At 44.2% G+C, this 72089-nt stretch overlaps 1 protein-coding gene across 1 annotated transcript; it reads left to right on the top strand.

Annotated features, from left to right (window-relative positions):
• Window positions 1–29895: 29895 nt before the first annotated feature.
• On the top strand, window positions 29896–45977 carry CLN8 (CLN8 transmembrane ER and ERGIC protein). Its single transcript, XM_083177367.1, has 3 exons — window positions 29896–30038; window positions 32358–32993; window positions 42173–45977. The coding sequence occupies exons 2-3, from the start codon at window positions 32445–32447 to the stop codon at window positions 42485–42487; spliced, it is 864 nt and encodes a 287-aa protein (XP_083033493.1). The 5' UTR covers window positions 29896–30038; window positions 32358–32444; the 3' UTR covers window positions 42488–45977.
• The last annotated feature ends 26112 nt before the right edge of the window (window positions 45978–72089 follow it).

Genomic DNA, 72089 nt, shown 5'->3' with positions numbered 1-72089 from the left:
AAAAATCAATAATCACTTGGTCAAAGCGGCATCATGTGAAAACAAGTGTATTATAGCGCCAAGCGCTTTCGGGGCATAACCCCGTCCTCAGGGCATCAATACACAGGGGAGAAGCTTCTCCCCTGTGTATTGATGCCCTGAGGACGGGGTTATGCCCCGAAAGCGCTTGGCGCTATAATACACTTGTTTTCACATGATGCCGCTTTGACCGAGTGATTATTGATTTTTTGGAGTGCCGCCCCCCTGTTGGACTGTGTATTTCTATTTGGAAGGCACCCACCTTTTGGCTCTCTCTATCCAGAGTGCCGGCATATTGTAGCTGTATATATATATATGTGTGTATGTATGTGGGTATGCTGTAGGAACCTGCTGTGTGGTCCACGCTGTGCTTCACCCCAAATGGATGCCCTTGTTGTCTAACTCCTGAGGAAGGTCCTATATGGACTGAAACGCTAACGTTGAGTACCCTTTTTTATACTATGATGTCTATGTGAATACAAATACACAGCTTTTTATTTTGCATCAAAGAGTCTGGAGAGTGTGTCTTTTTGGTCTTTATATATATACATATATATATACAGGAATAGCAGGAGTCCGGCACACACGATAGCGCCTCAGCGCTGAAGGAAGCAGTGCTTCACTGGGTGCCCTCACTGGTGAATGTAGACAAATGTAGCTTTGGAGGTGCGGCACTCACAGCAGAAAGAATAGGCAGTACACTCAATCTCGTTACAACGTTTCAATGTCGTTCATTTCGACATTTTCGTCAGGTATACAAAAATCACAAACGATACATACATTTATACCACCCGCGTGTACGTGATCCAGCGTGTCCGTGGACGCCGGAAGATGACGTCAGACCCATGGGTCTGCGTGCTCCCATCACCATGGATACAATACATGTTTACAAAAAAAAGGAGGACATACAATCAGCAATCAAAACCACCTGTTATCATACTGTTATGATGGTATTCTATACAAAGAATTCTATGTGCCATCACTGGCAGATAAGATATATCGTGGTGTCATAATAAACAGCAATCATAGGCGATCAACAGGTGTCATCCTGTAGATAGAACATAACATCAATATGCATAAATATAGCTATATGGAAAACGTTCAAGTACAACAAGTACATATGTCAAAAGGCACTTTAACCATCCTAAAGTAAAGACCAGGATATGGTCACAATATTAATTCATTAATTATTTGCCAAAGAATGCAAAGAAACAATGTAGGGAGAATAAAGCAGTTAGCAGTAAGGTAAGGAGGATAATAAGAAAGGCAAAGGGGTGAATATAGACAAAACAAGCATAAGACGATAATAAAAATCAAAACAAAAATGAAATGAAAAAAGATTTATGATAGCACAGAGAGCATAGGCAAAATAAGTGGTTACAATACTATTTCCTGGTCAAACATCCAATACCCAGGAATTCATTTAAACCCCTGGGATATATTGTGTCCAACCTGTGGATCCAACGGGTTTCACATTTAAGCAACTGTAATCCTCTATTGCCACCCCGTATGTTTGGGGGCACATGATCTTTCATACAATATTTTAGCGATGGTAATGAGTGTTTCATGGCTAAGAAATGTTTTGGAACAGGCAGGTCACATTTGCCACCAGCTAGTGCTGCCCGTATTGTGGATCTATGGGTAGTGATCCTCTCTTTAAACGACCTTTCGGTCTTACCAATGTATGATAAGCCACACGGGCATATTAATTGATACACCACAAAGCGAGATTCACAACTGAGTGTATGTCTTATGGTGAATTTAGTGCCCCGGTGTGGGTGATAAAATGAAGGTCCCGGAATCATACAACTGCATACAGTGCAAGTGCATCTGATACATCCCCTGGGTGTAGGTTTCTTTTGTTGTGAAAATGCCGATATATCGGTTTTCACCAACATATCACGAAGATTCTGGGCCCTTTGGTAACATGACATGAGTCTAGAATTGGAGATGTTTATGTCACTGTCTGTAGCTACAATAGGCCATAGCTTTTTAGAGATTTTATTGATGGTAGGGCTGGCATTTGAAAATTTAGTTACCCATGGCATGATTTCTTGGGTGGGCCCAATGTTAGGGGCTTTAGGAGTTAAGAGTTGTTGACGGGAAATAAGGGCAACTCTATCTTTAGCCGCTATGAGATCATGAAGTTTATAGCCTCTAACAAGAAATTTGTTAATGAGGGTGTTGATCTGGATATCCGCCTCGATGGGATCAGAAATGATTCATTTTATACGAACCATTTGCGAGTATGGTAGCCCTTTTATTAAACTTCTGGGATGAGCGCTCGTACCATGCAACAAGTTATTCCTATCGCTCTTTTTTTGGAATAATGTTGTAGAAACAGTCCCATCATTCAAATGTATAGCAACGTCAAGGAAATTAATACAACATCGGTCATAAGACATGGTAAATTTAACTGGACTTTCACCTGCATTATGCCTATCAACAAATAACAGAAGAGAAAAGAGTGTCCTGGCGTGGTGCACCTAAATAAACTTGACGATTAAGATTTAGCTTTTATTGGTATGTCTTAAAAGGCGAAATATAAAAACACACAAACAAAACGAAATGTATGTGGATGTGTTTAAAAAGCGGCGGCTCTTTGACTCCACATCCGTTCTGACTAGAGGTAAGTATCCCCACAGGTATAATATGCTGACACTAGTTTAATTAATAATAGGACAATGCAGTATAATAGTGTCAATGTAGCTCAAAGCCTTTTCATGCAATAGCGCACATACTAACACCAGTGCAGCAATCAATATAGATATAGATATAAATTATCGATACAAATTATCACAGTTGGCTGGTGACCACAATTTGATAGACTATCTTTGTGTCATGTGAGACATCACTGGCTCAAGTCTGTATAGTTAAGGCTAGAATTGCCTTTATTGTAGTTGAGCCACTGTGTAAAGAATTCGTCTATGATAAATAAGAGTATATTCAGGTTTGGTCCATTCGTATGGTTGTACCCAATCGAATAGGTATAAAATATATGACCACATATATAACCAATTCAGTTACAGGTGAAAAAAGTCAACTCAGATACCAATCTACACGGGTGTCAACCGATGCACCTTGGTTTGATCAGGACTCTATTGTGCGGGCTAAAATTATCCTCAATATGAGGTAGCCTCGATGTAAGGTAAGATATATCTGTCTGTTAGTGTAGGCAGATTATATATAGTACAGGCTAGAATTATCCTCAAAATAAGGTAGCCTCTGTTCTTAATAATGAACACCCGTCTACTTATTATAGGTAGACTAATGTGGGTAGATATGCTGTCAAAATATCTTATGGTGCAAACAACGTCAACACATTAATGCATTAGTCGACCAGCAAAAGTGACGACACATGTTAAGATTCCTTTTATTCCTCTTATTTGGCTAGAATTGCTCTTAGAGAGGGAAAAGAACATGTGTAACTCTTTTTATTATACAGAGTTTTTATTGTCGGTCTATGTCGACATGCAATTCAGTCTGTGTCAACATGAAATGGTATTGACAATTTGCTGGTTGGTGAATCAGGTTGAGGCAGGTCTAAAGTGCTCCGTTGAAATAATGGTGAATCAATAGTGGTTTTAATACACTTGGGACAGTCAGAGGGAGTACTGCCTGTCAGCACATAGTGGTTTTAATGGTCACTGGTTTATAAATGCAGTTTTAATATACTCTTAACATGGTTATGAATTAATTGTATGCAAACACTGTTTGTTAAATAGCGCTTAATCAATGTGGTATAGTTAAACACTGTTTGTTCAAACACTGTTTGTTAATGGCGTTTAATCAGTGTGATACAATTAAACAATTTAACAATTTATCAATCTGGCAGAAGTTCTGTCAATGGTTGGTGGAAAGTACGCCACCTATGATATGCACAGCTGCCAAAATTCAATTGAATTAAATTGAAGGTAGGGGCACTAGTAGCTGTAAACAGTGAATAAGTTACAGCGTGCCCTCCTATGGATAGTGTGAACGTGCGGAGTGCAGTAATAGTGCTGCGTTCGGTTGCCGTGGATATATAAAGGTCAATCCCTAATTGGCAACAAATTACTGCCCCCAGTTAGTTGTTATACGGTGGTCACAAGTAGTCACCAGAAGTGCCTATTGTACGGTGATAGAGCAGTGCGCATAGCAATGGAAGGTTCCTGTGGGTTAAAGCATATATCAGAAATACATCCTAGTCAGATGCGAGTCAGAAGAGCGTCACCGCTAGCCTAGGGCTAGCGGTGACGCTCTTCTGACTCGCATCTGACTAGGATGTATTTCTGATATATGCTTTAACCCACAGGAACCTTCCATTGCTATGCGCACTGCTCTATCACCGTACAATAGGCACTTCTGGTGACTACTTGTGACCACCGTATAACAACTAACTGGGGGCAGTAATTTGTTGCCAATTAGGGATTGACCTTTATATATCCACGGCAACCGAACGCAGCACTATTACTGCACTCCGCACGTTCACACTATCCATAGGAGGGCACGCTGTAACTTATTCACTGTTTACAGCTACTAGTGCCCCTACCTTCAATTTAATTCAATTGAATTTTGGCAGCTGTGCATATCATAGGTGGCGTACTTTCCACCAACCATTGACAGAACTTCTGCCAGATTGATAAATTGTTAAATTGTTTAATTGTATCACACTGATTAAACGCCATTAACAAACAGTGTTTGAACAAACAGTGTTTAACTATACCACATTGATTAAGCGCTATTTAACAAACAGTGTTTGCATACAATTAATTCATAACCATGTTAAGAGTATATTAAAACTGCATTTATAAACCAGTGACCATTAAAACCACTATGTGCTGACAGGCAGTACTCCCTCTGACTGTCCCAAGTGTATTAAAACCACTATTGATTCACCATTATTTCAACGGAGCACTTTAGACCTGCCTCAACCTGATTCACCAACCAGCAAATTGTCAATACCATTTCATGTTGACACAGACTGAATTGCATGTCGACATAGACCGACAATAAAAACTCTGTATAATAAAAAGAGTTACACATGTTCTTTTCCCTCTCTAAGAGCAATTCTAGCCAAATAAGAGGAATAAAAGGAATCTTAACATGTGTCGTCACTTTTGCTGGTCGACTAATGCATTAATGTGTTGACGTTGTTTGCACCATAAGATATTTTGACAGCATATCTACCCACATTAGCAGGGCCGTTTCTAGAGGCGGACAAGCCGTGCAGCAGCCCGGGGCGCCGCACGGCTTGTCCGCCTCTGAAACAGCCAGGGCGCCCGGCAGTCTAACCCCCCCGCCCGCAGCCGCAGCCGCAGCCGCTGCCGCTGTCTCCCCGGCCGCCCGACTCCACGCTGGAGAGGGGAGGGGAACGCATCGTGCGTTTCTCCGTCCCCTCGCCCACGTCACTGGGCTGCCGCTGTCAGCCAATAGGAGCTCGGGCGCGGGATAGGAGAGAAGCACGATGCGCTCCCCTCCCCTCTCCAAGTAAGTTTGTTACTGGGGGCATATGTTTGTGACACTGGGGGGCATATATCTGTGGCACTGGGGGGCATATATCTGTGGCACTGGGGGCATATATCTGTGGCACTGGGGGCATATATCTGTGGCACTGGGGGCATATGTTTGTGACACTGGGGGGCATATATCTGTGGCACTGGGGGGCATATATCTGTGGCACTGTGGGCATATATCTGTGGCACTGGGGGCATATATCTGTGGCACTGGGGGCATATGTTTGTGACACTGGGGGGCATATATCTGTGGCACTGGGGGGCATATATCTGTGGCACTGGGGGCATATATCTGTGGCACTGGGGGCATATATCTGTGGCACTGGGGGCATATATCTGTGGCACTGGGGGCATATGTTTGTGACACTGGGGGGCATATATCTGTGGCACTGGGGGGCATATATCTGTGGCACTGGGGGCATATATCTGTGGCACTGGGGGCATATATCTGTGGCACTGGGGGCATATATCTGTGGCACTGGGGGCATATATCTGTGGCACTGTGGGGCATATGTGTGGCACTGTGGGGCATAATTGTGGCACTGTGGGGGCATATATTTGTGGCACTGGGGGCATATGTGTGGCACTGTGGGGGCATATATTTGTGGGACTGTGGGGGCATATATTTGTGTCACTGTGGGGGCATATATTTGTGTCACTGTGGGGGCATATGTGTGGCACTGTGGGGGCATATATGTGGCACTGTGGGGTATATATTTGTGGCGCTGTGGGGGCATATTAGTAAACAGCATCGGTTGTGCGGCAGCGGCACATGGGGCATAATGTGTAATGGGCATTACGATGTGGGGAGTATTGTGTAATTGCCATCACAGTGTGTGGTCTAATGGGCATCTTGGTGTGCGGTGTAATGTGTAATTGTCATCACGGTGTGCGGCGTAATATGTAATCGTCATCACAGTGTACGGCGTAATGTGTAATTGGCATCACAGATAAATAGTGTATAATGATTTAAGTAGCCTGTCATTGTGAGGCGTACTAGGTCATTGTGTGGCCTTCAGCCAGCCAACTTAAGTGCGGGAGGACAATAACAATTCCTGCAGCAACCAATGTCTGGTCTTGCAGGTTGCAAAAGTGTGATATAAGGTAATTGTTTTCCTGCTAGACCACGCCTTACATTAAGCCACACCCCTTTTAATATCAAGCCACACCCCCTATTTCGGCGCGCGCCTTCGGCGCGCGAAATTACTATAATACCATGCTATGTATTGGGGGGGGGGCGCATTTTTATTTCTTCGCCCTGGGAGCTAAATTGTCTAGAAACGGCCCTGCACATTAGTCTACCTATAATAAGTAGACGGGTGTTCATTATTAAGAACAGAGGCTACCTTATTTTGAGGATAATTCTAGCCTGTACTATATATAATCTGCCTACACTAACAGACAGATATATCTTACCTTACATCGAGGCTACCTCATATTGAGGATAATTTTAGCCCGCACAATAGAGTCCTGATCAAACCAAGGTGCATCGGTTGACACCCGTGTAGATTGGTATCTGAGTTGACTTTTTTCACCTGTAACTGAATTGGTTATATATGTGGTCATATATTTTATACCTATTCGATTGGGTACAACCATACGAATGGACCAAACCTGAATATACTCTTATTTATCATAGACGAATTCTTTACACAGTGGCTCAACTACAATAAAGGCAATTCTAGCCTTAACTATACAGACTTGAGCCAGTGATGTCTCACATGACACAAAGATAGTCTATCAAATTGTGGTCACCAGCCAACTGTGATAATTTGTATCGATAATTTATATCTATATCTATATTGATTGCTGCACTGGTGTTAGTATGTGCGCTATTGCATGAAAAGGCTTTGAGCTACATTGACACTATTATACTGCATTGTCCTATTATTAATTAAACTAGTGTCAGCATATTATACCTGTGGGGATACTTACCTCTAGTCAGAACGGATGTGGAGTCAAAGAGCCGCCGCTTTTTAAACACATCCACATACATTTCGTTTTGTTTGTGTGTTTTTATATTTCGCCTTTTAAGACATACCAATAAAAGCTAAATCTTAATCGTCAAGTTTATTTAGGTGCACCACGCCAGGACACTCTTTTCTCTTCTGTTATTTGTTCATATCTATTTGTGTCCAGTGGTAGCACACCCCTTATGAGTAACACATATTAGTGTACATTAGCACAATAGGGGTTCACCTCTCTACCTCAACACATCTTGAGGGTCCTGTGCGAGTAGCAAACCCACTCCTGTTATGCCTATCAACCAATGATACTAAATCAACAATAGGTCCTGCCCAAAAAATAAGCAGGTCGTCGATAAATCGACGATATAGGAGGATTCTGGCTGCAATTAAGGGATCATCAAAGAAAACGATTTGTTCCACACAAAACATAAATATATTAGCGTATGCAGGTGCTGCATTTGATCCCATGGAACAACCATTTGTCTGCAACCAGAAACCTCCGTCATGGATAAAGTAATTTTTGGTTAGGATAAATTTAATCAATGAAAGTAAAAAATTAATATCAGGACCACTGTAGTCATCCTGTGCATGTAAAAAAGTATCAATGGCCTCTATACCAGCAGAATGGGGAATTATGGTATAAAGGCTTTTTACGTCAAGTGTCACTAACCATACTTCATCCGGTAGAACAGGCAGTTCTTGCAGCACTTGGAGCAGAGTCGTCGTGTCCAAAAGATAACGAGGGTGTCTCACTGTACGGCTGCAGTGTGGCATCAATGTAAACAGAAGTAAATTGAGATAAAGATTGCCTCGCGGCAATAATCGGCCGTCCCGGGGGATTGTCCAGACATTTATGTATCTTTGGGATACTATAAATAACCGGTACTACCGGGAATTGGGGGATCAAGGCATCCATAAGTTGCTTAAACACCCACAAGAAAAAAGAAGTATTCCTGTGGGTGCACTGAGGACCAAATAATAACTATTGTAAAATTTAACCTTTAATATTTATCTTCTAAAAAAGTCTCATATACAAGAGACCTGATATCCTTGTTGTGGTGAAATATTAAAAAATAGAATGTGAATAAAGAGATGAAAATCTACGTGTAAAGATTAAAAAAGAAGAAAGAGAGACATGCAAATGTGTGTGTATTTAAGTCTATGATTTTCAGTATTGTACTTTATAGTGCTTTTTTCATAGATCTCAAAAATTGTAGCCTTATTGTCTTTAATAAAGAGTCACTTTTCCCTTTTGCACAAGTTATGCGTCTACATTAATTGTATGGGTTCACTGGATATACTGTAGCTTTTTCATAAAATGAGGAGATTAATGGCTCCTAAGGATCCAGTGAGAAAAGTAACCTTTCAAGTTCACCTCAGCGTCTAAATGAGTGTGATGTCTCATATGGTAAGCACCCCTCGATCATATATAGGGGTACATGCAATAAGCATCACTGTGCAGTATTCCGTACAGGATACAGATGGTAGGTTTAATTACCCAGTATTACTATGAGTATCTTGTGTCTTTATACACAGTGTCAGGTATAGCTGGTGGGAAAAATTCTGTGGAGATGCGGTATCCGTATTTAAGCGGTTTATCCGCCGGATTCCCTAGTAACGGAGTGGGGGTACTCAATGGTGTTTCAAAGGTTTGGCATTGTTTAAGCACATCCAAAAGGATTTATCACCCATGTTATAAGCGGGTTACCGCTGGGATAAAAGTTGTGTGCATATATCCATGCCAGCCTTTTACACCGTTTTTGATGATCTAGTGCGAGCTGTAAATATTGTCATATAAGACAGTCAAAGTACCTCTAATTTCTACCCGTAATTATAGCGGTTTTTACCGCCGGGTTTCAGACAGTCGCTCCTTCCACAGGTAGTTCCCACAATAATGAATTAAAATGTATCCTGTAACTGATCTGCAGATATTCAATAATCCTTTTATAAGGTTTATCCCCTTCACTACCACACTATCAGAGTTTCTACCCTTCAGTGGTGTAGGGTATACACAGTGCACGCTATATATACAATTTCCTGATCAGGGTGTCAGCACCTGTATTCCAACTAAAATATTGGAGCTGTGCGTCTGTTACTATTGATCCTAAAAGTCTTAGTTTTTATCCCTGATTGCAAGGGCGCTTCTCATAGGACAGTAAATGTACAGGAGCAGGGAACAGGTTAATGTGTTCCCTGTACTCCGCGCTGTGCCGGCTTAATACAGAAGGAAGTTGCCCTTAGTCATACACACCATCCAATGTCAAAACAATCCCCTAAAAAGGTGGACTTATTTATACAGTGTAATTACAATGTTTAGAGCTTTCACGTCTCCTTCATCGCTCACGCATAAAGGCACATCAGTATAGGCGAGATAAATTGTATATAGAAGTGCCGTTTATTATTAGCCACTCACTCCGCCTGTATGGGGTTAAGAAGTGGCTAATATAACAGCACTATTACATCCGCTATATCGCTACTGAATTGGCACTTTTAAGGTGTAGTTAGAGAGAATGCTATGTGTGTGTAGTTAGCCAGAAATGTTATCAATGTCATATGCCTATTAGTTCACCTTAAAAGTGCCAATTCAGTAGCGATATAGCGGATGTAATAGTGCTGTTATATTAGCCACTTCTTAACCCCATACAGGGGGAAGAGACTCAGCGCGCCACGAGAGCCGGGGGAACACTGAACGTGTAACCCGGCTGCTATTGAAGGGCGGCAGTGGCGTGTATCTCAGACTGAGCGGCAGATGCCGAGAGATACAGCCACTGAGCAGGGACAGGGGAACAGCGTGTTTTAAGACACAACCCCTGATCTGCGATAGTCTCAGTGAAAAATTCTGTAATCACTGTAGCAATCTCACTCACGCTGGACAGGCGGAGTGAGTGGCTAATAATAAACGGCACTTCTATATACAATTTATCTCGCCTATACTGATGTGCCTTTATGCGTGAGCGATGAAGGAGACGTGAAAGCTCTAAACATTGTAATTACACTGTATAAATAAGTCCACCTTTTTAGGGGATTGTTTTGACATTGGATGGTGTGTATGACTAAGGGCAACTTCCTTCTGTATTAAGCCGGCACAGCGCGGAGTACAGGGAACACATTAACCTGTTCCCTGCTCCTGTACATTTACTGTCCTATGAGAAGCGCCCTTGCAATCAGGGATAAAAACTAAGACTTTTAGGATCAATAGTAACAGACGCACAGCTCCAATATTTTAGTTGGAATACAGGTGCTGACACCCTGATCAGGAAATTGTATATATAGCGTGCACTGTGTATACCCTACACCACTGAAGGGTAGAAACTCTGATAGTGTGGTATTGAAGGGGATAAACCTTATAAAAGGATTATTGAATATCTGCAGATCAGTTACAGGATACATTTTTTTTTAATTCAATACTCTTTATTTCATTTTATAGACATTTACATACATATACTTTAAAATACAAATTCACATTTAACATACATAAATACTTTACAAACAGACATACAATACTAACATACATATACAGGTCATCATTTATATTTCATCCTGCTTTTGCAGTATACTGTTCATTATTTCATAGAGACTCATTTATAGTATATTCAACATCATATATGGGTATATTTCTAGGTAGTATATAATGGTTCTACTTAGGTCTTCGTGGCTTTATATAGACTTTAGTGCTACATATTTTTCCTATTTTTCCTATTTTTCACATGTGAATTTAATTCATCATTACTTGAAATAAATTTTCAGTTAAAGTGACTGTGCTTTTAAAAAAAAAAAAAAAAAAAAAAACCAGAAGTAGCGAAGTGTTTTTATTTATATATTTATACATATGTATGTGTTTTTATTTATTATTATTATATATATATATTATTTTTTATTTTTATTATATTTTTTTTTTTTTTTTTTTCTTTTCCCTTCCTTCCCCCTACCATATATATTATCCAAAATTTCAATTAAAGTGACTGTGCTAAAAAAAAAAAAAAAAAAAAAAAAAAAAAAAAAAGAAAAAAAAAAAAAAAGACAGACAAGGTGCTTTTCGCTTCTCTTTTCCTTACTTTTCCCCTTCAATTTAAACTTGTGCATTTTACTAAATAAAGCGACTTTAGTTTAATGTCGATATAGATCAGTGCCTTCGAGTGTTCATATGTGCATATATTCTATTTCTCCCTATATTATGTCCATATTCGTCATATATAACTCTCTATATTTCCTCAATTAGTAAAACCTCATTATTTGATCTAGTGTTGAAAGAGCTACCCCATCTATCCCATTTACTATGAAATTTACTTGTCATATTTCTCGTACTATACATAAATCTCTCATGTTTAATCAATTCTTCCACAAGTGCTCTCCAGTTCATAATTTGAGGTAGGCTAGGGGAGAACCATAATCGTGCTATTGTCACCTTCGCCATGGTAACCAGGCTTTGAACATATTGATTTAACATAGGTGTATGGTCGCCTCCTATTTCTATACAGAAGATACAGGCTCTGGGTCCAAATTGGGCTAGCAGCGGAACCGTTGCTTTAATATCCTCCCATACTGCCTGCCAGAATGCATTTATCCCCGGGCACTCCCATAACAGGTGCAGGAACCCAGCTTCCTCCCTTGCACATTTTGGGCATCTTGAATCTTCCCTCAGCCCGGCTCGGTACATCCCCATTGGTGTACGATAGGCTCTATGGAGTATAAAGTAATGGATTTGTTGATACCTAATACTAAACGTCGCATCTTTTATGGACCCCAATATTCCCTTCCAGGTCGCAGCTTCCAGTGATCCCACCTCTACCTCCCATTTTACTTTCAGTTGTTCTAATTGGGTTGGGCACTGAGCTGCACTTATTGCCGCATATACTCTAGAAATTTTCCCTTTGTTCCCCAGTTTTTGTAGCATTAATTTGACAGGCGATGAAGTAGTCACCAGTATAAGACTCTTAAATTGACTCTGGATGGCGTGCCTCAGCTGTAAATATCTGAAAAAGTCTGCATTTACTATATTGAATTCTCCTTGTAGTTGTCTAAATGATTTAAATACTCCGCCAGAGTATAGTTGTCCTATACTGATAATATTTTTTTTCTGCCATATATTGTCTTTCGACAGTTTCTCCAGCTCTCTATATTTCTTATTATTCCATAAGGGAGAATCAGCTTCTATTTCAGACCATTTCCACATTATGTGGACTGTTCTCCATACCAGCAGTGCCTGTCTAAGTATATGCGGCAAATTGGATGCAGATATACCCGACAGCAAGAACAACAAAGGAGATTGCCAGTTAGCCAATTGTTCTTCAAAGTATGCTTGTAGTGTACTCTCCATTGTGTTTTTTACCCAGGATTCCAGGTGTATCATTTGGGAGGAGATATAATAATTCCTTAAATTTGGAAGTGCTAGTCCACCTTGCGTTTTTTTATTATACAATGTTTTTAGTGCTATTCGTGGCGATTTATCTTTCCAAATAAAGGAGGATAATATTTTTTCTATAGTTGTAAACACACACTTTGGAATATATACTGGTGAATTTTGCCAAACATAAAGGTATTTAGGTTGGACAATCATTTTAAACATATTTATCCGCCCCGTGACTGTTATTGGTAACTTTTTCCATATATGGGCACGTTCCTTGAAATTTGTTGTAACTGGTTCTACATTTAATTCAACATAATTTTGCGCATACGGGGTTATCCAAATACCTAAATATTTGAACTTAAGGGTCCATTTAAGAGGGTATTCGCTTTGCTCTATCTGGGGCATATTCCCTGATATTGGGAGTATACTGGACTTGCTCCAATTTATACGGAGTCCAGAATAATTTCCAAATTCTTTTACTACCTCCAGCATTGTTTGCAGCGAAATACCAGAGTCCCTCAAGAACAAGAGCATGTCGTCTGCATATAATGCGACGACATCCTCTGTCTCTCCTATTTGTATTCCTCTAATATCAGGGTGTGCACGTATACTGCAGGCTAATGGTTCTATTGCCATAGAAAATAACATAGGGGACAGGGGGCAGCCCTGTCTAGTACCTCTATTTAATTTAAACGGAGTTGAAGTATATCCATTTGCTGCTATTAATGCAGTTGGCTGTGCATAGAGTAGTTTTACCCACTTAATAAATTGTGGGCCACATGCACATTTTCGTAGGACTGCCCATAAATAGTTCCATCCAACCGTATCAAAGGCCTTGGCTGCATCCAAGGATACAACCAAGGCCTCGGTCTGCAGATCCTGCCCCCTCTGTAAGTGGTAATACAGTCTTCTCAGATTTTGTGTTGTGGATCTGTCTGGCATAAATCCAGTCTGATCTGGATGGATTATAGTTGTTATTATACGGCTTAGTCTAGTGGCTATCACCCTGGCAAGAATTTTTACATCAGTATTTAACAGAGAGATAGGCCTGTACGAGTCTGGGGACAGCGGATCCTTGTCTTTCTTGAGGATCAGTACTATGATTGCTTCAGACATAGTTTGTGGTAGTGAGCCCCACTCCAAAAGTGTATTATATAGTTCAGTTAAATAGGGGATAAAGAAATCTCCAAATTTTTTATACACCTCAGTGGGAATTCCATCCCGTCCTGGTGCTTTAGAGGCCGGAAGTGCAGCAACTGCCTTTCCCACCTCCTCTGCTGTAAATGGAGCATCCAGCATTTGCATATCTTCTGTAGAAAAGCATGGCATATCAATTTGATCCAGATATTCCCCAAGTTCTGACTCGGATACCACCTCCCCAGACCCGTACAGGCTCTGATAATACTCTCTGAATACCTCCGTTATATCTTTAGAGGAGTACCTTATTACACCCGACTCATCTCTGATGGACGGTATTAGATTGCTACTTTTATTATCTTTGGCTATGAATGCCAGTTGGCTTCCTCCTATATCTGATTGGAAATACTGTTTATGTTTGGCAAATTGCATTCTCCTTTTAGATTTATCATATAAGTATGTGGCCCATTCCCTTCTAATATCTATCAAGTAAACTCTATCTTCTATTGTTCCAGATGAAATATAATTGGATTCGGCTTGCTGATATCTTTTCTCTAAATCCTGTTCCTCTTTTTTGCTCTTTCTTTTTATCTCTGTTATTCTTTTTATAAATGTGCCCCTTATTACAGCTTTTAATGCGTCATGTCTTATAGCCGGGTTTTCATATGTGGCATTCTCACTGACACACATCACCCAATTGGTGACCACTTCATCGCCGGTACCCATCAGATCTAGCCAGAAAGGGTTCAACTTCCATGCTCCTTTACCCCTATCCATTCCGGTATCTATTTTTAAAAATACTGGGGAATGATCTGATATGCCTTGTGCAAGATATTTTATTTCTTTAACTATCGGTGCTATCATAGGGGATATTAATGCCAGGTCTATTCTAGAAAGTGTGTTATGCGTAGTGGAATGGCATGAGAACTGCATCTCATGCAAATTTCTACTGCGCCAAATATCTATCAGGCCCAGTTCACCTATCAATTTAGAGAACGGAGTAGGTTGTGCATTTACCGGTATTTCCAGTTGTTTACCATTCTCTTTCCACCTATCAAAATTTTTACACATGACATTATTAAAATCTCCTATACATATCACAGGGGCGTCTGGGGAATCAGATATAAACTGGGCTGCCTGCCGGAGAACTTCATTATTATATGGGGGTGGTATATATATTGCCAATATATAGAGTAGTTTAAAATTGACAATAGCTCTGAGAAACACAAATCGACCACATGGATCAATCCAGCTCTTTTCAAGATGGAAGGCCAAGGTCTTTTTAATAAGCACCGTGACCCCCCTGGAATTATGAGTAAATGTTGAACTGTACATGTGTCCAATCCAAGGTTTTTTCAGTGCGAGAACCTTATTACCGTATAAATGTGTCTCCAACAGGCAGATTATTTCTGCACCATATTTTTTAGCCTGGGTCATAACAAGGGACCTTTTAATTTTATTATTTAACCCCCTTACATTCCAGCTTAAAATAGAACATCCTCCCATTTATCCCCTTTTATATATATTTTTTTTTTTTTTTTTTTCCCTTCCTTTTCTGAACAGTTAAGCTGTAAGACATTGTTTTGGATGACCTTATATAACAGACAACAGTTTTCACATACATTAATTTTACAACATTTACACACACCCATATCCCCCGCCCTAACCCTCCCTGTATAACCTCCCAGTCGCAAGGTATACCTAGATCCCATTTACTTTTTTTATTTTTACATACACTTACCCACCCCTAGGGATAAGGAAGGTATATCCTCCCTTAGCTATATTTAGCATTTGGAGAATACTCCCCATGTTTTTCATTTTTTTTTTTTTTTTTTTTTCTCTTTTTTAGTTGTCCCCAATGAAGGAGGGGTTTACAATAGCGGGTATAATTGAAAAAGGAAGTCGGAGATGAAAAAGACAAAAGCATATTTCTACCCCCCCCCCCCCCCCCCCACCATGGAAGTCCCTATGTCAATATCCACATCTTCATCTTGGAGCTCCTGCCAGGGTTTCTACCCATTTTTCCGCTTCAACTGGATTTGTGAAAAAATGGGTTGCATCTCTGTATACTATTCTCAGTCGGGCAGGATATATCATTGAATATTTTATGTCCCGGGTTCTCAGTTGTTTCTTGACCTGTAGAAAACCTGCCCGCTCTTTTTGTACCTCGAGGGCAAGATCTGGGTACAGGGATATTTGGTGATTATCATATTGTATTTGTCCCTTAATCCGAGCTGACCGCAGTGCAGTGTCCCGATCCTTATAATGCAACAGTCTAGCAATTAGAGTTCTTGGGGGGGCCCCAGGATTTGGAGGCCTCCCTGGCACTCTGTGCGCCCGCTCTATGGAAAATTGTTTAGAAAATACGTCTCTGGTGAATAGCTGTACCAGCCATTCTTCGACAAATTTCTCAGGGTCAGTACCTTCAATTCGTTCTGGCAAGCCAACTATACGGATATTATTCCGACGTAGTCGTCCTTCCGTATCTATCAGTTTGGATTGGGTGTATGTCATTTGTGTTGTTAACTCTTCCACCTTTTTTTTTAGTGGTCGAATATCATCTTCTAACTGGGATACTCGCTTTTCTGTCTCTTCTACCCTCTCGCGTATTTTCTGTAAATCGTGTCTTATCAAAGAGACGTCAGTTTGAACTTGACCAATTTTCTCCATTACCTTTTGTTCTGATGTAGCAATAGCTTGCAGAATCTGCTGTAAAGATATGGCTGGCTCATTAATAGAGCTATCTGCACGAGAGGATGGTGAGCTGGGCGCACTCTCTCCTGTAGATCTAGTCGACTGTGCAGATCTTGCGAATTTTTCTAGTTTTGCAGCTGCCGCTGCTGCTGCAGCACCTCCCTTAACCATATTTTAAGGGCAAAGTTACAATATGAAAAAAAAAAAAAAAAAAAAAAATATGGAGAAAAAAAAAAAAAAAAAAAAAAACAGAGACAAAAAAGGAATCCTAGCAGTTAGAGGTCAGTTATGTCCAGTTTCCGACTTTCAATATAGTCCTCCGCTATATCTGCTTTGCCACCATCAGAGAATACTTTATACAGGGCAGGTCACAATCATCAGGGGGAGCTTTTATATAAAATAGCATGTATTATCTGCTTTCCTTTTTTTTTTCTTTTTTATAGACAGAAAGAGAGGGCAGAGTGAGACACAATATGATTCTGGATCGCTCTTACCCTGCTTCTGCTCGCTGTTGTAGTCACAATTTGGCCCACATTCAGTTGGTGTATCTGGCCAGGAAGCTTCTCTCCAGTCCTTCTACATGCCAGCGTATATAGTAATAACCAGATGATTCCTGAAAAGAGGGCTGCCAGTCACAACCTGCAGAAAGGTTTTAACCCTCCCCGACTCCGCAGCTGGCAGCACACTCTTATCTCGGGATATTTCTATCCTTTTTATCCAAGGAGAGGGCTTGCTGCTTGGTCCCAGCGTGAAGAGGGTTTGCTGCTTGGTCACAGTAGTCAGTAGCAGGGTCTTTGGAGGGAAATCCGAGTGATGCCAGCTAATTCCTGGGGAGAGGGCTGCTAGTCACAACCTGCAGGAGGGTTTTAACCCTCCCCGGCTCCGCAACTAGCAACACACAATCTCAGGATAGTTCTGTCCTGCTGCCTGGTCACAACCTGCAGGAGGGCCTCAGGGACTCTCCCCGGCTCCGTGACCGTGCAGCTTGCTTTCCCTGGCTTTTAATTGAAAGAGCACGGGTCTAGGCAGCTCTGGCGTTTTTCCTCCTGGACACTGACCCGGCGTCTGTCTTGTCAGCGCCTCTTTTGCCTCAGGCGTCCGTTACCGCTTCAGTATACTGCCGCCGGCTCTGCTACTGCGGCTCGCGGCGTCTCGCCTGGCTTCTCCTCTGCTCCTGCGTCAGGGGGGCTCGCTGCCTCCGGCTCTGTTGCTGTGGCTCTCTGCCCGGCGTCTCCTCGTGACCTCAGCAAGTGTCGGGCTTTCTACTTCCGGGACGCCGGGTTCATGGCTTCAGCGCTGCTCCGTCCGGCTCAACCCTCCGCCTCCAGACAATTCCCCAGTCCACGGTACGTTCTCAGTTAATTTTCCGGTCCTCAGGCTCCATTAGGTGGGGGGTTCACCGGGGACAAAAAAGGATTTTGCAGGAGATTTTTCAGGAGATTGCAGGAGGTTACATCGGGAGCTGCAGCGTCCTGCTGCTACTCCATGCTACACCAAGCCACGCCCCACCTTACAGGATACATTTTAATTCATTATTGTGGGAACTACCTGTGGAAGGAGCGACTGTCTGAAACCCGGCGGTAAAAACCGCTATAATTACGGGTAGAAATTAGAGGTACTTTGACTGTCTTATATGACAATATTTACAGCTCGCACTAGATCATCAAAAACGGTGTAAAAGGCTGGCATGGATATATGCACACAACTTTTATCCCAGCGGTAACCCGCTTATAACATGGGTGATAAATCCTTTTGGATGTGCTTAAACAATGCCAAACCTTTGAAACACCATTGAGTACCCCCACTCCGTTACTAGGTAATCCGGCGGATAAACCGCTTAAATACGGATACCGCATCTCCACAGAATTTTTCCCACCAGCTATACCTGACACTGTGTATAAAGACACAAGATACTCATAGTAATATTGGGTAATTAAACCTACCATCTGTATCCTGTACGGAATACTGCACAGTGATGCTTATTGCATGTACCCCTATATATGATCGAGGGGTGCTTACCATATGAGACATCACACTCATTTAGACGCTGAGGTGAACTTGAAAGGTTACTTTTCTCACTGGATCCTTAGGAGCCATTAATCTCCTCATTTTATGAAAAAGCTATATCCAGTGAACCCATACAATTAATGTAGACGCATAACTTTTGCAAAAGGGAAAAGTGACTCTTTATTAAAGACAATAAGGCTACAATTTTTGAGATCTATGAAAAAAGCACTATAAAGTACAATACTGAAAATCATAGACTTAAATACACATTGCATGTCTCTCTTTCTTCTTTTTTAATCTTTACACGTAGATTTTCATCTCTTTATTCACATTCTATTTTTTAATATTTCACCACAACAAGGATATCAGGTCTCTTGTATATGAGACTTTTTTAGAAGATAAATATTAAAGGTTAAATTTTACAATAGTTATTATTTGGTCCTCAGTGCACCCACAGGAATACTTCTTTTTTCTTGTGGGTGTTTATGTCTATATCTTAGTAGTGGGTAGCACCCCTCAGACCTTGTTTTGGGTAAAACACTGGTTTCCATCCCATTGAGGAAATTTTCTGAGGGTAGAGGACTTTCTACCAACAGACTGGTGCGGGAATTTTTCTTTTTGTGTGTATCCATAAGTTGCTGTTGAATAATTCCATCTCGAACTGCAATTTTCAGGAGATGTGTAAGGGAGGATTTGTATTCCACAGTTGGGTCTCTTGGTAGTTTCTGGTAGGTCAAAGTGTCCGCAAGTTGTAGATCAAGATCCAATTTATATTTCGCAAAGTCCATTACCACAAGGGCACCCCCCTTGTCGGCAGGTCGGAATATTAACTGCTGATTGTTGGATAAGGATCTCAAAGTAAGTCTCTCGGTAGCGGACAAATTAGAATGGCAGGTAGGCAATTGTGTCAACGCTTCATCGACTTGTAAGTCCAAGAGTCTCATGTACGTTTTTATAGAGGGGTTAGTGGATTGTGGCTCAAAGCTAGAACGCGGTAGTAGTTTCTTCAATTGCGGTGGAATAACTGCTGAATGGGGATTAGGGGTTTGGAGGGGAGGTGTTTTTGCAAAGTACTCTTTGAGTTTTAACTGGCGATGGAGGGTGTGCTTCTCAGCTTTCCAAGACAATGTGTCCATTCTCGCCGTCGGCACAAATGAAAGTCCTTTGGACAAGATTTTAACTTCATCAGTTGAGAGTACATGTGATGATAAATTCACAACTAGATTCTCCCCGACGGGGGCAGTTTTCTTCCAGTCTGCCGTCCTCTGCCACTGGTGCCCTCGTCATATATATATGTGTATGTATGTATATATATATATATATATATATATATATATACATATATATACACACACATATATATATACATATATATATATATACATACACACACATATATATATATATTAAACAGCATAAACAGCAGCAGCGGCCAGTTAAACTTACAACAGAACAGCCGAGTGCAGCGGCAACCGCATGCTGCTAGCACACAGGATCCGGATAGCTACCGTCCCGGCCCCTGGGTCATACCTTCTGGGGAGGGGACCAGGATATGTGCTGTGCTGTGTACCAGCCCCGCTCCCACTGCCCGCTACCATCACCGCCGCTGCCCGCTACTATCACCGCTGCTGCCCGCTACTATCACCGCCGCTGCCCGCGGGTCATACCTTCTGGGGAGGGGAGGGGGTGTCTGGTGATGAGTGCCCCCGGCTGGTCCCTCTGCTGCAGGCTCTGATCCCGGCAGATAGGGCCGGATCTGAGAGCGCATACGGGCTGTCAGTGTATGACAGCCTGTATCTGCTGGCCTATCACATCTGTCTCAGTGACAGCCCTGTCACTGAGGCAGATGTGTAGATGCAGCTTCCACGTTGATTTCTAATGGGCTTTTCAGCCTCTATTTGTGCTCATCCTAAGCTCTGCCCCTCGCTGCTGTAAATTTTTAATTGTCAGCAGGAGGCACAGCTCCTGATGCCTCCCAGCCTGCCCTCAGTGTCCCACCACATAAATTATTTTAAAAAAAATTACAAATAAGATATTTATTGCACACTATATGTGTTTTAAATATCTTTGTATTTTTTTTTTAAATCATTTATGACAGGTGAGGCACTGCCTCCCCTGACTGCACGTCCCTGGTACCTGCTCACCAGATTACATAAATCCTCACACTGGCCTAGTAAAGGATTTGGGAGCAGAGATGGCTGAATAATTTTCCGCGGTACTTGTGTAGTATCACGGCGCCCGTTACGTAGTTAGCATAGCGTCCCTGTCAGAATCAGCGTAGTGTTCCCGTGGCCAGCATATAGTCAGCGCCCTTGTCAGATTCGGCGTAGTGTTCCCGCGGCCAGCGTAGTCAGGCAGCGTTACGCAGTTACCGTAGTCAGTCAGAGGTGAAGTGACTGCGTAATGACTGCAGAACCTGTCACAATGTTTAACCTGCCGCAGACAGAGGAGGAGTCTGTGGCTTTTTTTCAGCAGCACCATTTGCTGCCACTGACACAAACCTGTGTTAATGGACACCCAATGCGTTAACGTATGAAGGAGTGCATGTGGCGTACACCAGCCCGAAGCGTAGCGAGCGCACGTGTTACGCATCCTCCCGACCTGTTCATACCCCCACTATCCACGTCGGCGTGGAGTTGATTTTATAAAGTGTGGCAAGCGTGGCGAGCGCACCGAGAATACGTGTAAAGTAATCCGCGTCCCCTCGTGGGGCTCGCTGCGCCTGCCACGCTTCGGGATTGGTGGCTTGCTGTGCTCGCCACACTTTATAAAAACGCTGACATGGATAGTGGGGGTATGGGTCGTAACGCGCCCCCTTGCCACGCTTCGGGCTGGCGTGGATAGTGGGGTTTTGAAATGAAGCGATTTGCCAAATTAATCTTAAACCAATGGACAATAAGTGAAAAGCTGTATCCTTTCTCGGTACTAAGTACTTAAACACACTTAAATACACCAGGTACAATTTCCTGTAAACCCTTCTGCTTATTGGGAATAAGTACATGAAACTTGGTATAAATTTGCAAGCCGCAGGGAGGTGGGGAACGGCAGCAGGCAGGGAGATGGAAGCCTCCCTTCCTGCGCCGGAGGCTGTGTGGGGGGTAGGACTCTCAGGGACACAGGCAGCACAAGCTGCCCCCTGGGGAGAGCTGGCAGGGGCGCTAAGCTTACTATGCTAGGCAGCCATTGGCATTCGCGCTACGCTGACTACGCTAGGTAGCCGCTGGGCTACGATGACAACGTAGCTTAGCCTACACTGAAAATGTAGCGTAGCCGGGCGCCGTGATATTACACGAGTACCTTTTCAGTTTATTGTATATTTGCATAGGTGGGAGGGGTAATTGAATTTTGGGATCCCGACTTTTCAGGGCAAACATAGATGGCACACGCAATGGTCCTTTATAGCTGAAATATAACTGATGTCCAGCTCTAAGCGAACTCGGTGCTGCAATATAGCATAGTTGTTACCTGACACTTGCAGTGTCTGCAATGTGTGGAGTCTGGTGCTGTGAGGACAGCGGAGTTAAGGTGGGCCAAACAGTCTCCTGCCGTAAACTGATGGATGTTGGGGTGCCACACAGCCTATTAAGATGGTAAACTGCCAAATATGCGGCAGGCTTCTGGCAGTGTGTGCGATTCCCATGGCAGCTGGTACACACGGCTAAAGCGTAGTTGTCCCAGCGTCTGCAGTGATGTAGGAAGAATCGCTGTCGGGATCTGTGTTAGCCGGGTGTATGCTCTGTCTCCTCTTAAGTGATTAGATTCGTAGGTCAAATAAAGCTGGAGTCCGTTCCTCTAGCACAGGGGTGGGCTTCCAGGGAGCGGGGACAATACAAATCTCAGCCTATTGAAGTAGACAAGTCTCCTCTGTAGTGTTCAAGACTGGTTACTAAAACCATTCAGTTAGCTGAGGGAACATTGCATTTTTTACTTAGCCAGTATTAACCCCTTCCTCTCATACACCTGAGTTGTAATACTAAACTAATGGAGCATCTACCACTATATATATATGTCTCATTTGATGCGTTCCACTGCTCTCAGGGTGTAGTAATGACTCTCTGCCCTGGAAACACTTTATTAGGAAGCCACAGGTTCTGCTTAATCAGCCCAACATTGATCACATCAGTTTTTCTAGCTGCTGCTGCTGGACTGGATCTTCCACATCACTTTCATGTGAAAAGATGCTGTCCCTGCCACAAACGTCCAAAATGCATAACATCACAGGAAAATACTAAGGGGCCCGATTCAGACCTGATCACTCAGTTCCAAATTCGTCCTCGTCTCCAATGGTTGGGGTTTGCGAATATACACATGTACTCACCGGGGCATTTTTCTCCAGTATGGGAGGGAAGGGGGTAGAAGCAGGGGAACTCACAGCATTTTCTGGGCACACCCATAGAAATTCTGGGCGTACCCCTGCAAACGCAGGTGTGTCAATGTCTGCTTGGGGCAGGCAGCTAACATTAAATGACGTCGGCGCCCACCCCAAAGCTTGTCCATCTCCAGCCAGGATGAAAGTCGTTTTAGACATTGCTGACGTACAGTCTATGCACCGGTGATGTGTGCTGAGCGATCTGTGCTATGCACATTCATGACCCACATGTAGTCTAAAGCCTGAATATCACTTATAACAGCACTGACAGTGTGCCTTGAGGACTGAGGTTGGGAATACTGGCAATAGAGGTTTACATAATACCCAGACAATTATCTATTTTCTGTGTGACACACCAGGAAAGGAGTTAAATATAAATTTTGGAAATCATTGGAATCTCTATATAAAATACTATATACTATTAAAGATAATCTACAGAGCTGGACATAGTCCTACTTCACATTTAGCTGACGGGACATAGTTGGGGGGAATGGGGTCCTTGCAAAGTTTAGCAAGAGCATGTTGACAGAATTGCAGGCCATGATGACATGTACACAAAGTTACACCTATTTTACAGATTTCTTGCACCAAGGATACACTGCACTGATAATTATGCATTGGCGTATGTTTAATGGGAGCAGGGTGTATGGTACACATTGGCCCCTGAGTCCTGGGAGGCTCACACTGCACACACCTACCCATATCATTGTACTTACCCACACAGAGACCTACAGTGGCTGGCGCTGCAAGGAAATATCACCAGGAAGATGGCAAAGAGAACATTTTCCTGGGGCACAAGCACAATTGAGATACCCCAGGGAAGCCATATCCCCACAGGTCTGTGCATACAGTGTAGACTTTGGATCAAAGCTTGAGCCTACAGCACACACAGGGCCTTATTTTGGTTCATTCTTTCTGACAAAATCCTTCTTAGATGGGCAAAACCATGTGCACTGCAGGTGGGGCAGATGTAACATGTGCAGAGAGAATTAGATTTGGGTGGGGTTTTACTTCAAAGTGAGATCTATATTGCAGTGTAATAATAAAGCAGTCAGTATTTACCCTGCACAGAAACAAAATTACTCACCCAAATCTAATTCTCTCTGCACATGTTACATCTGCCCCCCCTGCAGTGCACATGGTTTTTTCCATCTAAGAAGGATTTTGTCAGAAAGAATGAACCAAAATAAGGCCCACAGAGAGGAAGGTGCTCAGAGCATTAGCATGGGCCATCTCCTCATTGAATCTCTCCCTGCAATGTAAGGTTATGGAGGCAGGAGACTGTGTTCACAAAACAACCAGTTCTGAATCAGGCCAAATATAATAGCGAAGGTCCATGCACACAATGTAGGTGTAATTACCGCTGACAGTTTCAGTCTGCATACAGTACTTCCAAAAGAGCTGATATTAACAGTCTTTGTGAAAATAGGAAATGAAACATAACATTAGACAGAAATACACCAACCCTAAGCAGAACTGATGCCTACATTATGTAAGGAATCTGCCAGAAGCATTGTCTTAGTTGTTCATTCAAACATTGCTGCTAATTAAATTGTAGTGCTATACAAAGTCATCAGTGGATGCTTATAGTGTTATGTTATATATCTTAAAATACATGAGATAACTAATACTAGTATAATGATTATAAATAAATAAAATATTTTACTCTAATTGGTGTTAATCTTTCAGCTAATTGCATAATGCCATACAGCAGTTATGCACCTTATACACATAATGCCATGTTACTGGTGTCCTTTACAAAATGCCTCACATTGGGGCCCATTCTGGATCACACACAGTAATCCGAATTCAGCCCCTGCCCCGATGTTTGCGCATTTCTGTGCACGTGCAAACCGCAACAGCTGGCCGGACAGTTTGCAGTGGGGAGGGAGGGCAGGGGGCGGTGTGGATGGGGATTGTCCATGGTAATGCCCAGTATTTCATGGGCATCCCCATGAAAACATTGGGCGTTCCCATGGGTACACCGGGGGGCCGATGCCTGCTGGGCGCGAGCGACTGACGTCACAGGACGTTAGCCACCTGCCCTGTCTTCGGACAGGCACACGCAAATAAAAGTCAGTTCAGACTGACTTTTATTTGTGAAGGCAGGAGAAACCATTGGATGGTCGGCAACCATGGAATGATCTCTCCTGCAGCGGCGGCATGCGAGGGAATGTGTCTTCGTTACACATGCGAGGGGAAACAGCGGCCTTACTAGCGCTTGGTAAGCTGCAATATTCACAGCTTACCTAGCCAACCAGAATCCGGCCCATTATGCCACACAGTAGTGTGGTTGTCACTCCTAATGTTCAGGGATAGGCTGCCCTGGAGGAGCCGATGTCCATGTCCTACTGTAGTACACAGCTCCCAGGACCAGCAGAAAGAGACATTCCCATATACAGCCTAACTCCATGTCAGGTTAAATGCAGCTCTCTCTTTTTATGGGGAAGAGATCCTAAAGCCAGATACACATTGGGCAATGTTGGTTACGCATACCTGATCGCAGCGGTGCGATATCGCAGAGCCCTGTGATCAGATAGCTGCTGCCCAGAGAGAGTGAAAACCTGCCCTATGTAATGGGCCCCATACATCAGCAATTAATTGTGACAATCCTGAGATCTGGAGAGGATTGCCACAATTAATTTTAGACGTGTGGGCTAGCCCTTTAGGCAATCCCAATCAGCAATTAATAGGGATTGCCAATCCATTGCTTAATCAGATTTTTAAACATGCTTAATAATCTGGTATCATCTGCGGATCTTTTTTATATGTGTGGACATTCCCAATTCGTCGTCTTCATCTATTTACATTACGAACAGCTGAAATGACAATCAATTGGGCAATTTCCAGATATGAAGATGCAATCTTGGTACTTGTAGTATCTGGGCTGCCGATTTTCTGATTGTATGCCTTACCTTAAGGCATACAATCAGATGCGATGCGATTCGATGCGATTTTGTATAGGATTCAATGTTAACAAGGTCCTGTTCATTTCCCCATTATCCAAGTGGGCATAGAGTTGATTTTATAAAGCGTGGCGAGTGCAGCGAGCCACCGAGCCCGAAGCGTGGCGAGCGAACGCAGATTTCTTAAAAAGTATTCTGTGTCCTCTTGCGGGGGACATACTTATAATCACAGAAGATAAATCTTAAGTGCAGCCATCAATGGCATATTATCGGTGTGGAGGGACGCCTGGCAGGGGAACGCAGAGTGCCGGGTGGGAGGAGCTGGACGACAGGCGCATTTAAAAAAAAAAAAAACTACAAACGAAAAGGCAACTGCTGATTGGCTGAGAGCTCTCAGCCAAACAGTGGCTGCCCATTCATTTGAATGTTTTTATTTTTTTATTTTCCTGCAGCCCGGCTCCCTTGGCCATACCTCCCAACTAGGGTTGCCAATCCCGGGGCATTTTTTCAATCCCGGAATTCGGGATTGAAAAATGCCCGATCCCGGGATTCCCGGGATCCCGGGATTGGCTTCCCTAATACAAAAACCCGCCCCGGCCGCCCGCATATTTACTTACAGTTGCGGTGCGGTGCGGCCGGGCGGATATACAGTAGCCAGGCGTGTGTTGCGGGAGGCTGTAGCCTTTGTCGGTCGATGGTCTGGGGGTCCGGGTAAAGGAGAATGCAGGCTGGGTGGGAGGGCGGGCGGCGGGAGGTCAGCGCAGGAGTCAGATGAGGAGGCGGCGGCTGTTGTGTGCCCTGCGCAGCGTGACCTCTGACGTCGTCACGCTGCGCAGAGCTGCACTGCCCGGGACGGGAGAAGCCGGGCAGCGTCTGAGCACTAGCTCAGACGCTGCCCGGCATTAGACTGCGCATGCGCAGTCTAATCCCGAAATCCCGGGATTGGAAACTCCAATCCCGGGATTGAAATCCCGGCGTTTTAGGGGCCAAATCCCGGGATCCCGCCGATCCCGATCCCGGGATTGGCCACCCTACTCCCAACATTGGAGTGATGGAGAGAGGGACACTGCATGTCCAAAAGTTTGGCGGTGTGACGAGTAGCAAGGGGCATGGTCTATACTTGCGGTATACCATTTTCACCACTGTGGGGGCCTGGCCAGTGTCTCTGTCGGTGGCTAGCCAGCCCCTCTGGCTGCAGGAATAGACACCGTGCATATAGCGTCTATTCACTGGTGACAGGGGGGACTCCCAACTGCCCCCCTTCCCCTGCCGTGGGACACTGCCCACCCCCCCAAAAATAGGAAGTTCATTGAAAAGCGGGACAGTTGGGAGGTATGCATTGGTCCCTTTCCTCTGCAGCTCACCAGGAGCTGAAGGTGATAAATCACATGCAAAAAATAGCAAATCAGGTGCCTAATCCTATGGGAGCTTCCAGGGGAGCTTCCAGGGAAATCAGGTCCGACTTTTCCGTTTTATGTACGGGTAGGGTTACCAACTCATCCATTTAATTCGGGACACATATTAATTACACGGGTTCTGTGGCAGTTTAAAACCAGGTGAAATGGAGTCTTGAAGTGTGGCAGTTTAAAACCAGGTGAAAGCCAGCCACAGAACCTGTGTAATTAATATGTGTCCCGAATTAAAGGGATGAATTGGTAACCCTATGCACGGAGGCCTTTAGTTTGTATGGGGGATTAAGCCTTGGGGCGGGTTGTATTAAAATACATTGCTGCCCTTCGCCACGATGCTACAGCATATGTACTAACGGGTTGGGATCATTTGGTCTATTGCATTATGGTCGAAAGTCATTAGGTCGAATCCATTAGGTCGACATGCTAAAAGGTCGACATGATTCTAGGTCGACATGGGAAAAGGTCGACATGATTCTAGGTCGAAAGGTCATTAGTTCGACAGGTCATTAGTTCGACAAGGTCATTAGTTCGACATTGTCTATGTCGACATTCACAAGGTCGACATGGGGTTTTTCACTGTTTTTTTACCTGAATGTCAACACAGTCGACATGGACACAGTTTAAAGTGCACTGCATCCCCTCGCATCGCTCGCTGCGCTCGCGATGCGTCGGGCACGGTGCCTCGCTACGCTCGGCACACTATTTTATTCTCCCACCACGCCCTAGTGGATGGTAGGGCATGAAATACCGCCTGTCGGCACATGTTGGCTCAGAAAACAGTGAAAAACTCCATGTCGACCTTGTGAATTTTGACATAGACAATGTCAAACTAATGACCTTGTCGAACTAATGACCTTTCGAACTAAAATCATGTCGACCTTTTCCCATGTCGACCTAGAGTCATGTCGACCTTTTAGCATGTCGACCTAATGACTGTCGACCATAATGCAGTAGACCAAATGACCGCATCCCGTACTAACATATGACGGAGGCCCCCCGCGATACATGTACTGTGGTGTGCAGGCGGTCTCAGTCACCTTCCTGCCGCCTCCTGCTCCCCTCACGCCGGGGACAGCTAAGCAGGCTGTCCCCGGCGCCGCCTCCTTCCCACTGCAGCCGGAAGGACGTCCGGCTGCTTCACTAGGGGGAGGAGGGGTTTACCTTCCAGGGTCCAGGAGGACCTTTCCTGAAGGTAAGCCGGGGGGGGGCAGCGAGTTTGTGTCAAAGGCGCGAAAAGAAGCCCATAGGCTTCTATAGGGTATCGCCACCAAAGGTGCCGATAACCTACAATGCGGTATCGGTGCGGCCGGGTTTTGATACATAGGAAAATGCGGTAAAACAGGGGTTTTACCGCATTTCCAGTTTGATACATCTCGCCCTTGGAGAGAATATCACCTGCCTGCTAGCTCCTGGCTGTCATTTTTCAATCACAGCCTGTAACACGGCAATTAAGAACTGATTGGCTGCTAACTTATCTCTCTAGAAGGCTACATCAGGGTTGCCGACCCTCCTGGAATTACCGGGAGTCTCCCGAAATTACCGGGAGTCTCCCGAAAATCGGGTCCCCCTCCCGGCCCCCCGGAAGGGTGGGCAACCCTCCCGGAATCAGGGGGACCCCCACTGAGCCCCCCGATCGCGGCATTTAAATGGCGCAATCCGCGGGTGTCAGAGGAGGGGGCTACACTCAGCAATTTCGGGTATGTTCCGAAATGGGACGGGGCTTAATGACGTCACAGTCAAGCCCCGCCCCCCGAACGGGTAATAAAAGTCTCCTCTCCGGGCTTCTCCCGGAGAGGAGCATTTCAAAGTCGGCAACCCTGGGCTACATCTGCCCCTGCATCACTAACACATCCGCATACCTCCCCACATGACCCTCTCCAGGAGGGAAACAATGCTCTGCTCCTGGACTTCCCTCTTAATGTCTGATGTGATTACCTTCATCTGTGTTGAACATGTTAAGTGATAAGAAAGGTTCTCCAACACAGGTGATGGCAAGCATACATTGGGGCAGATGTATTAAGCCTTAATAAGAGATAAATGCAAGTGTGATAAGGAGAGATAAACGTCCAGCCAATCAGCTCCTTACTTGACTTTTTTCAAACACATGCTGTAACATGGCAGTTAGCAGGTGATTGGCTGGACGTTTATCTCTTGTTAAAGCTTAATGCATCTGCCCCATTAAGAGGAAAGTGCAGGAGCAGAGCAAAGTATCCTTCCTGGAGAGGGTCATGTTGGGAGGTATGCATCCCGATTCCCGACGTATAGGCACAGCACGCAGATGAATTTGGAGCTGACTGTACAGCCTCAGCGACAAAATTAGCCATTGTTCAAATAAAAATCGGCATCATGTTCGCACTGACACTCTGCAGCTGCCTGGCAGCGTCACCCCATACCACGGGCTAGCAGCGTCAGCCTTTCATCTCATCTACGGCTGCGCTGCATCCTGAACCCGGTGCACTCACTGCGTGCATTGTGTAACAGAACCCCCCGGCGCAGCTGGGAATAGTACAGTCCTGCTCTCCACGTGACGTTGTGGAGGAGGAGAAGCAGGAAGTCGGTCTGGCCGCGGGGCAACAGTAGTGTCATGTGACCCTGTGTGCATTGTGCAGTGGCAGGCAGCAGGGATGCCGCTGCTTGTACACAGGGCTCACCCCTGTCTCTGAGGCTTCCCCCTGAGCACCCGCATGTGAGTAGCAGCGCTGCATGCACCTGCGTGTGTCGGAAATACTGGCTGTACGGTACACTGAGCGCATACTTGTTGCTGTGGCGTTTTCAGTTCTGTCATTAAGTGTACTCTAACAACCCAATGCAGTTTGTATCCTGTGTTAGCAGGGGTCTGACATTGGGATTTGCTAGCACTACTGACTATTTGGGCAGAGTCTACATGCTGCTTACTTCTTTACGTCACTTGTCACCTGCTTCCATCTGCGCTGTGCTCTCTGGTGTCCCAGCATTATGGATTTTGGGGTCTGTCAGGTTACCTAACCTAAGTTGTGTGTTAGGGGAATATTTCTTTAAAAATAAAAAGTTTTAATTTTCAGTGGATGCAATAGGCTCTGCTTTTGTGTTTGTGCAGTGCTACCATAAATATGTTCAAAGGTTACCAGGGAGAGGTATTCCCTATTCCTTGAACTGGATTTACTTTGATTGAATCCATAAACTAGAGGGCACAAGTACACTGATCAATCAAGTTTGATGCTTCATAAATAAATTAAGTTGCTCTACACTACTGGTTCACAAACTGTGGGTCCTGACCTTCTCAGCATGGGGTCGCGACTCCATGTTGCTGACCATCAGGCTGATGACTTTTCTAACCTCAGTCAGTGATATGTTGAATCGTCTGTTACTTTAAACTCCTCCCATTGGGGCAGATGTATTAAGCCTTAACAATAGATAAATGCAAGGGTGATAAGGAGAGCTAAACGTCCAGCCAATCAGCTCCTTAAGCTGCGTACACACTGGGGTGATTATCGCAAATATCACTGGAAATATGGTCGCTGAGCGACCATATTCCCAACGATGGGCGTGTGGATAAATCGCCGGGTGCGTGCGCCCATTTTCTGCTGCAGTGATCGCTGGTTGCAGGAGCAAGTTTCTTTTTCATCAGTGACCATCTCCGGTCGCTGATGCAAACGGGACACCGTGCGATATATGGCCCCGTGTGTACAGGGCTTTACTGACTTTTTTTCCAAACGCAGCCTGTAACATGGCAGTTAGCAGGTGATTGGCTGGGCATTTATCTCTCCTTATCACCCTTGCATTTATCTCTTGTTAAAGCTTAATACATCTGCCCCACTATTTTGTGCCTCCACAATGCTGCCATGTGATGTGATGACCTTCTGCAGTAACTTGCTGGGATCCTGTAATTATTTTTATTATCTGATGTGGTCCCATAGCAAAATAGTTTGAGGACCCCTGCTCTACGCAAACATAGCCGCGTCCATTGCTTTTTCTATGCTTTGGCTTTTCAGTGCAGTTACCTGCGATGTCTTTAAATGTGGTTGTATAAATGTGGTTGTATGCCACACTTATGGGACTACCAACTCACTGATTTTTGTTTGTTCACAGCCCCATAGGGAATGTTCCATAAACAAACTGGGGGATAGGTCGGGCAGAGATTGAGGTGGAGATTACAGCTGGAAATCTCTGGCATTCCCATTTCTTTAAATGCTGGGTTAGATTTGGAAAGGTAGATTTATACTTAATCATCCTCCTTCCAGTGGGGACAGTTGGTACATTGTAGGTGGGGATGGCCTAGAGCTGGGGGATGTATTATGGCATGGCAAGTAAATTACGCTGTGCTGACATGGGCGTGGCGCAACCTTTAGAGGCTTTTTTTGTGCTGGGAGGGGTGAGTGCCAGTTCCAGACAGCAGGGGATGTCACTGTAGTAGGAGGGGAGAGAGATGGGTGTGTGTTGGGTGGCAGGGGAGTTTGGACTGGTGAGCAATGTTCCCTCTAATTTTACGAAGGCTGTGTGCGGCTAAAGATTTTGGCTGTGCAACTTTGGAATGAAATTTACATTTTTTGTGCGTCACTTATATATAACTGGAAAATGACGTTCAGCATTTGTGTTAACTTTACTTCAAAATGATATTAAACATTTAAACATTCAAAATACAGTACACAATGTAGTTAATGGGTGAAACACACATTAATTGAGTCCACAACTGCAAAAAGGGACCACTGCTGCTTTGTGCGCTCAGTTGTAATGTCTGTGCGCACCCTCGTCAAGGTGTGTGCGCGCGCACGTGCGCACAGCTTAGAGGGAACACTGCTGGTGAGCTGTCTGACAAAGCCTGTGGAGAACACTGATTAGTGAGTCAGCAAACATATCACACCACCAGAAAGATTGGGAACCACTGATGTAGAAAATAAAGCATAACCGCGTTCACAGCATTAACCTTTAGACCACAGCAAATTTAGTGCCCAGAATATTTAAAGCTGTTTGTACATCAAACTTCTGACTCTTTCTCTTTAAATATTTTTGATTTTTGTTTTTGCAGGTGGTGATGCCTATGTTGACTTGTGCCATACAGACTGAGCACAATAAGAAGATGATCCTGTACCAGTGATCTCAAAGAATAAGGAAAATGGTCTCTTCCCACACCCCTTTCCCAGCTCTGGGCACGTTAGACTTTACCATGGATTACTCCTCATGGAGCACATGCTACACTCTAATAGCCACTGGCTTCCTGGTCTACTTGGGGTTTTTTGTATTTTGTCACCTTGCATCCGTTCTTCTCTTTGCCACCTACAGATCACTCTCTGCCAAGGAGAAGGTGTTCTGGGACCTTGCAGCTACACGGGCAGTATTTGGAGTCCATTGCATTACCGCCGGCTTAACAGCATTACTGTTCGACCCCGTACTCCTTGCTGATCAGATCTCCGCCCAGCAGGGATGGTCTTCTTTTACTATTTTAATAGCAACTGGGTTCTTTCTGTTTGAAAATATAGCACTTCATATTTCCAATCTCACATTCTGGACGTTTGATATATTCCTGTCTGTCCACCACTTCTTTGCTTTTATAGGGTATTTTGGGGCAGTGAACAACAGCACAATTGGCCATTATTTGCCTATAGTGACATTATTACTGGAGATGAGCACTCCGTTCACCTGTATTTCCTGGATGCTGCTAAAGGTAAACATTTACTGGTTTGTTATAGTTTATGATCTAGCAGGAGTTTAAACGAACAGATTACCACGGTGGGAAAGGGCATCCTGCTTGTAGGCCAGGCACCCTTCCAATTCATGCTGTGGAGCACCTCAGTTTCTCCATATCTATTATGCATAAACAAGCACATCATAGGAGAGGAATAATAAGTAATTTCTCTAAGTTCATATGGATCTCCTGTCTCCCTACTTTGTTGTAGTAATCCAATAGGAACAAAAGCCACTTCTCCCTGGCTTCAGTATGCGGACCGCTGTTACTTCTGTTATGTTATGTTAACAAAACAGAAGAACTTTTTTTTCTGTTGTATATTAGTGTTTATGTACTGTTCTTTTAGTTTCTGGAACTACAGGTTCCAGCAGGCTCAGGCTGCTAGAACATACTGGTTCTTTTAGTTGTACAAGTACCAACATGCTCTGGTAGCCATGGGCAAGCTGTTTTTGCAGTTGTGTGAAGAGCAAGCACATCTAAGCAGTTAAATCGTGTTTCACGAACTTACTCATTTAAGCCTGAATGTATTGGTTTAGTTTAGTGTTCCTGATTTTGTGTGGCACTGGGGCAGATGTTTGAAGCAGAAGTGTTAATGCCTGTACCTTATCACTGGCCAATCAGCTCCTGACTGTCCCTTTTTAAACCCAGCCTGTAACTTACCATTCAGGGGCTGATTGGCCGGTGATAAAGTACCAGGTACTTTACCAGCTACTTTATCACTTCTCCTTCCTTATCACTACTTAATACATATACCCCTCATTTTTAGTTCCACCTCCTTTACACCTCTATTCTTTTGAACGGGCATGTATGGAAATGCAACTTGTTATTCTCCGGGATACTTGCCATGCTTAAGCCCCGTACACACGGGGGGTTATATCGCCAAGCGATATATCGCTCGCAATGAGCGATATATCGATATAGCGAGATGGTCGCTGATGAAAGAGAAACTGCCAAGGGAGCCCGGCAGTGGAAATCAGCTGGTCGCAGGAGCATGTTCCTGCGACCAGCGATCACTACGGGGGAGAAAACAGGAGTTCAGGAGTTTAGATGGCCGGCCAGCTCCTGGTAGTTCCGATCTTATTCCATTTACGGATGATGGAGGCCACTGTGCTGATTGGAACCTTCTTTGTGCCTAGAGACAATCCTGTCTTGGATGTTTACTGACAATTCATTTGCCTTCATGCTTGGTTTATGATTTGACATAAACTGTCAAGTGTGGCACATTATATAGACAGCTGTGTCTTTCCAAATCCTGTCCAATCAACTGAATTTACCACAGGCGGACTCATATTTAATGCATACATTTTGCATGCGAATGGGCCAAAAGTAAATGTTTAACTTCTATTTCTAAACAAATGATACAATGTGCAATTCTAAATTAACAATATGTCAGAAGCAGAGAACTTAATCTTTAAAATGGCACCTCATTTATCAATCTTGGCCACGTATGAAGGGAGAAAAAGGGATAGTCACCAAAAATCACCTTCTAGAAATAATATAAATGATTGTGTTTAGAATTTTGAGGGGAAAAGAACTTATTCCATTTCGGAATAAGGCTGTATTCATAACCCTATTTTGTATGGCAGTTGAGCTTGAATGGTAATCAACATATCCATTACCAATCAATACATCATGTGATATAGGTAATGACATGTTAAACACCAGTTCTAAAGCCTATCTAGTGATGTTTTCTCTGAAGGCCCAAATATCTTGTTTAGCAGCTAAATGCATATACAATTTTTTTTGTTTTTGTGGAACCATGCAAGGTTTTTAAAATAGCACTGCAAGTTTTGCATGTTATACCTCTGATCCATCAGATTGTAATTTGCAGCATGCAATATTTTGCATGCAAATTTTTTCCAATTGTATTTGTACTTGCTGCTTGTGCTCCACAACCTTACTCCAGTCCCCTGCAGGATGGAATAACCTGATTTCTAGCATAACCATCACACACCCAGGTAATATAGTTAACATTTTATTTCACAATATAGCTGCACCTTAAGGAGCTTTTACTGAAACTGGTGCTCAACAAACACCCAATGAGCAGATATTTTTTTTTTTTTTTCAAATGGTACTTTAAAAGTGAAAGAATCTTATTCTTCTGGTGCACCAGTTTTCAGAAATGTTCCCCATTGTACTGCCAGTTTTTGTTTCACTGCAGTATTTCAAGTCCAGACACTTATCATACTGTTACATTGAAGTGTTTGTCACATGAGTCTTTTAGTGCTGATGCTGTTTTCTGCCTCGTGATGCTACTCTGATACTAAATGTGGCAGAATTGGCAGTTCTAATGGATGAAGAGAACTTTAAGAAATGTATGACTGCTGCACTAGGGGGCTTAGGGACGAAGCACCCAGTGCTTCTTACAGTGAATGCTGAATATTTAAATGGGCAATGCTTTTACTAGCAAGACTAAGCTATGCAAAATGATTGCAATATTAAATATCAGGCATAAACCAAATCAAAAGCACTAGGGGTACTTATGTATTATCTGGGCTCCCATGTTAAATGCACCCCATTTTTTCATACCCCTACTATCCAACTACGCATGGAGTTGATTTTATATAGTGTGACGAGCGCAGCGAGCCAACGTGCCCGAAGCATGGTGAGCGCAGGGAGCCCCGCGAGGGGACGCAGTCTCATAAGAAAAACGGGAGTCCAGATATTACTTAAGTACAGCACTAGGTTTTTCAACCTAATGTTTTGTATATAAACCCTAGTGTGTTGACCCAGAGGTATGCATTTTGTTTGTTTTTTCACATCGTTGACATGAGCACAAAACAAGCTTTATCTATATCCCATGTTTGCTGCTGCCTTGTACTTGGATTTTTCAGGCATACAGATAAGACCACTATCTTTATTACCAGTTCTTTAAATAACGCACACAAATTCCGCAGGGTTAGGGCCATGGTGGGAAATGAACCCATGACCTCAGTGCTGTGAGGCAGTAATGCTAACCATTGCACTGTTTGTACTGCCTACATTGCATTTCTGATGCAGATACAGTGGCAGCCACACACTATAATATAAAACATGACTTGTATCACATGGAGGATAGATGTATGTGGACACATCTGTACGTGCAGATGACCAGCGGTTGGGGTGCCGTCAGTCAAAATACTGGCCCCAGCATCCTGATGCAGGTAATCCCAACAGGGGTCTGGTTAGTATACTTGCTCCCTGCAGCCTATCTCTAACTCTCCAGACTAAGCACTAACCTGTCCCACGTATTTGCGTCTGGTATACAGGAGGGCGGGATTCTGGTGTCTGCATACTGTGTCCTTATCCTATATAACTGAGCACCTCCCCTATGACCATAGTCTTTTTTCCTGTCTCCTCTGTCTGTAAACAGGTAGTTAGGTTAGCTAGTGTAGGTAAGGTGTATGTGTGACCTGGCAGCGGGGGGATGGCGGTGCCTTACCCTGAAAATTGATCCGGGCCGGCGGCATGGATCTTTTTTACTGCTTTATATTATGGGGATTGGCGGTGCCTGGAACCCTAAGAAAAGCATGGCAGAACGGGTGGAACTTTTGCCCGAATATGTGTGCGTAGGACTCACCAGTAATGTATGCCCAAGAAGCGGTGGCTGGGCGCGTGTGGTGTTGTCCGGAGCAGTGGGAGAGGCAGCGGCAGCTTGTCCGACGTGGTCACTGTTTCCGGCGTCTGTTTATAGCTGCTCTTTGCAGTAAATGTCGGAGGGAAGTGACACGCATTTCCGGTGCGCATGCACGCGGTCTGCGTTCCACAGCAGGCCGCGTGCGTTCCAAAATACCGGAAGTGCCGGTATTTATAGCGCCTGGCCGGTGTAACAGGCGCTGCTGCTTGTTCACAGTTTTGAGTGGATACTAGCGCTGCACATCATGGAGGATGCCTCTCCTAAACCAAATGTACCGCTGCCCAGGTAAGTCCTCTTTGAGGACTGGTTACTTTACTTTGCTGAGGTTAGAAAAGGTAGTTAGTCTATCTCTTTCTCGTTTTAGTGTGCCTGTGGTTGCAAAAAAGAAGTCAGCTAAGAAGAGATTGGATAAAATATGCCCTGAATGTGACAAATCATTTACTGGTGAAAATGTGTTGTGTAGAAGTTGTCTGCAGAAGAAAGAAGCTACTTCTGTGTCTAACCAAATCTCTGAGCTTAGAGAGTGGATGGAGAAGAACTTTGTGTCAAAAAAGGAGTTTACTAGCAGCAAGAGATCTAGGTCACAAACCAGTTTGGACATAGATGATGATGATTGTGGATCAATTATTGCTGGTTCTGATGATAATGCCTCGGGTGATTCCACTGCTGAGTCAGGGGAAGTCATTGAAGACAAACGTTTATTTGATTTAGGTTTAGTGGAAGTGGTATTAAAAAAACCTCTATAAAACTCTGAATTATAAGCAACCAGTAAAAAACAGTGTTGGATACTTTATTCGAGGACAGATCAAGGAAGGGCAGGTGCTTCCCTGTCCATAAAGTTGTTAAAGACATATTAATAAAGGAATGGAGTAATGTAGACAAGCGAGTTGGTTCCTTTAAGAGGATCGATAAAATGTTTCCTATTGAGGATGAGGACTTTTTGAAATGGAGTAACATCCCTAAGATAGATGCAGCCATTTCTGAAGTCACCACTCGTACAACCATACCATTGGAGGACGGTGCGTCCTTAAAAGACACCATGGAGAAAAGGATGGAGAGTGCGCTAAAGCGATTACACATATCAACATCGGTATTGATGAAGTCAGGTGTAGCCATAGCCTCCCTTTCTAGAGCATTAAGAGTTTGGTGTGCCGCATTACAGGATGACCTGCAAGACAGAGCCTCTCGTGACCAGATTAGCAAAAGTCTGGCGCAAATTCAAATGGCAGTGGACTACGTCTGTAAGGCATCGTTAGATGTATTGGATTTCTCTGCCAAGTCTCTGACTTCGGGGGTAGTGACCAGAAGGGCCCTTTGGTTGAAATCTTGGGCAGCAGATTCTCACTCCAAGAATAAGCTTGCAACTCTTCCGTATGAAGGTGCCTTCTATTTGGAAGTAAACTCGACCAGATGATTCAGAGAATATCGGAGGGGAAATCCGTGAGATTGCCTCAGGTTAAGAGAGGTAGATTTCATTCCTATTCCAGTAGGCAATCGTATAGACAAGCCAGATCATACAGGCCGGCTAGGCCGTTTCGCGACAGGTACACTTCAGGTACAACGCGGGCATTTTTTCGCCAATACATTAAAAAGAGAGGCGAAAGTTCTGGCACAAGTCAGAAGCAGTGACGCCAGATGTCCCATGGAGCAGGTCCCAGTAGCAGGAAGGCTCCTGGAGTTTGCTCATATCTGGGAGAAAAGCATCACAGACAAATGGGTGCTAGAGATAGTAACCGAAGGTTACCGTTTAAAGTTTCTTTCAAAGCCAAGGTTGGCGAAATTTTTAAGTTCCAGAGTTCCTCTACTAGAGACAGAAAGAGGTCTTGAAGTTAAGTGTGCAAGCTCTGATCGACACAAATGCAGTCGAAGATGTCCCAGAAATAGAAAGGGGATATTATTCCCGTTTGTTTGTTATAAGCAAGGTGTCAGGCGGATTCAGAACTATCCTCGACTTGAGGAGTTTGAACGATCGTCTAAGAAAACAGAAGTTTCACATGGAGACAACCAAATCTATTTTGATGGGGATCAGAAAAAAAGATTATCTAGTAGCAATCGATTTTAAAAGATGCATATTTTCACATTCCCATTTTTCCAAGCGACAGAAAGTATCTGAGGTTTGCCATAAAAGAGAAACATTTTCAGTTCACTTGCCTGCCGTTCGGCCTGACTTCGTCCCCTCGAGTCTTCACGAAGGTTCTGGTGGTGTTAATAGAAAGATTAAGAAGGCAAAAGATCATGATATGGGCGTATCTGTACGACATCCTGATAGCAGCTCGGTCCGAAGAAGAAAGTGTTGTCGCAAGGGACTACACCATCAAGTTTCTTCAAAACCACAGGTGGATGGTCAATTGGGAGAAGAGCCAGCTCATTCCTTCACAAAATATTCAATTCCTAGGCATTCTAGTGGACACAGTTTCATTCCAGATATCCCTTTCAGAAAGAAGGTGCGAAAAAATCCAGCAGTTAATTACGCTCATTTGCAACGACCCCCGCGTATCCCTAAGAACCGCGATGAGTTTGCTAGGGATGTTGGCCTCAGCGGTAGAGGTAACTCCTTGGGCAAGATGGAGGATGAGGCCATTGCAATGGTTCCTTCTAAGGTTCTCCAGAAGTCGTACGTCATTGGATCAGATAATAAAAATCCCAAGCACAGTAAGAGAATCCCTAGTGTGGTGGGGTTACGAACTGCTGAGAGAAAGAAAGTGGTCACTAGAAAGTCCAACATTCGTAGTAATAACTACAGACGCCAGCGCCTCTGGTTGGGGGGCACATGAGTTGGGAAGATCGTGCCAAGGAAGGTGGTCGATGCAAGAGAAGGAGTGGTCATCAAACCACAGAGAATTGAGAGTGGTGTGGCAGGCGATGAAATTCTTTGCAGAAGATATCAAAGAATCTCATGTCCGAGTGTTTTCAGACAACATCACAACGGTCTCTTATATCAACTGTCAAGGGGGTACAAGAAGTCGGGTGTTGTTAGACGAAGTAGAGAACATAATGTCGTGGGCCGAAGCAAATCTCCAGTCTATCTCAGCGTTGCACATTCCAAGAGAGGAAAATCAAATTGCAGACTTCTTGAGTCGCAGTACATTGATTCCAGGCGAATGGGAACTAAAACAATCAGTCTTTCAGCTGATAGTAGAGCACTTCGGCGTGCCAGAAATAGACCTCATGGCGTCGTCAGTCAACAAGAAAGTTCCTCGATTTTTTTTTTTTTTTTTTTTTTTTTTTTTTTTTTTTTTTTTTTTTTTTTTTTTTTCTCCAGGTACCCAACGCAGGGATCATGCAGAATCGATGCCCTGTCGCAGAGGTGGAACTATGCCCTAGCTTACGTGTTCCCACCTTTCTCCCTCATCCACAGGGTACTGTGGAAAATCAGGGCAGAGAGGTGTCGGGTGATAATAGTCCTACCATTCTGGCCCAGGAGGGCTTGGTTACCGATGCTGGAGAGTATGTCGGTGGCGGAGCCCCTGTTTCTGCCAGTGTCAGTGGATCTTCTGTCCCAGGGACCATTCAGATGTCAAGATCCTCAGAAGTTGTCATTGACGGCGTGGAAATTGAGAGGCAACAGTTGAGAGAAAAACATTTATCGCCAGATGTGATTGAAATTCTTCTTCAAGCTAGGAAAAAAGTGTCATCCGCTATTTACTACAAAGTCTGGAGGATCTTTGCGAAGTGGTCCAAAGAAAAGTTTCAGTTTCCAAAGGCGAACATGTCGCATGTGCTGCAATTCCTATGTGACGGCTTCCACAAGGGGTTCAGTGTCTACACTGAAAGTGCACATATCAGCATTAAGGGCCTTATTTTGGTTCATTCTTTCTGACAAAATCCTTCTTAGATGGACAAAACCATGTGCACTGCAGGGGGGGCAGATGTAACATGTGCAGAGAGAATTAGATTTGGGTGAGTTATTTTGTTTCTGTGCAGGGAAAATACTGACTGCTTTATTTTTACACTGCAATATAGATCTCACTTTGAAGTAAAACCCCACCCAAATCTAATTCTCTCTGCACATGTTACATCTGCCCCACCTGCAGTGCACATGGTTTTGCCCATCTAAGAAGGATTTTGTCAGAAAGAATGAACCAAAATAAGGCCCTAAGTGTTTTGTTGGACTGCAAACTTGCTGATCATAGTTTGATAAAAAGGTTTTGTCAGGCTATTAAGAGAATTCGTCCAAGAATTCGGTCTATGGTTCCACAATGGGATCTTAATCTGGTTCTGAATGGGCTCATGTCAGCACCATTTGAGCCATTAGATAGAGCAAATCTCAAATTTATGACATGGAAAGTAGCCTTCCTAGTGGCGATCACCTCAGCCAGAAGGGTTGGTGAACTTCAAGCTCTATGTATACAGGATCAGTATCTGAAGATATTTCCGGACAAAGTGGTCTTGAAGACCAAACATTCTTTTTTACCAAAAGTAGTATCTTCTTTTCATTTAAATCAAGAAATCATATTACCTTGTTTCTATCCGAATCCGTCAAGTAAAAGAGAAGAAAATTTACACACGTTGGACGTGGTTAGAGCCATAAAAATTTATTTGGACAGGTCTGCAGCTTTCAGACAGTCAGAAAATTTGTTTGTGATTCCGCAAGGTGCGAAGAAAGGATTCGTTCCAGCGAAACAAACAATTTCAAAATGGCTTAAAGATGTTATTTCCTTTTTTCTACAGAAAAGTAGGACGTCCAGTCCCTGAGGGTATTAAAGCACACTCAACAAGGGCAATGTCGGTCTCATGGGCGAGAGAGGCAAATGTGTCAGCCAGAGAGATATGTCAAGCAGCCACTTGGTCCTCTCCACACACGTTTTCTAAGCATTACGCCCTGGATGTGGCGGAAGTGCGGTTTGGAGGTGAAGTCCTGAGGCAAGCGTTGGCTTGAGGTATTGTATAACCCTCCCTACTGCTTTGCTACATCCCAATGTAATGGTTGCCATGAAGTATGAAGGAGAAAGCAAGGATTATACTTACGATAATACCTTTTCTTCGGAATATTTCATGGCAGCCTATATTTTTTAGCCCTCCCTGTTTCTGTTTTTTCCCTAGGATCGGGGTGGAGACATTCAAAAGACTATGGTCAGAGGGGAGGTGCTCAGTTATATAGGATAAGGAAGAGGAGTCGTCGGATCCTAGGGGAAAAAACTACCTGTCTAATTGAGAGAGAGAGAGAGAGGGATGAACCCAATGTAATGGCTGCCATGAAGTATTCCGAAGAAAAGGTATTCTCGTATAATCCTTGCTTTTTCCCCTCTAATGGATCAGTAATTCTTTAAATGTACCTTGTGGATGAAATATTGCTATGTATGTATGCATGCATGACCTTCTGCATTTCCAGAGAAGATATGCAGTGACAAATCTTGTATTTCTTTTTTAATCAATTTGTTAAATTACTCGGCAAGATTCAGTCACCACATTCTCTTCAACTGAATGGCTGTAGTTGTTATTAATTTTAGGCATTTAGATGTCTGCTCCTGTCTTTTACTAGTACGTTTTACCTTTCTTTTATTTTATTATGATCTAACCATTTTCTCATTTGTGCTTCTAGGCTGGCTGGTCGCAAACATTATTTTGGAAGATGAATCAGTGGATTATGATCCACATGTTCCACTGCCGCATGGTTCTTACTTACCACCTATGGTGGGTGTCCCTTTACAATTGGGATCGTTTAGTAGGATCCGCGTCGGTTGTGTACCTAACATTCTTCATTGTCGGCTTGGCTTTAGTGACATTGATAATGAACCCTTATTGGACATACAAGAAAACTCAGCAGCTTCTGAATCCTGTTGATTGGAACTTTCAGCCAACATCCCAAAACTTGGTGGAAAGAAATGGCAGAGTTGGTCTGCAGAAGAACAAATGATTAGAAACAAACTGGTATTAAGGTCATTCACTGATCAGTGTTAAGTGCAATATGACGGTTGGTCATGGTGTTAAAACCGAACATCATCAGTATTTATATTTCACACACCAAACTGTATTCTAGTTGTAAGTGTCACTATATAGCACCGTTGGATGCTGGGTGGTACTTTCTACAACAGGTACTGATTTCTGTTATTTAAAATATAAGTTTAAAAATGTTTTCACGGGTACAAAATACTGTAAACTCTCCAAATGCTCAACAGGAACTTGGCATACAAAAGAGCAACGTGTTTAAATAAGTTGTGCTATGTAAGTACTTTATTGCCTTGGTTTTGTTTTTCCTGAAATTTAATGGGTCCTATTTCAGTATTGCTTCAATCCCTCCATATAAAATCAAAATCCATGTTACTTATCTTCTTTCTATCTACATTCAAACTAGTTTAGATGTGATACATTAACCCTTTGAGTGCGAGGTGTGCAAAATATCCGCTAAAAATGCCGGGGTCGAAGTCGAGGAATATGACTCACTTAAGTTATTGCTGGCAAATGATTTGAAGTAATTTTAATTGATTTTGTCCCAAACAAAAGAAACGTGTCTTTGAGGGACACAGGCATTTTTAGTGGATATTTTGAGCATCTCACAGAAACGTTGGCAGAGGGTTAAAATATATGTACATGTTCTGTGAATCCTATAGAACTAGATGAAATGAAGGTATTTGTACACAGAAAAGCCAGAGCAATTGCAATGTTTCCTTACTTCCCAGTTAGTAGTGTAACAACTGGGGGGAGCAAGTTTTACAGGGACTGACAGCTGAGGGTAATCTGTTGCAGCCTGATCCAGGGGGAACGCTGTAGTTATCTCCCTCTTTGAGACTTCACAACAGAGTGTACATTGGAGTAAGTTAGGAGAAGAACAGGTGTGTCTCCCTAGAAACATTGGTTGCTCCTAGGTTCTAGCAATGCACTTCCATACAAATGAATATTGTAATGTTCTATTTCGTATGCAGATACAGTCGAAGTAGCACAGAGACTATAGGCATGCTGCATACAATTTTAATCATCAGTGTCTGCTTGTGCATCTTAATCGCACAGTGATGAGAATGATACGCATTTAGTAAACGTACTTCTGACCAGGTGTGACTAGAAGGGCAGCAACGATGAGGACACATCTGTACTTGTGAAGCACAGTGCATATATGTGTAAGAAGTTACACTAAATAGGTCTTTTTATCGGGTTTGGTTTTTACTTTTCATAATGTCTTCACATGTCGAGTTCTGTAATTTTGAGTAGACCTGCTCACCTATTTAATAGGTGATAAATCTCAATTTGCCAAAAGTGACTAGCTAATGTGCCTTGTTTTAATTGGGACAAGGTTTGCTTGGCATAACTTTTCCCACTTACAGTAGGAGTCAAAAAATCATTGCCTTTTCAAAAAGTTTTAACATTTGTATTTTTTATACATTGCAATTATTGTACATGTATTACTCTAATCATATTTTGTATTGTATTTTCATACGCGGCTCTTCAATAAATGACTGCTTAGTAGGTGGCGGCAAATAACTGAGACCACCCACCAGGTTACATGGTCCAGGCCAGCCAGGTGCACAGGGAAAGTTTAACAACTGTCACAGTGGTGAGGCATTGTAAATAGCAGGTGGATGTTTTGCAAACTTAATGCCGAAAAGAAGCAACCAATTACAACACTACTATAATTCTGTAAGTCTACAGACCAAGAGCTCGGGGCAATGGCGCCATAGAAATAAGTGACCCTTCTGCTATTAATATAGTGTGCAGACTCCTGCTGCTCCTTCTAGACTTCTTGAGTACGATATGTGCTCAGTAATAAAGACACCAGCATAATGTATACAGTTGTAGGGATTTAATTTGATTTTGTGCAATCATACTCCCCTTTATACAGTACACAAATAAAACCATGGTGCAATACTTTATTTTCTATCATAAATTCTATTGTAAATCATTCTCATTTAATTTGCTGTAGCAGGCATTGCAATGCCCAGACACTCACTTTTTTTATGAGATGTCTGTTCTGTTTTTAAGGATGATAGCGCATTACCTATTCTGCCTCATTTTAAATGTGTATTTGCATATTCTGATTATATTCATGCACTCTGTTGTCAGATGCTGTGTCCAGGGGTTCTGTCTTTGTAAACTGATTGTTTGTAGAATCCTGTGTCTGTCTTGTTTGTGACCTGACTGGTATCAGTCATGATTACATCTTCAAACTTTCATCAGGACCCAGCAGTTGGTTACCACAGAGTATGTTCCTACACTAATGCCTCTTTCAGACAGAAAAGTCTGAAAATCCCGGCAAATACACAGCATTTCAAATGCTGACACCTCTTCACACAGAAGAACAAATTACCGGGTTAAAAATTTCTACCTGGTAATTTGCTGAATAACACAGGTATTTCTTCTGTGTGAAAGGGTCAACACGGGTCATAAATCCTGTGTCCTCGACCCTGGTCAATTCCAGGGTCGGAGACATGGGATTTACGACACGGGTGTGCCCTTTCACACAGAAAAAGCCTGTGTATTTAATAAAATTCCCAGATGGAACTGCTTCACCCGGGTATTTCATTTTATGTGGGTATTATTCATGCATTTGTATCCTCACATATCATTGAATGCAATAAGGAATTGCATCTTTTATATGCCTTTTCCGCTACTGCTAAAACCTGAAATATTGCCGTGATAACCCACATTGCATCACAGTGGGCCTTATTCTGATCTGAGCTCAGTACAAATTTGTTCTTAAAATGGGCAAAACCATGTGCACTGCAGGAGGAGCAGATGTAACCTGTGCAAAGAGAATAAAATTTGGGTGGGGTGTGCTGAAACTGAAATCTAAATTGATGTGTAAAAATAATGCAGCCAGTATTTACCCTGCACAGAAACAAAATAACTCACACAAACCTAACTCTCTCTGAACATGTTACATCTGCCCCACCTGCAGTGCACATGGTTTTGTCCATTTTAAGAACAAATTTGTACTGAGCTCAGATCAGAATAAGGCCCAGTGAGAGGAAATTGATCCGGCTCCAGCAGCCCAGGAATCCTACCCTGCTATCTTGCATGGTTGGCCCCTGGAATTAAGGAGTGGGGTGTAAATGGTTTGCCTGGTCATTACTGCATGATCCATGGTGGTGAGGCTGGTCTGGGTGGTTGAAGCCCCCCCAGTAGTAGTTAAAAATGATCAAAACACAACTTAAGTATTTTTTTTTTTTTTTTTTTTATTGAAACACCCAGTGCTTTGCTTTCATCTTTTTTTGTGTTTTATTTTTAATTTCCAGGATGTATCTACTTTAGATGTCCTGTAAAGCCAGTTGTGTGATTTTGAGTAGCCATATAGAATCCTATTTCTAATACAATAATATTGTATGTTACCGAAACGGCTAATAAAAGAACTAACTTTACATGTTTATAATACTGGGTATTAATTTGTGTAAATTAAAACGATCAAAGTGCTTCAAGCTTTTGTATTTGTTGTTATTCTCGCTTGACAGCTGGTAACTTGTTTCTTTACATCTTGATAACTGGAGGACTCCATCCTTATTATTATAATTTCACTAACGTCCTATGGGATACTGGGAATGGTCTTAAGACATTGGGTATTAGAGGGTATCTGTAGGAGACAGGCACATCTATAACTTTGAAGCTGGGTGTACTGGCTCCTCCCCTCTGATTCCCCACCCAGGAACCAGTTTAGAAAAATGTGCCCTCAGGAGAGGATGCACACTGCTGGAGCTCCAGAGAGTTTGTCTTAAGTTTACTTTCTTTTATTATTTTGGGGTTACTGTGTTGGACTCCACAGTATCCCTGCTTCGAGGGAGTCAGTTGAGGAGGGTTCAGCTGCAGGCCTCTTAAGGTACCGAGCTGTCCCTGCTGCAGGACCACTGTCCTGAGTGGGTTGTTGTACTCACGGGTATTGCGCTGCCCAGCATGCTGCACACTCCTGACACAGTCCGAAGACATCTGTGGTGAGTAGAAACCGGGGTCCTCACAGTGGGGTACCCCAGTTCATCGTGCGGCAAGATGGCGGCGGCGGCAGACGTGGCTCCTTACATGGGCTGCGCAGACCCCCCGTCACAGACTGGCTGCGGGTGACAGTTCCTGGAATACCAGGGCAGATCACATCAAAAACGCTGTTCAGTTCAAGGGCGCCATTAACTGACAGCCAGCGCCAGTATAAAAATCAGTGAAGCCCCTGCGCCATTGTCAGGGGGCGGGGCTTCAGCGGAGCGAGGCCAGAGACTCTGAGCGCGCATACACTACTTCCTGCTTCTCCCTGGGCGCCATTACTGCCTCCAGATCACTCCTCAGCGGTGAGGTGTTGGACAGAGGAATCTGCAGAAAACAGCAAGTGTTATTTAGCGCTGAATCGCTTAATTGAGCACTCTGCACTGTATTTATGCGTTGTACCAACTCCTGAAATAGGAGTTCAGGTTGTGCAGGGTGTACTGGTCTCCTCAGTGAAATCTGAGCGCTCCCCCACGGGCTTGTTAAGCTACACACAATCAGTGATAGAGCTCACACATATATAGCTGCTATACACTGCACATTGAGTTTTATATATATTCATATATATTATATTTCATTGTGGTGTGTTTGTGGAAAGAGGTTATATATCCTTCACCATGGTAAGGAAACTAACCTGTCTCATTTGCAGCACTAAGTTTGTGCCTAAGTCCACCTCACAGATTACCTGTGAACAGTGCATGTCCACCCAGCAAGGGGATTCACCCCAGATCAGTGGGACATCACAACCAGACTCTCAGGAGCCTGAGTGGGCTGCAGGCATTAAGACCATGCTGCAGACAGTGTCAGCTCAATTGGCTGCAAATACAGTGCAGACCAAACAGGTGCAGCAGGACTTATCAGTTCTAGCCGCACGGGTGGATAATATAAATCCCACCACGGGCCAGTCACGGAAGCGTGCTGCAGCCGCCATGTTGCCTAATTCAGATGATGATCTACAGGCGGGTGACGACACAGATGATAATGTGGATGACGGGGCTCTGATTCCTGATTCACAATCATCCCTCAGGGGCCCGGAACCTCTTATTATTGCAATAAGAGAGGTTTTAGACCTTCCCTTAGCAGACCTGCAGGAAGGTGATCCATTTTTTGGGTCCCAAAGGAAACAACAGATTGTTTATCCTGAACAAGCTGACCTAGATGAGACGTTTAAGGAGGCTTGGAAACAACCTGAAAAGCGTTTCCAAATGTCTAAAAGGTTTAAGTCCAATTTCCCCTTTGACCCCGTCACTAGAGGGGTGTGGGAAGAGCCTCCGGTTGTGGACGCTTCGGTGTCCAGACTGTCCAAGAAGTTGGTTCTCCCCGTTCCAGGGGCAGCAACACTGAAGGATAGTACGGACAAAAAGCTGGATACTACCCTTAAAGCCATGTATACAGCAAGTGGGGCGTCTCAGAGGCCTGTCCTCGCCAGCTGTTGGATGGCAAAGTCCATTTATACATGGGCTTCTCAGATCCAAGAAGGTATGCTTGCCGATATGTCACTGGCACAAGTTGGAGAGAGACTTCGCCATATCCAGGATACTGCGAAGATCCTATGTGATACGCAAAAGGAGCTTGGAGCTATAAATGCTCGCTCTTCCGCAATGGCGGTTTCGGGTCGCAGGGCCCTCTGGTTGCGACAATGGGTAGCAGATCCAGAGTCGAAACGTAGTGTGGAGAATTTGCCTTTTAAGGGTGAAAAAATTGTTTGGTAGTGAACTTGACGACCTCATATCCAAGGCTACGGCCGGCAAGTCGACCTTTCTGCCGACTGCTCCCACTCACACTAAACGTCCCTTTCATGGTCAGACGTCACAGTCCTTTCAGGTTTTTCAGTCCTTTCGGCCTTCCAGGCCCAGGCAGAGGGCGAGAGGCTCCAGCACGGCCGCCAGAGGGGGCCGTGGTAGGTTCAGAAAGCCCGCCAGCACAGGATCTCAGGATCATGCCGCTAATGCCACCGCTTCAAAGCCTGCAGCATGACTCGGGTTCCGGCCCTGGAGTCACATGCGAGGTGGGGGGTCGCCTGTCAGCCTTCAGCCAAGTGTGGTCGGTCTCTCACCTGGATTCCTGGTTGAGGGATCTTATTTCCAACGGCTACAGGTTGGAATTCGAAAAACCTCCTCCTCACAGGTTCTTCAAATCAGGTTTACCGGCTCTGCAAGCAGATCGAGTGAACCTGCAACAGGCAATACAACGCCTACTCGTGTCACGGGTTATCATACCTGTCCCCCTGGAGGAACAAGGAAGGGGTTACTACTCCAACCTATTCCTAGTGCCGAAGCCGGACGGCTCGGTACGTCCCATTTTAAATTTAAAGTCACTAAACCCTTTTTTAAGGGTGTACAAATTCAAGATGGAGTCCCTCAGGGCAGTAATAGCAAGCCTGGAGGAGGGAGAGTTCCTGGCATCGTTGGATGTGAAGGACGCCTATCTCCACATACCAATTTGGGGTCCACATCAGGCATTCCTGAGATTTGCGTTGAAGGACTTGCACTTTCAATTCAGAGCACTGCCATTCGGCCTGTCGTCGGCACCTCCGTGTTTTCACGAAGGTGATGGCAGAAATGATGGTACTGCTCAGGAGGTCGGGAGTCAACATCATCCCCTACCTGGACGACTTGCTGATCAAGGCAAGGTCGGAGCAGGTCCTGCTGCAGGATATTGCAAGAACCAGACAGGTTTTATCCGAGCATGGGTGGATCCTAAACATCCCCAAGTCTTCACTGACGCCATCGTGTCGTATCCTCTTTCTGGGAATGTTCCTGGACACAGAGGAGAAAAAGATTTTCCTGCCTCGGGAGAAGATGGAGGCCATACAATCCCTAGTGAAGGTGATTCTGGCAAAGCCTCAGGTATCGATTCACCAGTGCATCCAGTTACTGGGCAGGATGGTGGCTACCTTCGAGGCCATCCAGTTCGGACGCTTTCACACCAGAGTGTTCCAACTGGATTTACTGTCAAAATGGTCGGGGTCACATCTCCTGATGTACAAGAGGATTTCTCTGTCGCATCAGACCCGACAGTCTCTTCTGTGGTGGACTCAGGCATCGAACCTGCTTGCAGGTCGAAGATTTGGCATCCAGGACTGGGTGCGACTCACGACGGATGCGAGTCTGCTGGGATGGGGTGCTGTGACCATGGACAGAACCTTTCAAGGTCAGTGGTCTCGGTGGGAATCGAGACTCCACATCAATATCCTGGAGCTAAGAGCTGTATACTATGCAGTGTTACAGGCCCAGGATCTCCTCCTAGGTCAGGCGCTTCAGATACAGTCCGACAACGCCACAACTGTGGCCTACATAAATCGCCAGGGTGGCACAAAGAGCAGGACTTGCATGAAAGAGGCTTCCAAGATCCTGGCTTGGGCGGAGATGAATGTGGTGGCTCTGTCGGCCATCTTTATCCCGGGTGTGGACAATTGGGAGGCGGATTTCCTAAGCCGTCACGCCCTCCACCCCGGGGAATGGAGCCTGAATTCTCAGGTCTTTGCAGCAATTGTGGACCGTTGGGGTCATCCAACGATAGATCTGATGGCATCCAGGTTAAACCACAAGGTTGCCAAGTATTGCACAAGGACCAGGGGATCCATGTGCAGTGGCTGTAGATGCCCTAACAATTCAGTGGGCGTTCTCCTTGGTGTATCTGTTTCCACCCATACCACTGCTGACAAGGGTACTCAAAAGGGTACGAAGTCAGGGAGTAGAAGCCATTCTGGTCGCCCCGGACTGGCCAAGAAGGGCTTGGTTCGCGGATCTGCAGAGCTTACTGATCGAAGATCCTTGGCCCCTACCTCTAAGGAGGGATCTACTCTCACAGGGTCCTTGCGTCTTCCAAGATTTAGGGCGGCTACGTTTGTCGGCATGGAGGTTGAGCGGCAAATCTTAGCTCAAAAGGGCCTGCATTCATCAGTCATCACCACGATGATTCAGGCCAGAAAGCCGGTAACAAATACCCACTACCACCATATCTGGAGGATGTACGTGGGTTGGTGTGAGGAGCAAAAAGTTCCCCCAGCACAATTTAACCTGAACAGGTTGTTGTGTTTACTGCAAGCGGGATTGGATTTGGGCCTACGTCTAGGTTCCCTAAAGGTCCAGATTTCGGCCTTGTCCATATTCTTCCAAAGAAAATTGGCTGTCATCCCGGAAGTACAAACCTTTCTTCAGGGAGTGCTTCACATTCAGCCTCCCTTTGTATCACCTACACCACCTTGGAGTTTGGACGTCGTCCTAACCTTCCTTCAATCCTCCTGGTTTGAACCTTTGGAGTCGATAGAATTGCGGTACATTACCTGGAAAGTGGTGGTTCTTTTGGCCCTAGCCTCGGCTAGGAGAGTGTCTGAATTGGGAGCCCTATCCTGTAAGAGCCCCTATTTAATTTTTCACACAGACAGAGCGGAGTTGAGAACAAACCCGCGATTCCTCCCTAAGGTGATTTCTACCTTTCACCTTAATCAGCCCATTGTAGTCCCGTCTGCGTCTGGTTCACCGGATATTCCGGTATCCCTGGATGTGGTGCGTGTCTTGCGTGTTTTATGTCCAGAGGACTTCAAGAATCAGGAAGACAGATTGTCTATTCGTCCTGTATGACACACAAAAGAAGGGACACCCTGCATCGAAGCAATCTATTGCTAGATGGATTAGGACTACAATCCAACAAGCCTATGTGACGGCAGGCCTGCCAACACCTTCTGTTCTAAAGGCTCATTTCACCAGATCGGTGGGTGCATACTGGGCGGCTGCTCGGGGTGTGTCGGCTCTACAACTCTGTAGAGCTGCTACATGGTCGGGGCAACACACCTTTGTAAAATTTTATAAATTTGATGCCCTGGCCAAAGAGGATACCCAGTTTGGGCAGGCGGTACTGCAGCAGTCTCCGCACGTACCCTCCCTTTCTGGAAGCTTTGGGACATCCCCAATGTCTTAAGACCATTCCCAGTATCCCATAGGACGTTAGTGAAAATAGGATTTTAATACCTACCGGTAATTCCTTTTCACGTAGTCCTTATGGGATACTGGGCGCCCGCCCTGTGCGGGGTCTGGCTGCAGCCTTATTCTGCTGTTAAAGTTCAGAAGTTCATCTTATTGTCTTCTGGTTGTAAGGTCTAGTTCAGTGACCTTGGTTCAAAAAAAATCCACTTAGTAAGTGGTATTCTAGTGTTTGTTATTTTGATTGAATGCGGGTGTGCTGGCATGAATCTCACCACACAATTTACACTTATGTTTACATAGGTGACATATAGGTCATTCCTCTCATATGTTCATTCTCCTTCGGGCACAGTTTTGCATTAACTGGTTCCTGGGTGGGGAATCAGAGGGGAGGAGCCAGTACACCCAGCTTCAAAGTTATAGATGTGCCTGTCTCCTACGGATACCCTCTAATACCCAATGTCTTAAGACCATTCCCAGTATCCCATAAGGACTACGTGAAAAGGAATTACCGGTAGGTATTAAATTCCTATTTTTATTTATAAGGCGCCACAAGTGTTTCGCAGCGCCGTACAAAGCAACAGTACAGGGAGACAAAGCTTGGCATAACATTGAATAAATAACAAAAAATATAGTACAAATAGAGAGCGCCACAGTTCAATACACATTACAGCTTAAATATAAGTAGTGAGGACTCAATCAACATACAGGAGGCCAATGATGGAGATGAGTATGCGGACGAAGATGGTCACTTTGAGTTTTTGAGTATAGGAGAGCTGTGAGTGAAATGCTTTGACAACAGGAGGGAAGAGGGCCCTGCTTGGAGGAGCTTACAATCTAGTATCACCATAATTCTGTAGAATATTTACGAACTTCAAGAGCCAAGGCTGCTAAATTAGAATTCAGAGTGATGCATATATAATTATTTTTACAGACTGCAGGGAGTAATGTTTTACACAAGATTTTTTTGCAGTTCATTTTTCTCATTCTTGCACAAATGTCTTAAAGTATGACCATAGCCTTTTCAGTTCCATTTTTATGTTGAACTACAATATACTTACCAGGTGGTGTGATGGCTTGGGGTGTGGTATAGCAGGTTGCCAAAGTCTAGTTCGAAAAGGTTGATATACACAAGATCAATACTTGAGCACGTTTACCCACATGTATCCCCTTGCTTTGCTCTCCATACATTGGGCCAGCTGCATAGCTTCTCAACCATTGCCAATGGAACTCCATGTGGATAGTAAAGTATGAAAAATTGGGTGCTTGTTTCCTAGCATGGCGCCCATCGTATGCCATTGCATACTACTAATTAAGGGATGCGATGGGACCCGATTTTCGGGTCCTAAGCCGCACTGTACAATTTTAATATTGTGTCGCATGGCATGCCATTACAATGGCATGCGATGCGATTTTTTAATTGTATTACTATGTTAAATGCACTCCCATTGTTAACTCCACCCCCACTATGAACGACAACCCGAAGCGTGGCGAGCGCAGCGGTACGTGTCCTCCGACCTGTTCATACCCCCACTATCCACGTTGGCGTGGAGTTGATTTTATATAGTGTGGCGAGCCACCGAACCCGAAGCGTGGCGAGCGGACGCGGAATACATGTGAAGTAATCCACGTCCCCTCGCGGGGCTCGCCACACTATATAGAATCAACTCCACGCCGAAGTGGATAGTGGGGGTATGAAAAGGTCGGAGGATGCGTACCGCCGCTCGTCACGTCGGCGGAGTGTTTGGGGGCCCTTTAGGGGTATGTGTGAAAGGGTTATAAGTGGGTAATTCAGTTATACCTGATGATTTTACCTGGTGTGAAAAAAGATGGTAGCCCCAGGGATAGTTATTTAAGTTCCTTCATTTTTCTTGATCTAAAGTGCCTGATACATTTTATTTGTTGTAGATTTCTTTTTTGGGTCTACACATACCTAAAATCAAATGTCTGTTAACTGTGGGCTGCCTTTAGGGTTAATTTTAATATTCCTGGGGTAACAACAACATTAGATAACTTGACAAAAGAAGAAAGAAAAAATAGTGATAAACCATCTGATAAAGAAAGATTTTCATCCTAAAGGCCCATACACACTTAACGATTTTCAGCTGAAAATCGGTCAAAACAGCCGTTTTGACCGATTTTCTGATGAAAATCCTTTAGTGTGTATGGACCAGCGAGCCCCGACTAGCGATGATGCGCGCTCCCGCATCATCGTCAGCGAGGTGGTTCATCTGCTGGTTTTACCAGCAGATGCAGCGAGGATGGCTCATATTTGAGCCATCATCGCTGAATGTGTATACAGCAGCCGGGCTGAAAGATGCGCGGCTTTCAGTCCAGCTGTCTGCTCCCTCCCTTGCCACCCCCCTCCCGCAGCGTCATATACTCACCGCTGCTCACCGGCGCCGTCCCGCTGTCACTCACCGCCCGGCAGTCCTGCTCCCCCGCCCGGCCACAAAAGCTGGGCGCTCCGCCCCTCCCGGCCTGCTCGCCCCGCCCCCCCCCGCCTGCTGAACACGGAGAGGAGCGTACACTGGCCACCAATGGTTTCTTTTTAAGCAAAGCCTGTAATATATACATTGCTGGCACAGACCAGCAATGTATATATTATTGGTACCACTGGGCACCAATGATTATTTATTAGCCAGTGATATATACATTGCTGGCACAGGCCAGCAATGTATATATTACTAGCACCACTGCACACAAATGATTATTTATTAGCCAGTAATATATACATTGCTGGCACAGGCCAGCAATGTATATATTATTGGTGCCACTGGACACCAATAATTATTTATTAGCCAGTAATATATACATTGCTGGCATGGGCCAGCAATGTAAATATTACTAGCGCCACTGCACACCAATTATCATTTATTAGCCAGTAATATATATAATATATATATATATTATATAATATATATATATATATATATATATATATATATATATATATATATATATATATATAATCTGGCACAAGTCAGCAATGTATATATTGGCACCACTGCCCACCAGGGGTTAAAATGAGCCGGAATGGGGTGGAACTGCGTTCCATCCGCTCACTTTGACCCGCTGTCTGACCCTGCCTACATTGCTAAAGGAGACAGTCGGGCAGATCGGTGGGAAAACCGGCTATCTCAGAGCAGGTCCATCTGTCCATGGCGTGGCTATTTTAAATGATGCGCCAGTTCGCGACTCGTGAGCCACTGATGCCAGATTGGCTGCAAGTTCTGATTGGCTTGCAATTCGTGAGCCGGAGCGTCATTGAAATAGCCACGCCATGGACGGATAGACCCGCTCTAAGACAGCCGGGTTTCCCTCCTCTCTGTCCGACTGTCTCCTTTACCGCACAGTGCAAGGCACACAGTAACTTCCCGTGGCACTGTGCATGTTACCCCTGGCACGAAGCCTGAACGGTGTGTGGCATATTGTGTAATGGGCGTTACGGTGTGTGGCATATTGCGTAATGGGCGTTACAGTGTGTGGCATATTGTGTAATGGGCATTACGGTATGTGGTATAATGTGTAAAGGGCATTACAGTGTGCTTAGTCCCCTGTCCCACAAAGCCATGCCTTAAATTTTTCACAGGCCAGCAATGTATATGTTTTGCTGGGCTCTGAATATACGCAGCCTAACAGTTCTGAATCAGGCACCAAGAACAGGAATGCACTGAATAAAATAGTCTGCTTGTTTTATTTTTTTATTTATTTATTTTTAACCATACTGTATTGTTGCCCTTTAAACCCTATTTGATCCAAATGTCTTTGTTTCTTTGGTGTTAGCCTCTACTACCTCTGATGGGAGGCTATTCCACTTGTACATTACCCTTTATGTGAATATTTTTTTCTGATTTCACCTGAACCTCCCTCCCTTCAGTTCCCTTGTGTTCTACTACCTTTCATTTGAAGGTTTCTATCCTGGACCTTTGTTAAAACACTTGAAATATTTGAAAGTCTCTTATTTTACCCCCTTTCTCTTCTTCAAACTATACATTACATACAGTATTGAAATTGTTTTAGTCTTTCTGGCTAAGTTTTGTGATCGAGACCATGTGTCATTTTAGTTGCCCTTCTTTTTACCATGTCTAAAGTATTTATATCCTTTTGGGGTACTCTTTACCTAGCACGGCGCCCGTGATTGGCATCGCGGTCATCGGGGGTAAAAAATCGCGATTTCCCATAGGGATCAATGTTAAAAGTGTCAATGGACGCGATTTTTGTGTTCAATGCCTCAATGCCCGCGATTTGGCCATAGGAAACAATGTTAAATGGGCCACAGAGCCCTAATAGTCCCCCTGAAGTCTGAAATGGCCCCCACAATTGTTAACGCCACCCCACGATCAACGTGAACCCGAAGCGTGGCGAGCGGCGGCGGTACGCGTCCTCCGACCTTTTCATACCCCCACTATCCACGTCGGCGTGGAGTTGAGAATAGAATAGTGTGGCGAGCCACCGAGCCCGAAGCGTGGCGAGCAGACGCGGACACCTGTGAAGCCCGCGAAGGGACGCGTTTACCTGTGAAGGTATCCGCGTGCGCTCGCCACGCTTCGGGCTCGGTGGCTCGCCACGCTTCGGGCTCGGTGGCTCGCTGCGCTCGCCACACTATTCTATTCTCAACTCCACGCTGACGTGGATAGTGGGGGTATGAAAAGGTCGGAGGACGCGTACCGCCGCCCCTCGCGGGCTCGCCACGCTTCGGGTTCACGTTGATCGTGGGGTGACGTTAACAATTGTGGGGGCTATTTCAGACTTCAGGGGGACTATTTGGGCTCTGTGGCCCATTTAACATTGTTTCCTATGGAAAAATCGCGGGCATTGAGGCATTGAACACTAAAATCGCATCCATTGACACTTTTAACATTGTTCCCTATGGGAAATCGCGTCGCACCCGTTTTTTAGTGCATGCGATGGCCACGATGGGCGCCGTGCTAGGTAAAGAGTACCCCTTTTGGAGATATGGGGCAGATTTATTAAGCCTGGAGAAGAGATAAACTGGAGATACAGCAGAGAAAAGGTAAAAGGAGATAAAGCACCAGCCAATCAGCTCCCAACTGTCTTTTTCAAACACAGCTGATTGGCTGTGCTTTATCTCCTTTTACCTTTTCTCCGCTTTATCTCCAAGCTTAATAAATCTGCCCCATGGTCTCCAGAACTGGACGCAGTATTCTAGATGCGTTCGTACCAGTGACCTCCACAGTGACATTACTTCTTTCTATTGCTAATTCCTGTCTCCATGCAATCAAGGATCTGGCTTGCCTTCCTCGTTGCTTTCATGCATTTAAGTCACCTGAAATAGTGACTCCCAGATCTATTTCCTCAGTAGTTTCCAATATAGGGGTGTATTCAATGGATATTGGATCCATTCTGAAATTCTTTTGAATCCATTATTCAATGCAGCGGCCAAATCCTGATGTCTGATTTCGCTGCTGATTGATGCTCACCCGGCCGGCGCGGGTGCAGGGACCGGGTCGGGTGAGCTGCTCTCACCCAGCCCGGTAGCAGGACAGGTGAATGCAGTGGGTGGGTACAGGAGGCAGTGGACAGGAGGACCGCGCCATGTAAGCTGCTGCTGCTCCCTGCCTCAATCCGAAATCTGGACACTCGACTCCCTCCAGTGGCTGTATATTGTAATGTCCTGGATCTTTATATTCCCAACTGGGTTTAATGACCAGGTATATATCTTCCCTCTGTTACCAGAGATGCGCTCAGGATGATTTTAAAGTAAACGTTTCTCTGCCTATGTAAGACACATCAGCGGGTGTCTCAGTTTAGGAAGTCGCTGATGTGTCTTACATAGGGGGAGAAACGCGTTTTTGAGCTGGATACTCCAGTGTCCGCTAATTGACTGCATCACCGCCAAGTGTTCATCTTACTGGTGGTAACTATAAACCTTCTGTGGCTACAGACTGTTCCCTTTAAAATCGTCCGGAGCACATCTCTGGTAACAGAGGGAAGATCTATACCTGGATATTAAACCCAGTTGGGAATATAAAGACCCAGGACATTACAATATACAGCCACTGGAGGGAGTTTTATATCTTACATGCGGGACTGGTAATTCTAAGGATCGCTGCCGTTTACATTCTAATAATATATGCCTAGTAATTTGAGTTTTTAACAGCCTCTGATTAACAGCTATATGCCAGCTATACATGTTGTATGTCTTGTTATGTTTGATATATGTATGAACTATTAAGAAGTGCACTTCAAATGATATTCTTTTTATGAATTTCTTTTAATAAATGTATATTGATAAGAATCTGCATTAAACAAATTATTGAACTGGACACAGATGTGCCTCTTAATAGCACCTGTAAGCAGATGCTGCAGGCACTATATACATCAGTTTTCTTAGATTGAGGTCCACATCCTCTACAGTAGGCTGTTTTTTTCTAAATGTGATTGTGATATTTAGACCAGCGCTCCTGAGTGACCTTAGGGTTACATTCTTGTAGTTTGCTTTGTAATATAGTGACAGTTTGTGCAATTTTTTTCCCCCTAGACTAGAGATGGGAATATAACCAGGCAAAGAAACTCTGCGCCGCAGCAGCAGTACAGACTGTACACAGCCGAGATGGCACAGCAATTGGTCGACTCTACTGAAGAAGCAGACGAACTTGGAGGCGGGGCCCAGGACATCACATAGATAAGAGTGTTATACACAAGGACCTGGGGCACTGCACTGTGCCAGGTCCTTGTACACTACAGTACTGTAACACAGCTGTTCATGTGTATAAAATCTATATATATAGATTCTATATGCAATTAAATGAAATTCCTGTGGGTAATGAACTGTCGCGCTGCATTTAGATTCATATGCATGCCCAGCTGTGTTTCGGCAGTGTGACTGTCCATTACCCCCAGGAATTTTATTTTTACCCCATTTGGGGATATTTACCCCTCTTACCTGACCAACTGCTATACACTATAGTATGGATTGTAAACGCAATTTAGCCAGAGCATGACTGACAGGAAAGTGTTTGGGGGTTAAAACCTGCCATTTTCTGGGTGTGTCTGAAAAAACGCAGATGTGCCCAGGCATTTTGAACATGGTTTGTGATGTCAAGGATGACAATTTACACCCTGTCTCAATTGCAGATTAGTGCCAGCCTCAGACATTCTCAGATGGCAAAAGCTGTTGGATGGTTTGGAAATTGCACATTTACAGTATTTGTGAGTGGATCGTGACTGGCAAACCATTCACAATTCTCATACAAGTTAGCAAGGGGTGTCTTCTTTCCATCTGGGCAGCAGCTTTCTCCTTTCACACCACTGCATATACTCACATTAGGGATCCATGCTGATTTAAGCCCTGTATTCCATTAAACAACATGGAAAGTTACAATATAACATTTTCAAGAAAAGACCTCAGTGGAGGTCGAAAGCGCTCGGAGCTGGGTCACCTGAGGACTGGATTGCCATCCAAGTTCTCCACGCATACGGGTAACAGGCCATTCTTCCATTTACCTTCCGCATTTGTATTTGTCCCACTTCTGTATTTTATTGTGTTTCATGTATTAAATGGTATTACACTATTTTTGCCATTTCTTCTGAATTCCTTTTTGGGGGAGTCTTCTATACTCTTGTGCCTATCCATCGTTCTGAGGGGGGCTGAATTCATTTAACACAGCAATTGACTATACAGAGGCGGAGAAGAGGATCGTTGTTTAATACAATGGGATGTATAGTATTTATACATATACTGTAGTGATCGTATTCATTTGGGAGAAGAGGACCGTGCCTCCATTTCAAGGGAGGTACCATCCTATTCAGAGCGCCAGTGGAGTAATCAATCTATCTTTTGTTTGTTGTTCTTGTTTTATCATATCATACCTCGCCACTTCTCTAAAACTAATTTTGATCATCTAAAAGGAATATAATGTTTGGATGACAAGTTCTGCTTCTCCTATAATTATTTTACGTAGGACAAAGGACAGTTCTTTTTGTTATTTTAGCTTCCCTTCCTAGCTTCCCTTATTCTGTATACTCCTTCCTACATTGACCTCATAAAACAAATTGGTAAATATGATTGGAAACATATTTGAAAGATGTAGAAATGGAATGTGGCTTAATTCCCCCCCCCCCCCCCCCCCCCAAAAAATGCCTAGTCTCTTTAATTTTTTTTTTCCCCCCATTTCCTTAAATAGCTCCTATAATTTTTATGGATTTTAAAAGGATGTCTGAATGTATATAATACAAATGCTGCGACTTATTTAGGGCAGTATGAAGAACAGGAGGTCTGGTGAAAGTTTCCTGAGGAATTTTATCATAAATGCAGTAAATTGATGCACTGATCTAACAGTTGGGTATTGTAATCCTATCTCTTTGGTATCGCTGTATTTGCTACAGGACATACACATGGTTAATAATTTTATCTTCCGTCAATACAGATCTTTTTTGTCATCTTGCCATTGAATTTCAGGTAAAATTATCTAAGTATACTGTTCTAAAGTCATTTTGAGATGCTGCGTTGTCTGCTTCCCACGCCTTTGATGGCAGCTGACGCATTTACTGACAGGTAAACACATGCACATCCCACATACTTACACTAGACGCATTTCTCATGGATGATTCACATCACAATGGATTAATGTAACGCAAGATTATCTGGACTTTAATGTGTTCGCAAAACTTTGTTAATATGCTCTGAAATTTTGCTTTTTCTCAGGCACATGCTGATTTCTCACTCATGGATCTCTGTGCACTGATATAAATGACAAGTTTTGCATACAGCTCATGCGCAATTCTTAGCGTAAAGGTGGCCATACATCTACAGATCGATTGCCAGATCAGACTGGTGAACAAAATCCGAGTAATATCTGAATGACAGTTTTTGGCAGTTTTCCAGCATTTCAAAGCAAATGGTCAACTGTCATTTGCTCTCATCCGTTACCAGGATTTTTTTTTCCAACCAGCCCAATCTGACAATCGCTCTGTAGATGTATGGCCAGCTTTAGTCTGCCATATTCTGAGTCACTGCAATTTGGCCGGATATGCTTTTCCATGGGCGCGTTTTGGCGCATGTCATTGGTGTGCGTCTATGATTCTGTGAATACAGAGAAGGGAAGCCTGTCAATAGTATCACCTGCACGTAGTGCATTGCTGGTGTATGTATATTTTTTGATCAAGTCAATCAGGAGTACCTATGGACTTTGCTAGAAGGGTATGGCTTCCCTGTAAGGATGGTAAATTGACTTAGACATTTTTACATGAATACCGAAAGCTTCCCATTTGTTCATGGTTGGGTAGGGCCTAGCATTTTTTTTTATTTGGAGGCTTGTCCACTGAGCTCCCTTTTGTACGTGTTTGCGATTAATCCTTTTATTAGGAGGTGCGGGAGCAGCATGATGGGAAGGGTGCAGCTGAGCATTGGATCTTCCTTAATGATAGTTGCTTGTGCAGATGTCATCACAGTGGTACTGTTCTCTAAAGAAGAGGTATGGAGCCTAAGGCCTTTGTGTAATCAGCTCAAGTGAGAAGTATTCTGGATGGGGGAAAGGGGCAAGGAAGTTTGCCTTACAGACAGCTTCTTTAGTGCCAGTACCCAAATTAAGATACTATGCATCCATTTTAGACAAGGCGATTATGCCTCTTTAAATTGGGAAAGAAATCAAGAATATGCCATGTTAAAGGTAGTCTCTTACTGGACCCCCATATTCCTTAGGTCACAGCACACATTCAGTCAGTGACTGGACACAACTTATGTAACCAAAATCACTCTCATGTTAATGAAGGTGAGAAGTGAGTTCTTTATTGACTTTCAACAAGTAATATAGCTCTCTGATTTGCATAAAAGCTGCACTTCTATACAATTTCTATTCTAATTAAGCTCTTTGAATAAAGTCGAAACTTGCTTAGCATTTACTTAACTTTGTCGATACTGGCATGACCACAAGGTTCTAATATTGTCTTGTTCCTTGTCTGGTACCTATGGTAGCTTTCCTGTAGCTTAACCACAAACTCCTGTTTTGATCGAAACTTTTTCTGTGTGGTCAAACTTCCCCAATGTCTGTTAGCAAAAGGATTTGAACAACTTAAAAATGTATTTTATAAAATGGATTCCATAGACAACATGGCTCCATCTTTAGCACCTGAAAAGTAAGGGGGGGGGGGGGGGGTTTGACCTGTGTAAAATCGATTTAGTCCTGATGTTTCTGTATGTCAGTCACCTCTTTTTATTGCTGCAATTAATGTGAAGAAGGAAATGTTCACTTTTTGTTTCTACTATTCTGGGGAAACCGTATGAACATAGGGGGTTATTCTAATTGGTTTGCTCCACCCGCGCGGTTGCACGAAGGAGCGATGTTTTGTGCATTTTGAGCATGTGCAGATGCCTCTTGTGAGCGGGCACAGCGAACGGCCTGTTCGCACCTAGCAGTGCGGGTATGGGGCAGTAGCATTTTATGGACATTTCCCCATGATGCGGGTGTGGGGGACGGGCAGCTGACATCAGCGGATGTCAGCTGCCTGTTTGCTTCCCATACAGGGCACTTGCAGACCTAAGACACTACAGAGGTGTCTTCGGTCTGTGAGTGCTTGCAAATTTCGCAGCTTTGCGTATGGACCAGAATAAGGTCCATAGTCAAAAGGAGCCTACAAATCAAAGGCAGATGGGGGACTGGAAATTGTGAACCCTGTAATGTTTTTTGTAATAACCTTTGTAAAACTGGATGTTGGAATATAACAAAATGGCCACTTTGCGCATCTTTGAATTCATTTGACTTAAATTCTGCGGATTCATTCTGTATTTAATGAGCTACTAGCAAAACAGCCTCTCTCACTGTTCTCTTGGGGTGACTTTGCATAATAAATAGAATCTCCATCAATGTCTGCAGTTTCTGGGGGTTTATTTCTGAATTTCTGTTCTCCAATCTTTTTTTCAGGAATGTTTTCCTGTCCAAATAGGACAATGGAACTGGGAGATTTGCTGGAGAATATGGAGTAAGTTGCCACTGGGCTCCTAGCCCTCAAGGGGGCACCATCCTCCATGGTCTCCCATTCTCTGCTGTAGTAAAGTGACTCGGTGCTCTGTTGAGTGCCCTGGTCATGGCTGCAAGCCTGGCTTTGGAGTTTGCAAGGAGACCATGCAAGGCAGCATGCAGGGAGTGGGGTGGAGAGTCTATCGTGGTGTGAAGGGGCAGCCTAAGATAATTGCCAGCAGCAGTGCCTATAGAGGTTATTTAGGTTGATACTCACCATTGCAAATTCGCAATGGTGAGCGATGGCCTGCACATTCGCTTATGCAGGCCAACTGTGCGAACGGATGCGGCATAGTCCCTGGCCCGTTCACATGGAGCAGTATGGGCAGGGTAAGTGGGGTGGCAAACATGGCCGTGCCCATGGTATTTCGGCCATGACGCAGGCAGCTGACGTCACCTGCCCACCCTCTACCCGTACCAGGGTACCGCAAATCTGAGTCACCAGAGAGTGACTTAGATTTGCGAGCGCTGTAGAAATCATTTGATGGTTGCTGTGCATGTGTTGTAGCATTTAGTTGACTCACAAAACTGCAAATTTTGCAGCTTTGTTACTCAACAAGAATTAACTCCAAAATGTACACTCCGAATAGGATGGTGGGGTATTTGGGGGTCTACTGAGCATTAACAACAGCAAATGCAGATCAACTTTAGGCACTACACAAACACTAACATGCGGACACACTGATGCTGTCACTCAGGCATTTACACAGAGACACACTGAATGCTGTGTGGTGGAAGAGCAGGGAAGTGCGTGAGAGAGACACTGTTGGTGGGGGTATAGATGACGCCAACGGGTGGGAGTGCGGGGGAAATCAGGGGACTGCTGCCAGGTAGGAGAGAGTTTGTGTGTGCGTGGGGAGGGCAGGCGGCCAGCATTTACCTGTTCACTAGGCTGCAAACACACGCAGCCTAGCAAACAGGTCTGAATCAGGCCCAATATTACAGCACCCTCCAGCTCTACAGATAATAGTAATACATCCCCTGGTAATATACATATAAACCCCAATCCCTCACATGATTTAAATACCCACTCCTCTATAAATGCAATACTCACCTATGCTTGCATGGAAGTTCTGTGGTGTCAATCCCAGGAAGCTGCAAGCCACACACACTGCATAAAAAGGAACTGATGACAAAACAGGGCGGAGCTACGGAGAAGAGGGGCGGGGGTTCGTGAGGGATGGGAGAAGAGACCTGAGAAAGCTGCACATTGGTGGCCGGTCCTGGGGAGGGAGGGGCCACCATGCAGCTAGGGAAGGGGGTGGGCATCGGCAGTGCGAGTGTGGCTACTGCTGGCTAGCTACACCAGGCATGTCAGACTGTGACATGTCTGCAGAGTCAGCCAAACGGCAGGAAGTGCTGCCCAGCTTACTGGATTTGTGGCCACAGATAGTGTTAAGTAAATACCATTGTCTCTTTCAGAGACATCCTCGTCAAGTGCCTGGCGCCCATAGGCAGCTGCCTAATGGTAGCGCCGGCAGTGACTGAGTAGCAAGGTGACTGGGTACAGAAGTAATGCAAGGCATTTTTTTTAGGATTCTAGGCAAGACCAGACAGGTTTACCACGATACAGGGCAAGGCAAGGCAGCATAGATCTCCAGGATGCAGATCAGGCAAGGCAGGATAGGCTAACTGCAAGATAAAGGGGAAGGTGGCCAATCACAGGAGACCAGCCTGAGCTCAGATAACAAGCTACTCCACAACAGCTGAAGAAATAGAGGTTGCGCACACACTCAGGCTTGACTACTTTAGTTGAGCTGTGCAGACACACTGAGTCTGATTACAACAGCTGTGACTGCTACCAAGCGACAGCCAGGAATTAGACTGTCAGAATTCTGATAGCGTCCACATACCTCCCAACATGACCCTCTCCGGGAGGGACACAATGCTCTGTTTCTGGACTTCCCTCTTAATCTATGATTGCATCACCTGTTTTAAGCAGGATAATTGATAAGAAAGGTGTTTCACCACAGGTGATGGTAATCATAAATTAAGAGGGAAGTCCAGAAACAGAGCATTGTGTCCCTCCTGGAGAGGGTCATGTTGGGAGGTATGCAGCGAGTAACATCACTGAGAAGTATTGTGAGCACATCTTGTACTTCTACCATTGACATCTCAGCTGTCAGAATGCTGATGCGCCAATAGTCATTGCCATGTGCACAACTGGAACCTCTGGGAAAGGGGATCCGCCATGTTTTTAATCTCCAGGCATCTGGTATGAACTTACGCCACTGTGTATTTCATATTTAATGCAGGGTTGCCTACCTGACCCTCTCCTTCAGGGAGAAAATGCTCTGTTCCTGGACTTCCCTGGTAATGTATGATTGCCATCACCTGTGGGGAGCTAGGTAATTGATAAGAAAGGTGTTTCACCACAGGTGATGGCAATCCTACTTTACCAGGGAAGCCCAGGAACAGAGCATTTTCTCCCTGAAGGAGAGGGTCAGGTAGGCAACCATGATTTCATCCAGTTTGCAATATTACTGTAGAGCAGGGGTGTCCAACCTTTCACCTTCCCTGGGCCACATTAGAAGATGAAAATTTGATTTGGGCCGCAAATAAAATAAAATAACAGTAACGATACCTGATCATCCAAAAAAATCATAGAAAACATAGTTAACATATTAAACTTAATTGGAAATGAAGTTAGTGAGATGTTTGACATTGTTTCTCACATTCTGACACAGAGATTAGGCTGAAATTCACATTCTGACACAGAGAATAAGCCAAAATTCACATTCTGACACAGAGAATAAGCCAAAATTCACATTGTGACACAGAGAATAAGCCGAAATTCACTTTCTGACACAGAGAATAAGCCGAAATTCACTTTCTGACACAGAGAATAAGCCGTAATTCACTTTCTGATACAGAGAATAAGCCAAAATTCACAATGTGACACAGGGAATGAGTAAAAATTCACATTGTGACACAGAGAATAAGCCGAAATTCACTTTCTGATACAGAGAATAAGCCAAAATTCACAATGTGACACAGGGAATGAGTAAAAATTCACATTTTGACACAGAGAATAAGTCGTAATTCACATTTTGACACAGAGAATAAGCCAAAATTCACATTGTCACACAGAAAATAAGCTGAAATACACATTCTGACACAGGGAATGAGTAAAAAATTCACATTCTGACACAGGGTGCCAGATAACACATATGCCCCCACAGTGCCATATGACACATATGCCCCCACAGTGCCATATGACACATATACCCCCACAGTGCCATATGACACATATGCCCCCACAGTGCCAGATGACACATATGCCCCCACAGTGCCAGATGACACATATGCCCCCACAGTGCCAGATGACACATATGCCCCCACAGTGCCAGATGACACATATGCCCCCACAGTTCCTCTTCTTCACCACCCCCCAAACCACGCCACCCCACCCGACCTGTATTAAGTCTGACTTACTATTTTTGCTGTGCCGTCCGCCCCTCCACATTCAGCACTGCAGCAGGACCCAGTCTTTATGCCGCCAGATATGCCGCCTTGTCTCCCTATGGCCGCCGACTGCACGTTAAGTGCCAGCCTCCACCAACTCCTTTTGGCGCCTGACCATCCTGTAAGTGCCGTACGTCAGTGCGCGGGTGTGTGGTCACCCGTGCACCCGCGCACCTCCGCAAAGGACTGCTGGGACCGGGCTTCAGAAGAAACATCATGCCCCATTGAAGCCCGTTCCCAGCAGGTTTTATTGCATTGGGCCGCATTACTAGCGGACCTGGGCCGCATGCGGCCCGCGGGCCGCGGGTTGGAAAAGCCTGCTGTAGAGCCTCTCTGTATGGGTTCAGTATGACTTCCCAACATTGAAAATACTGATGGTCAAAATGCCAGCCTGCATTATGCCGACATGGTCAAATGCCGACACTAAAAATGTTGCCATTTACCATGTCAACATATCAAAAAATGTACATGTTTTTGTGTCGACATGGTCAAAGTATAAGTGTACCGCGTCCCCTTACATGGCTCACTGTATTCACCATACATCAGACTCAGTGCCTCACTGTGCTCCTCACACTATTATAATCTATTGGATTGTGAAGTAAAAGCAAAGGCCCATACTTAATGGGCGATTTATAGCTGAAAGCCACTCAAAACAGCAAGTTTGAGCGGCTTTCAGCTTAAAGCCGCCCAGTGTGTATGGCCCGGCGGTGAGCACTGCTGCGCGCACCCACATCATCGCTGGGAAAGCCGCTTATCTGCTGGTATTACCAGCAGATGAGCGTATTTGAGGACAGCTTTGCATAGCGCTGTGCTATGCAAAGCCGTCCTCTCCCCGCTGACAGCGCCGGGCTGAGGGAAAGCCGCTCAGTTTGTATGCACTGAACGGCTTTCCCCCCAGCGATGATAGTATTCATTGCTGTCCATACACGCTGGGCATAGTCGCCCAGTGTGGGACCTCAAGTCAGCAAGAAAAATCATAAAAATTCTATGTCCACTTTTCGATATGTTGACATTTTGAATGTCAGCATTTTGTCCGTGTCCGCATTTTGACCATGGCGGAATGACATTTGGAATGTTTCGGTATTTTGACTGTCTGCCAATGGTTTTTGGTATTTCTAGAAGTTTCCATCACAACATCATGCAGTTTTCAGAACAATTAGTTCGGTGGGTTTTGCACCAACATATTATTTCCCTATAGATTGTAAGTTTGTGAGCAGGGCCCTCCTACATTTTGACTGTCTGTAAATACCCTGTTTGTTGTATCACTGCTGCGCTATATAAGAAACTGTTAATAAATAAATAAAATAAATAACATGAAAAAAAGAGAAGATAATACATTAGTATACTGTATAGTTTGACTAGTGTCATTTTTATGCTATTTGACCACAAGGTGGCAGTATTCTATAATGAAATAAAATGAGTGCTCTTCAAAAAAAAAAAAGTTTAGTGTACTGTAAAATGTCAGTTTTTGTGGTCTTGTTTTTTTAGATTATTTTTTTTTTTTAATGAAGCAAAGAAGAAAATGAAAAACAATCTGCCATCCATGTCAATCTAATATTGAAGTATGAGTGGATACAACATTTCTTGCCTTTTGAGGATAAATTCTATAAAGAACCTGGTTTTTCTTTTAAGCTGCATGAATAAGGAATATGACATTGCCATTATAGTAGGGAACACAACACTTCATAATAAACTACACATACCACTACCTCTTACAGTGAATTTAAACACAGTACCCACTTTTAAACTGCTGAAGAATAATTTATTTCAGATTATCTTTTTGTCCTGGTGTTGCAATGTTCTAATGCAGTGCTGAGTAAGCAAGCTGCACATTCTCTCCTACCGCATTACTTCATTTTGACAATGCTGTCCTTTTCCAGGACATGTACAAAGCCAGGCAGGCTATACATAATCATCTTCAAACTTTACAAAGCAAGCCAACCCTTAAGGCCCATACACACTGGCATAGGCGAATCTAGGGGGTGGTCCGGGGGTGCACAGGACCACCCATTAGCCCATTTTGTAGCTGAGGGATGGAGCTTTCCAACAAGCCCAGCCCCGTGTCTCTAGCCCCCTGGGAACCGGAGATACGACCAGGCAAAGCTGGAACATTTTCCCTATAGGATAACATGGGACCCGCTAATTTCGACCCCCACCCAGTACAACGGCTGCCAGTTCCCCCTTCGGCATCACTGAAGCTCGAGGTTGATCTCAGTCGAACCCAAATTGCTGGGCCTTCAATCTGATACCAGGCTGGATCCGTATGGGTTAATTGGTTCCAGGGATATTGAGGTTAAACCATTTGTTTTTTTCATTTCTTAAATGTAATTTCATGACTGTTTATGTTCTTTGAGGGCAGATTTCTCTGTAACCAAACAGCCCAGTTTCATGGGACCAAAATCATTCGAAGCCAACTCAAAAGGTCTTCAATATGATACTGGTCTCATGTAAATGGGTCAGTTGGTTCTGAAAATATAGCTGGTTGGTTAAAGGGGGGTAGGGAGAGGGAAGTGGTTGTCTCTCCCCCTCACACCAGAAAATGCAGGGACTAGGCTGGTGTATAAGGTGTCAGCCTGGGAATGTCCCTGCATGATCCTGGGACCATATTCCCGGATAAATCCCTGAATTTTCTGTTGTGAAAGGGGTATTATTTCAAACAGCCGTGACCTGCAGTGCTCTGAATACAGCCGGGCAGCCCCCTGCTCTCTGCCCAGCTGTCAATGACTGTCACCCCTGCAGCTTCCACTCCAATTCTTCTTCCCGCTTTCACCTCAGCCTCCCCCCCCCCCTTTAATCATGTGGACCCGGCGTGCTCCCCCGACGTCACGCACAACAACAGCATGCACAATATTTCAAATGTCCACTCGGCTAGAGGGGACACCAGGAGGGGAGTGGGAGCGTGCTCTGCGCTGCGCTCTGCTCCTCTCCCCATAGAAGCAGCTGCACCGCTCTCCATCTCTCCCTGCAGCAGCAGCGAAGGCTCATATAAAAATTTACAGCAAGTGGCACTTTTGGGGGCATTGCTTAAGGGACGCTACAAGTAGCGGTATGTAGGGGCATTATGCATAATGTGTGGCTTAATATGTAAGGGGCATTATGGTGTGCAGCATCATGTGTAAGGGGCATTACGGTGTGCAGCATCATGTGTAAGGGGCATTATGTGTGCAGCATCATGTGTAAGGGGCATTATGTGTGCAGCATCATGTGTAAGCGGCATTATGTGTGCTGCATCATGTGTAAGGGACATTATGTGTGCATCATCATGTGTAATGGGTACTATGGTGCGCGGCATCATGTGTAATGGGTACTATGATGTGCGGCATCATGTGTAATGGGTACTATGGTGTGCGGCATCATGTGTAATGGGTACTATGGTGTGCGGCATCATGTGTAATGGGTACTATGGTGCCATCAAGCAAGAACCCCCTAGCAATGAGCACGTAGGTAAGCAGCACTTATGTGGCAAATATGTAATGGGCATAACGGTTTGTTATATAGAATGTAATGGTCATCATGATGTGTGGCACAATGTGTAATGGGCATTATGGTGTGTGGCCTTATGTGTAAGTGGCATTACGGCGTGTGGCTTTATGTGTAATGGGTATTACAGAGTTTGCTAAAATGTGTTATGGGCATTACTGTGTATAAAATAAAATGGTCTAAAGTGTAACACCACACCCCTTTTTGTGATGCCACGCCTCCTTCCAATGAGGCAACGCCCCTTTTTGCCGCGCGGCTGCGCCGCGCTAAGGTCCCCCTACTGTTATGTCTAGATTTGGGACCACCCATTACCATAATTCTAGATTCGCCTATGCACACTGGGAGACTTTGAGCTGAAAGCCGCTCAAAACAGGAGGTTTGAGCGGCTTTCAACTCAAAGCCACTCAGTGTGTATGCCCCAGCAATGAGCGGTGAGCGCTGCTGCGCTCTCCCACATCATCGCCGGGAAAGCCATTCATCTGCTGGTAATACTAGCAAATGAGCGGCTTTGAGGATGGCGTTGCATAGCTCTGCGCTATGCAACGCCGCCCTCCCCCCTCCATCGGCACGGGCAGGGGGAAAACCGCTCAGTGTGTATGCATTGAGCAACTTTACCCCCAGCGTTGATAGCGATCATCGCTGTCCATACACGCTGGACATAGTTGCCCAGTGTGTATGGACCATTACTCCTCCCCTTACCGGGCAATCTGTCTTTTCCCTCTTGTTTAGATAACACAGAGCATAGAACATGGATATGCAAAAAGCTTTAAAAGATGTTTATGACATGTTAGGCTACAGTCTCTCCTTATGTTTCTCAGCTCCAGTATACACCTCCCCACACTTTTTTATGATCTTACAATCCCGCCATTATGTCTACTCCTCATGTTCTTTTAGATATCCTGATTTTAATTAGCCATAACAAAGTTATTCTAAGATTGGCTCCAGTCACATCCCCTGATGTGGTCTAACATCTCTTCAGCCTATATACAGTATGTGTTCACTATATCAGCAGTGTCTCACAGCCGTGCTGGTGTAGGATTGTGCATTTGGTCTGTGATGTACAGTATATATGTGAGTATTAATACTAAATCACTTTGGAGGCATCGATTACTTTCAATGCATTTCATGGTGTCTATTGTTACATTATGCCGTAATGTGTAAAAAAGTGGAACTCTGCTGCTGTAATTTGAATATTGGATACAACTGTACTGCGTAATATAAAATGGTATTATTTTGTGGCCAGGCCCATTCCCCATGAAGCCACTCCCCTATATTTTTGGCTTGAGCACCCACCAGCAAAAACATAAATCGGCACCTATGGGTGAAGGCCCTCCTTTTGCTGTCTTCTCCGGTGTCACTGACACCTCCTTGGACCCTATGTACCTGTCTAAGCAGCCCTGCTCACTACCCAACTATTTGTGAGTGGATTCTGTTCTGTTGGAGTCTCTAGTGATATAGAAAAGGGGTTGCAAAATTTCTTAAGCAATTATGCACATATATTGATTCTTTTTCCATGCAGACACAAACTTCTATATAGAAATTATTTGAAGGTACGGAGGGGTTTCTATTATGAAAGTGATCCCTGTTTTAGATTAAGCTGTTCCAGCACATTGACCGCAGGGAATTATTTTTGCTTATATGGTTTCTCCTTCTCTTATCCCTTAAGGCCCATACACTGGGTTTTTTTGGCCAGCGTGCATTGTGAGAAGGTCCATACACACTGGGTGTTTTTGCCCAGCGTGCATGGTGAGAGATGATGGGGAAAATCGCTGGGTTAACAATCGCTCAGTGCATACACACTGTGCGTTTTTCGCCCGTTTTGGCAATTTTCCTGTGGGTGGACGACTTGCCATAGCAGGATATTATGAAAGCCATCCACTCTGCCGCTCATCTGCTGGTAATACCAGCAGATCAGTGGTTGGGCCAGCGATGATGCGGGAATGCGCATCAGCGCTTACCGCTGCCCCGTACTCGCTGGGCGGCTTTCATGCTGAAACCATCTCAGGTGAGTAAACTGAGCTGTTTTCTGCTCAAAGTCTCTCAGTGTGTATGGGCCTTTACCTTCTGTATCTTCCATCTTGATTTTTCTCCTCACGTCCTGTTTCTATCATTTAATTTTTTTTATAGAACACACTTCTGTTGTCTAGCAGATTATTAAATTGTTTCTCATATCCCAGTCATCTTTGTTAAAATGATTGTGTGAATCCCCGCCCCCCACCCCCTCCCCTTTTTTATTTTCTTTGTTGTTTTTTTTATATCCTTACTCTGTTTTAATATTTTGGGGGTTTGCTTTTATTTTATTTTTACCTTGTTTTCTTGTCTCAATTATTTAGGTTTTCTTCTTTTGTTTAATTTTCTTTCTTGTTCAGTTGTATATATTGTAAATCCTGTGGCAATGTTTTTGTAAACCATTCTACAATGGTGTGCACATGCCTTGTTTTGTATATATATTTTAGTATGTATACTAACGAGGGTGCTCTAAGGCAACATTCATCCCATGCTAAATGTATTATGGGTAACTGTATTGCAGGGATTTTCTTAGGTGCTGATCCTTTAGTCCTGGATGTAGCAGATTATACCTGTATTTCATTAAAGAAAATTGCATTCTCTTCAGAACTTTACAATTTATACTCTATTATTGTGGCTCTGTTTCCAGCATGATTATCTACAGCAGGTTATCACATAAATTTTCATCCTATTATCATCTGTTACA

This window comes from Crinia signifera, chromosome 3 (genome assembly GCF_055691185.1).
Source record: "Crinia signifera chromosome 3, ASM5569118v1, whole genome shotgun sequence".
Lineage (NCBI taxonomy): Eukaryota > Metazoa > Chordata > Amphibia > Anura > Myobatrachidae > Crinia > Crinia signifera.
The sequence above is the reverse complement of the archived record's forward strand: the minus strand, read 5'-3'. Positions and strand labels throughout refer to the sequence as shown.

What these genes read in the sequence shown, in the direction of transcription:
- CLN8 (XM_083177367.1), top strand. Translation starts at nt 32,445, where the DNA reads ATGGTCTCTTCCCACACCCCTTTCCCAGCTCTGGGCACGTTAGACTTT. An exon ending in TTTCCTGGATGCTGCTAAAG is followed by an intron (nt 32,994 to 42,172) that starts GTAAACATTTAC and finishes TTGTGCTTCTAG; the next exon opens with GCTGGCTGGTCGCAAACATT.